A 72089-nucleotide genomic window follows, 5' to 3' on the forward strand; every position below is an offset into this window, starting at 1 on the left:
GTGGCCTACAAAATTATTGCTAAAGCAGTAGCCCTCAGACTAACCCCCCGACTAACCAAGATCATCTCTCCCCATCAACATGGGTTCATCAAAGGAAGGTCCATTTACGATAACATCTTGGCAGCAATGGTGGGCATTGAATACACAACTTTCACAAGCAAGAGTGCATTCTACCGCAGTTGGACCTTGATAAGGCTTATGACATAATAACATGGACATATATAGAAGCCGTCATGAAAGCTCTGGGCTTTGGGCCTCGCCTATGTCGTCTGGTACGTGTACTAGGGGCTAGAAGCTAGTCAGAGCTCCTATTTAACGATAGAATTGTAGGCTCTTTTGAGGTCAAAAGGTCTATTAAGCAAGGATGCCCTCTGGCCCCCTTGCTTTTTGCCATAGGATCACATCCTTTATCACGATGCTCGAAGCTAGTGCAGAACGAGGGGAGTTGCAAGGACTGGCTTTACCAGGAAATAGCCAACTACTAGAAAAACTATTTGCAGACGATTCTCTCCTCTTTTTGAAGGCGTGCCCCCAGGTCATTAGGAAAGCTCTGGAGATTGTACAAATATTCAGTAGCTTCGGGGTCCCAATGTAATATAGAGAAGTCAAGGCTAATGTCCCTGTCGAAAAATGACTCATTTGACCCTTCTAACTAGTCGGGGGAGATTGTTACAAAAGGGAATATCTTCATACATCTGGGAGTCCCCCTTGGGGGTGGACATAACTCACAAGCAAAGATTTGAGTGGGTGCTTGAGAAAATCAAAACAAAAATGAGTAGGTGGGAGTATGCTCTTCTCCCATTCCCAAGTCGGATAAAAGTGATTAATGCCTTTATGATCCCTTATATTGCCTTCACTAGCCCGCTTCTCAAGATGGCTAAGTGTCACTGGAAAGAGTTCTTAAAACCAGTAAAAAGGTTTTTGTGGAAAAACAACACGAAATCCTCCAGGCCATGGCAATGGGCCTATTGGGAATCAGTTGCTCGAACGGTGAATCAAGGAGGCCTCGGAGTTCTCAACCCTGTGGCCCATGCAGAAGCTTGCTGTGCCAAATAATTTGTTGTTTCCTTTGCTAAACAGGATCAAGATTGGGCTGTCATGATTAGAGATATGATAGAAGGAGCTAAACTTGGCTCGAAAAGTGGAAAGTAGAGAGGGTTAGAGGTTCATGACAAACTATTAGCCCCGACGTGGTCTACCCTAAGACTGGGGGCAGCTCAGGAGAATTGGTAAGAAAATGCAATAGAGCAGCAGGAGTCTTAAAGTGGGGGGAAGAAACCAGATACTTCAAGAACTCCATTCTACATTGGTCCCCCTGGCTCTCCAAAGTTGTAGATCCGTGTCACAAAATTCCTATTGGATAGAAACAGCTAGGAAGCTAAATAATAAGGGTCTGAATCGACTTGGGCACTTTTGGGACAATGACTGCAAGAGCTGGAAAACCATTTACCTTTTGGTTACCCAGTACCAACTTAATAGCTTAGAGGTCTTGCTTGTCAACAAAGTAATGAAAGAGCTTGACAATATAGTGATGTCAATCTGTGATTCGGAGTTTAACTGGAATGCCTGGAAATGGCCCAGAAGCAGCCTCCTATCGAAACCACATTCTAAAGGCATTTATCATACAATGATGCATAAGAAGAATTGGTCTAGCCCCCTTAACAAGATATGAAAAAAACAATGGCCGGAGGAAAGGTGGGAGCAAGTAATGGAGAACATATGGAAGCCAAAGGTTCCGCAACACATGAAGGTATTTTTATGGAAGGTAATTTGGGGGGGCTCTACTGACGAGGGTGAAGATTCAGGAGAGAGCGATTGTATCAGATCGATGCTTGGGGTGCAGGTTGGCTAGTGAAGATCTGGCCCACCTATCATGGAATGCCCAACTATCAAAGGCCTCGCAGGAAAAATATGCAAGTGGGTCCAAAGAACATGGAAAATTGGTTTTTTCAAGAATTATCTATTCCTTGGAGGTAAGAATTCAGGTAGTCCTGCCCTCCTCATTAGCACTCAAATCGTCAGGTACTTCTTCTTACATAATGTATGGCAGACAAGGAACCGCCGTGTGTTTAAAGGTTGTTATGAGGTGGCAAGGTTCGCAGAAATTATACACGAAAGCAAAGTTCTAATATGGACGCTCGGGTGCAAGCAAAACTCGAAGGATTGGTCTAGGACTACTGGTGCCTTGTTGTCAGCAGATGGAATGCCTAGGAAGGGGGAAAACCTTGGCCATTGGTAAATAGAAGATCTCAGAAGAGCATGATAATTGACCTTGTGTATCAAGGATAAGGGGGCGGTTCGTTAAGGGTGGCTGCCCATATAGCCGATGTAACTATGGTCCCTAGATGATGTCATGGCTCAACACGAGCATGGCAAGACCTTGTAATTTTTGGGATGATCAATATAATTCACTCATAATTGTGAGTTTTGCAATAAAAATAAAAATAAAAAATGAATGTGCAAATGAGTGGGTTCAATGCATACCCTTAAAAACAACAAGATGAAAGCTACATGTGTTATTGAGACATAGGTTGATACTACAAGTCGATAATTACCATTGCCTTTCCCTCAAGCTAACTTCTAGCACCGTTTTTCATTACATCCTTACAAATATCTATAAGAGAGTACAACTGGAAAATCTAGTAGTGTGTGTACCATACACTACACTAGCAACAAATCCGCACAATGTGAAAAATCTATTGATAGAAACTTACAAAGTTTTCAAATTAAGCCAATATACTAGATGCATAAGCCCTTAATCTTATGAACGCCCAGATAACCAAAAATTCAACAACATAATAATTTGTTAATGTTTGAGTTATTAGGTCTCCCCAATCTCGAAAAAATAAAAATTCTTTCTAAACATCTTAAGTGCGTAAGTGAAGGGTGAGTTTAGGCAATGAAAAGACACATGAAGATGGAAAGTCAAAAGACATACGAAGGTGAAAAGTCAAAAGACCTTTTGTGTTCATATAAAGAGGTGGACGACTTTCCATTGGTCCATTTGTGTTTTTCTTCTTCTTCATTTTCTCTTTAGTGTTTTCTTCTGTTTAAACTGCCATTGCTCTCTCTCTCTCTCTCTCTCTCTCTCTCTCTCTCTCTCACAATGGTGTATCCGTCCTTCTCACGTCCAATCGATATTGTTACAAATCGTCATTGCACCCATTGCTGCATGCTATAGACTAGCGCGTTGTTTTTGTTGTTTGAGTTATTCTTGTTTGTTGACAATGCAATATTTAAGTGCCTAACCAATTTGTAACATTTGAACCTTGCTCACCGGTTTCTATGTTGAGAAGTCTTTGGTGACTCTTGAGAAAATCAATAATTGAACAAACTTACGTTAATTTCTTCAAAGTATCCATTAGAACAATTAAGTTAACTAGATTAGGTTTTGAGACATTGTCTTGTCAATGCAACACTTCAAAGTCCTCAAAGAGGATCATGTTTAGAGATGTAGTTGCATGTTCCTTATGTTCTTTTTTCCATTAGATAGTGGATTTGCACACAAGAAGTATTGGGACATTCTAGGGTAAAGGCCCTGAGTTAAGTACAATAAAAACTACTCAATAGAAGGAAATGCAAGTTGTATCCACTCCATCTCCAATTGTAATTAATAAATTTTAATAAAATTGAAGTTAATGTTAATATCTACTCGGCGCAAAGTCAGTAAGGCAATCATAAACTATATTTAATTTGCTGCTTCTAGTTCTATAATCCATCCTGGTATTGAGACCTTTACCTTTAGTGCTAAAATGGCGATTTGCTCATGCCCAACCTTCCGATGTTGATAGTGTGAGTGTAAAGGAAAGGTAATCAACATTGATAATCCTTTTGGGTGGCTTTTTTTTGTTAATGCATCCCTAATAGGCTTGCGTAAAACAGCCACATAGACAATCTTTTTGATGCATTAGACTCGCTACTTGAGAAGAAAACAGTCACATTGCAACAAGGCTAACAAGTCACATCTAGTGAAAAGCCAAGAAATATGGAGACCCCCCCCCAACCCCCCCCCCCCCCCCCAAAAAAAAAGAAACTCGTAGTTCGACCCCAAAAAAAAAACAAAAGCGAGAAATGTTCCTTGCCAGGGAGACACTTACTATCATATGGCCAAACAATGGCATGTGACACATGGGGACATGTTGGGCTCCAAGCTATCACACCACCAATTGGTAGACACCGAGCAAGTTGTGCAATTGCACAATGCGTTTTCATCATTTGCCTACAATAATACATGTTTGTCCCATTGAACCCACAAGTTCACAATTCACCACAAGTTACAATAGCACACACTTTGGTTAAATATATCAAACAAAAATAGATTTTTTTTTAAATGCAATTCTTAGTACAATTGGTGCCAAAGCATAAGAACCTCGGCTGAGTGATATATTCTTTTCACTCGCAATTCTCGTATCAATATGCTGACCACCTTAAGACAAGCATTACTAACAATTGTCAAAAGGAAAACAACAGAAAATTTATGATGCCTGGAACATGGGAGCTTTTACCAAAGCTAAGACCTCCATTATTGTAAGAGCATTAAAAAGAACAAGTCATTGGGTGATAGCTAAGTTAGTCAGGTGCTTGAATGGTGTCCTCAAGTTTCAGTGTTCAAACATTACTAACTCTATCCCTATCCTTGTAAGCTTTGCGACATCGGTGTGAGTGTGTGTGTGTGTGTGTGTGTGTGTGTGTGTCTCCTCTCTAGCCTTTAAAAAAACGGCAAGAAAAACTGGGTGTTAAGCAATTAAATACTTGGATTTTCAAGTGTATTCACAATACATGTACCACATCATGTTCTCTTAAATTTCATTCAAGGCAATATGTTCCATGTGCACATTAAAAAGAATGAGGAACTGAGATTGGGTCCTTGTTCAATGACACACATAGGACCACCTCCTTGGGGTTGCCAATTGCTTCATTAGAGAGATGTTTTTGCTATGATAAAAATCATATTCAGCCTCCTTGTTGGCACGATTTGAAGACAGACGAACCCTAATGGAAAAGTCCTCAATTCAATTGAATATGGTAGGTCCTTTATCTTATTCAAACATTTGTCATTTCAGAGACGAGTTGTTCAAAAGAGGACAAGGGAACTCAGAGAGTGATGGTGTCACAGAAGTTCTCAAATGAGAAGCAAGCCTACCAAGGAGCTTGTGAATTGAATTGCACTCTGCAAAACTACACTCCTCCAATTTTGACAAAATAACATGCTACCAACATGCTTGCATCCACCGCCAACTCAATTTGAAGCCATTCCACTGCCGTATTGATCGAAAGCTACTTCATTACTTGATGGAAGTCTGCCTAAATTTAATGGTCATTATCTAGTCCAAGAAACAACAGCTTACAACCAACAGCTTAGAAACTTCTAGTAATCAAGAACCAACATATATTTTCTATGATAAATGAGACACAATGGCAACATTCTGTGAACAGAAACAGTCTCACACTCTTTGCTGACTACCTTGAACATACCAAGAACAAGGAATGTTCATGCTAGCTATTACCGACGCAAAAAGTTCCTTGCTGACAAGAGTGTAAGTACTGAGAAGAAGGAATGACCACGACTGCCTTGTTGCGATAGATCACAAGGCCTTGTTCTTTCTCACAACAAAATTAGGCTAGCTTCCAAGCCATCTTGAGACAATCAGTAGAGTCACAAGTTTAATACCAGCAAAAGCCCATTCTGCTTAGAAGCTGCCTGCACAGGCAAGTTTTTACGTTTTCTTTATTCGCAACTTTGGCTCTAGACAATTGTGGACCCTACGACACAATTCATCTTTTTTGGCACAACAAAAATTGATTGAAACCAAATTTAAGGTATGTGTATACAAAAAGCACCTATTCCTGAATGCCGATTTTTTTGGCTGTGGCACCTATGCCATTAGGGCTAAAGAAAAAGGGGGTGCCAATTGTATCATCTGCTGTTAGGCTTCTACAACTTCTGAAGATTGTTTGAGTTTTCTATGCCAGACCGGAGTAGTCTCAATCAGCTTGTGTGGAATCAACGGAGTCTTATTCTTGGCACGTTCTTTGAAGGTCATTGCCTTGTACCTTGCAATTTCCGCCTCTTGCTTCTCACTCAACTCTTTCACAACCACAGTGAGTCTACAGCTAGGATGATGCATTATCCCAGATCGACCCTTTGCATGGTATGATATTCGCTTCAAATATATACCTTTACCAACAAATGCTTCAGCTGCATTGAAAAAGGAGGGAGAGAACATTTATTGATAAGCCAAAGCTCTTGAATAAATCAGTGCTTCCAACTATCACAAGTGAAAACACTTTAAAATGACGCTCAGTCACAAACTTTTTGTAGAAGTTGTGTTAAGATTATGTTTTCCTGAGTAGTATATGAACCGACATCCAGCAAAATGCTGATTTCAACATCTCCATACACAAAAGTCATTTTGTAGAAAAATCTCCATGTCATATCATAAGCTTATTAGACCACAATGTGTCAAACATGCACCCTCTTCTTCCTTCAATGGTGCCAAATTGCTACAATTGTCCAATATATAGAATAATGTTCACAACATAAGATCAGTACGTACCAACGTATAGGCGATCACCATTCAGCCCATGATTATGTGTTGCGTTTGCACGAGCATTGAAAACAACCTGCAGCAGCACAACAATTGCATAGAAGAAGATGAGACAAAACCGGCATCAATCTCTAAAACAGACTACCTTAAATTTTAAGCAAAAGGACCTGAGGGCATCAAAACTACTGTCCATCATATAAAACAAAAAAATAGTAATGACCCAGAACATAAAGCACCCTTTTGATCATCTGCCTCTTAAATGTTTGCCCCATCGCACAATCTAGAATCAAAATAGCTTAGGTCTTACAAGTTACTAAAACCTATTACCTAACTCTCTCTACCCGTACTTTCTAACATTGACTGTATATACATTGTAACTCCATTGAAATAGGAATGGTTTGACTTTCAGCTTGCATATGGCCAAGAGCTCACTGAGCCACTCAATGATATCAATATCCCAATTCTGTAGGCAGCAAGAATCCCTTCTGTTTCATCTACCTCATATCACAATTCCCTACAAGAAAACAGGCTAAACACCCCCTCAATGGAAAGGTGCCTAGTTCAGTCCCTTCCTCAAAGCAAATAAGACAATAAAAAGAAAATGCATACTCTTTGTACTGTCTTTGCAGCCCTTTTTTGCAGCACTGAAAGCTGCAAGAGAGCATCTTCAACGCGCATGCCTCGAACCAAGGCTGCTACCAGATTGACCTTCTTTGGACTCTACAATTAAAACAATTTGTTCAGAAATAATCACCTTGTTTTACATTGCTATGGAAACCCCCCCCCCCCCCCAAAACAACTTTTATCTCTTGCCAACACAAAATTCAACATCAAAATCATGCAAAGAGTGCAGTATACTCAGAAAAGACACTAAGAGGGGTATCCACTGACCTCTTTAATCTTCTTTAGGACTGCTTGAACTGGCCTGTTTCTATCCACTTGACCTGGAGCCTGTTTACTTTGGTCCTTAGGAGTAGGCACCATGGTCAAAGGAGAAGGAACTGACTGCACTTTCTCTCCAGATGAGAATGGGCTATGTTTTGGACCTCTTAGAGTATAAATAAATCGAAACTGTAAAAAATAAGCTTAATTAACAGAGGCTTGTTTTACAGCTGCAATCACTTATCAAATCGACCTTGAATAAACAAACTACCACATTCTGCTGCCATGGTAGACCAAAGGGGCCACCTGCAACTGATTGATATCTTTGTAATCCTGAAACCAAACAAGAGATCAATGAGCAAATAAGAAGCTGCTAACTTGCTAGCACTCGTCACGTCTCCCCTACAATTGAAGACATTGGAATAATGAGATTTGACAACAGACAACAACTATCACCTCCCCCAAAAGAGTAAACAGCATTGATCTCTAGCAAATTGCGAAAAAACCATTCCTAAAAATTGCCTACTAGTATTCTACTCTCTCATTATACTATCACAGATGGTGAATGAGTTGAATAACTTGGCTAGGAAACAAAGCACTCAAACTGAGACAACAAAGCTTGTAGCATAAATTTAGCTACTGAAAGCAAACCGCTACTTCGTACTTGCTTTCAAGCTATGAAATGGAAGAAGACAAATCGATTGCCAACACTACATTGGCCCCAAAACACAGGTCCTCAAGAGTATTTCGTTCCCAATATCCCCATACAAAAATGCAAGCACCCAGAGTTACCAACGTTGTGCTATTTCAAATTAAGAATCCAACAGTCACAAGAGTGACCATCTCAAAGCCAATGCAATCACCTTCAACTGATGAAAATAATTTTTTCACAATCTGAAACAGTTAAAAATAGAACAAATGAAAAAACTGTAGTGAAAGCATGCACACAAACGTGCGCAAGAGAGAGAGAGAGAGAGAGAGAGAGAGAGAAATGTCTGCCTTCGGTTTCTGGGCGCATAGTCCTGGTCGTTCTTATTGTATACTTTTTTGGTGTATGAGGGGAGCGGCCGGGCGTGCCCTATCCGACTCCGAAACAAAACAAAAGAGAGAGAGAGAGATGTTACAAGTTTGTAACGTGGCATGCCCAGCTTAAGAGTTGGACAAGAGTTGGGAGTTTAAAAACGCTAACCCAGAAGATCTGAACCCTACTAGCTTGAAGAGCACCAACCGAGGTGCCTAAACCCTAAAAACTCAAAAGTATAAGGGCTACAGGGAATTTTCGCAAATTGCGCTGGCTGGCTGCCATGTGGCACTGTGTATGGATTTCCACAATTTGCGCTGGCAGATTTGGCTAAGTTGTGCCATGCTTTTTGGAGCGCAGATGCTTTTGGTTGGAAGTGCTTTTGGATGACTTTTGGGGCTGTGCTTTTGGCAACCCTTGTATTGTTTATAAGTGTCTTGAGGGTCAGTCTCTGGAGAGCATCTGGACGCAGAGTCTCAGAGAGAGCTGGACCCTCGGGGAGTTGTACCTTTGTGAAGCAATAATATAGAAATACTAGAAGGGGTGCCAGTCTTTGGGGCCACTGCATCTAAGGATGGAACTCCGCCGTTCCGTGTCGACTCTCCTCCTCTCTCTCTCTCTCTCTCTCTCTCTCTCTCTCTCTCTCTCTCTCTCTATTCAAATCCTCTTGGGATGGTTTCCTACGACGTTAAAATCCTCTTCTTCTTCTTCTTCTCTCCTCTCTCTTTCTCTCTCTCTCTCTCTCTTCAAATTTAGTTATATGCAGATTTTTTCCATGTGCTGCTATTGATTTCTCGCTTGGGAGTGTCCAAGCCTGTACCAGGCTATGATATCACTCGTGCTGCTGTATCTCAAGGAGAAAGCTGCCAAACTATCGCTGGAAAGGTCAACCTCTCAAAAGGGTAAGCATTACCTTGATGAGCAGGGCCTTGATAGGCGTCGATGTTGAGCTCAATGCAAAGGAAAACACATGTTTTGGGGTTCAATGGGAGAAGAATATTTGGTGGTCCCCCGTCTCTAGTATCTAGCACATGCTTGGCTGTCCTGAGAATATGGTATCATGTATTGTTACTGAAACTGACCTGTGGGGCGGTAGGCTTTGGCTTTCACCCAAAATTCTTTACTTTATTTTAGACACACACACACACACACACACACACACACACACACACACACACACACACAGAGAGAGAGAGAGAGAGAGTACTTTGCAAAGGGAACCTGCGATGGGAATTAACACTTAAGCACACACACAGCTCGGAAGCTAGAATGCTCCGAGCAGACGTCGACAACCTGTAGGCCCCAAAATTGGCACCCCTTACAATATTTCTTTATTCTTTAAGAGGGTATATTACAAAGTAGAGACCTGGGAATTCTTTACCTGTATCCAGCTAGATACCGCCTGTTTTGGCAAAATTTGGACAACATAACAACCCCAAAACTTGCCCGAAACCAATTCCCTTGTTGGAACTCACTTCCATTGGCATAAACCCTCTGATTCCTGCCCAAAAACGGTAAATTCAGCTCGCTGTATTTACTGGTTTTTGCCCCATTTTCAGCCCCGAACAGTCCCCGAACTGCCCTCTAGCAGTGGGGCACTATTCCCAAGGGTTCTGGCGTCCGTATGGCTGAAAAACAGTCAAAATACAGCGCATAATCAGCGCTGAAATCGCACCTGTACGATGAGGTTATCACCCTCACCGGGGCCTGCTTTTGGAGTAGCAGTTAGCTACTCCTGTTCCTGCTCAAAGAGGCTCTTGCCTCGGCACAAAAGCATGAAACCACACAGCTGTACATCAGTCAAATGAAGAGCCCTCTTGTGGGGCATCACATAACTGCAGGTAGGGGAGAGAGAGAGAGAGCAGTGTGTAGTGTGCAGGTCATCACTCCTAGCACCACACTAGACATAGAGTGAAAAGCATGCACTCCATAGCTCTTAACCTGTGACAAAAGTTGAAAATGGTGCCCCCTCTTGCTGAAAACAGCTTGCCCCAGCCTCCAGAAGTGGCAGATTCGCTCACAGAGTGACACCTCGCCCACTTTCCAAGTTTGGGCTTCCCCGCTACAAATATTTCAACCGGCGCGTCAGTTGACTTGGCAGCAGAGCAATAAAATGTCTCCTTGTCATTCCAGAGCTAATGACGCGAACACATTTTCAGGTCCAAAATAGCAGTTCCCTAATTTTTAGGAGATTTGGGCTCCCCCTGGTCTTGTAACCATCTATCCCCATTGGGATCGCATCCAAAAATGCAATGTGGCCCAACTGTCGGGTACTTTCCTTTGGTGACGCACCTTGGCTTTATGCCTTTATTGAGTTCAATTCCTAGTATCCACCAAAGTGCGACGAGGGGACCTATATGATCTTAAACTAAGCCTAGACATCCTCTTACTACACGAATCCCAGTGCCGACCAACTTCCTGTCTGCGGGTGAAACTACCGTTCACATTCGCCATATAATGTCCGACCATTTGCAACTTCAAAAAGAGGGTCTCAAAACTAAAACAAAAATCATTGGAAAGAAACCAACAACTAAGGTTAGCAATTGCCGAGTCCTCGTGACATAGTTAACAGTTGCCACGTCCTCGTGACATACCCCCCTCTTGAAATCGCAAACATCCTCGATTGCATATCATAAATACACGCCATTGATGATCTTGTGTTGTTAGCACTCTTTTATCATCGCATGTATCCGCAAGAAAGATCGTAACACATAGATACAAATGACTTAATGAGACCTTCATACTTTTGTCATTTCCATCTATTACACTGAATTCATATGTACATTTCATGTGCTAGCCCCATCATTACCCCTACTTTGCACACGTTGGGTTGGGGCATAAGTAGGTTGTAACCCAAAGGCTTCAAGGTAAAGCTGCAATACATTTGGTGACTCTGACAGTTCATGCTCTTCCATCCACTTAGCATCCATAGGCGGATAATTCTTGAACTTCACCAAGTAGCGTCTTGCAACCTGTCCTTTAACTTTTATGTCTTTATGTGCCAAAACTTGCTGAGGTGTCAGGATCTCATCAAGTTCCTCAACTTCTGGCTAATCCTCATCTGGCATATCTTCTGGCACATCACCCACGAAGGGTCTTAGAAGACTCACATGGAACACATTATGAATCTTCCATGCATCAGGCAATTTCAGCCTGTAAGACACATCGTTGATCTTGTCAAGCACTTGAAAAGGCCCATAGTAAAGCATGCTGAGCTTAGGAAACAACTGTTCCTTGATCTTCTTTAACCTTGCCTTTTCGAACCTTAACAAGAACCAATCACCCGGTGATAACAACAATTCACGACAGTGACGATCAGCAGTCTTTTTCTGCTTTGCCTGAGTCTTCTTTAAGGCAACTTTAATTTTCTTGTACATCTCATCCATGTTCTCAACATATCGATCTGCCTCAAAGATCTTATCCTTTGTATGCAAAATGGGAGGAACTTTTTTGCTGCCTTCAACAATCTCAAAAGGTGCTTTGCCAGTCGACAAATACACGGTATTATTGTATGCATACTCAAGCATAGGCTAATACTGTTCCCACTTGCCCTTATCATCTGACACATAGCATTTCAACTGATCTAAGACAGTAGAATTAGCCTCTTCTGACTGTCCATCAGTTTGTGGATGAGACAAAGACGAGAACTTGAGCGTAGTGCCCATGTTCTCAAACAATCCTCTCCAGAACAAACTTGTCAGTGAGGATCACGATCACTAACAATCGATTGTGACATACCATGGTACTTAAACACATTGTACATGAACAAGCGTGCCATCTAATCAAATTTTATCTTCTTCCTAATAGGAATAAAATGGGTCTGCTTGCTGAACCTGCAGATAATGGTCCATATACCATCATTCCCTGTTGGCGTTCTTGGAAGATCAAACATAAAGTCCATAGCAATGCTTTCCCATGGCTTATCCGGAATCAGTAATGGTTGTAGCAACCCTGGTGCCTTTTACTTGTTAAACTTGACCTTTTGGCAAATCAGGTATGCTCGCACAAAGGTATCCACATCTCTCTGCAAGGTATGCCAATAGAAGAATGTCTCTACCGCTTTAACTGTCGCATCAATACCACGATGCCCTGCATACGGTGGGACACGACTCTCTTCCATGACCTTATGTCGCAATGGCCTAGTGACACAAAGTCTGCCATGCATCATCTAAAACCATCTCTCAGGATGTAGTGCTCATGATGTTGCCCGTATTGCAATTGTTCAAAGATCCTTGCAAAATCTTCATCAGTAGCATACTGTTCCTTCATGGCATCTAGCTCATGACGATAAGCAATTGACACAGCTGAAATTTGTGGCTTCCTTGATAACGCATCAACCACAACATTCTTCTTGCCTTCCACATGCATAATCTGGAAGTAGAACATAGAAAGAATGTTTGCCCATCACATATGCTTTTCGGATAACTTTGACTGTGTCAAGAAGTATCGCAAGGTCCGATGGTCTATCTAGACAACAAAATCAGCACCTATAAGGTAGTGCTTCTAGCTCGAAAGCGCATGAATCAAGGCCAAGCGCTCTTTCTCATAGACTTGCAAAGTCCTCTCTGGCCCTTGCAAAATTCGGCTTTCGTAAGCTACTACCCGTCCATCTTGCATTAGCACTGCCCCGATGCTATTGCCACATGCGTCACACTGGACAACAAATGACTTCCTGAGATCTGGCAAAACAATTACTGGATCTGAAGTCAACTTTTCCTTTAAGAGACTAAAAGCTGAAATCTCTTTTTGGGCCCATCTCAAAGTGACCTCTTTCTTTTGCAAAGCGTGAAGAGGTGATGCTATCTCTGAAAAATTTATGATAAACCTTCTAGAGTAGGAACACAATCCCAAGAAGCTTCTGACATCGTGCACAATCTTCAAGTCTGGCCATGTCTTAATAGCTTCGACCTTTGCAAGATCCATTTTGACACCATCCTTTGAGACTGTGGCCAAGAAAGTGAATCTCTTCCAAGAAGAATTCACTTTTCTTAGGATTGACAAGTAGCATGTGACTGCGCAGCTCTTCGAACAAAATGGTCAAGTGACGCCTATGCTCCTCTTCATTCTTCAAATAGACTATCATGTCATCGAAGAATGTCCCAACAAACTCTTGACGCGAGTGGAAAATCCGGTCCATCATTCTGTTGAACGTGGCAAGAGCATTTGTTAGCCCAAACGGCATCACTAGAAACTGATAAAGACCAAATGTCCACATCCTCTAGCCTTATACGAATCTGATGGTACCCACTCTTAAGGTCTATCCTGCTGAAAATTGCAGCACCCTCTAAACGATCGAGAATATCATCAATCCTAGGAATAGGAAACCTATTCTTGATGGTATTCTTATTCAACGCACGGTAATCGATACACATGCGCCATGAGCCATCCTTTTTCTGCACTCGGAGCACTAGGGAGCAAAAGGGTGAAGAACTAGGCTAAATCAGCCCCTTCTCTAATAACTCCCTCAATCTGGCCCATAATCTCTTTCTGCTGCACTGCGCTAACCCTGTAGGGAGGTCTATTTGGTGGGCTACACTCTGGCACCAAATCTATCCGATGATCCTCAGGTCTCTGTGGCGACAATTGCGACGGTAATGAATCAGAAAAACAGTCACTAAACTCTTGCAAAAATGCTGACACAGATAAATTTGACTGACAATTATTTGAGACATCACGTGCAATAATCAAGTACACAGAAAGATGATTCTATATTAACAGAAGTGATAGCCGAAGTAGATACAATAGGGACAAACTCCCCTTTGAGCTTTACATCCAAAACATGAGTTTTGTCCCTATGCTGAAGGGCGATCGTCTTGCCGAAGGCATCTAGCACGCCATGTACTCTGAACATCCACGGAATTCCAAGTAGCGCATCCTACCCTTCCAATGGATGATATAAAATTCTTTTGTGTCTACATATGACTGGATATGCAGACGCAGGTTTCCAATAATGAGTAACACACTCTGAGTGGCCACTTCCCGTCTGCGAGTGAAACTACCGTTCACATTCGCCATACAATGTCCGACCATTTGCAACTTCAAAAAAAGGGTCTCAAAAATAAAACAAAAATCATTGGAAAGAAACCAACGACTAAGGTTAGAAATTGCCACGTCCTCGTGACAGTTACAAATGTGATGATTTGGCATTCTAGTTACAGAGGATCTGTTTCATGCGCCCTAAAGTGGCCAAAACGAAGGGGACCAGTTTGAATATGATGACATGGCACTTGTATGTACATCTCAGAATTCATGGCGAACAAATTTCAATTCCAACAATTTCAAAATCTTGGGGTTTCCGGGAATGAATTAGGTTTCTACATAAAATTTCACAATGTGACTTCCAGAGGATTGGCATGATCTCTTGGTTTGTGCACGTAGAATTTTAGAAAAGTTGCAGTTGGCAAAGACTCTTGGACGAGGTACACAATTTGGACACAATAAATCTATTGATGTGTGTAAACGGATTCAAGCAGATCAATACACAAAGGATGCAAGGTGCAGCGGAATGAATGTTGTTTTTCTCAAGATTAGTGATCTTTATTGCTCAAGGTTCCTTTTAGTTCTTAGGGAAGGAGAGAGCCTTCTGTCTTATGGAGAGTGCTATGATCACGAACAAAGTGAGTGGATATTGTGCGTACAAGTGAATGAGACGGAGAGAAGGAGAGAGAAGTACGACACCAGAGAGGTTGTAAAACCCTCCTCCGAAGGCCCCACTCTCGTCGGCGAGAGTGGTCTACTTTGATTGCACAAAGGTGTACAATGCGAATGCAATGGATTGATGCAACTTGGACTATGCCGATGACGACGACGGTGATGACGACGACGACTTGGTGGCTGAAATTTGTGGTCTTCTAACTGCTGATTTTCGGGACTGTTTTGGTGGCTGAAAATGACTCTTTTGGCTGCGTTTTTATGGCTGAAAATGGGGGAACATCTGCAACCATCTTGGGGGCTGATCTGCTTCTGTGTCTAAGGCGGAAACTGTGTGTATTTGCATCGGTTAGGGGCTGAAACCAAAAACGCTGACCTGCTGGATTTTCCCTTGCCAAAAACGCTGAGATCTGCAAGTTAGCTGGCGTTTTAGCAGGGAAATTGATGGCTGGTTATGTAACGTTTTTGCAAGCAAAAACACTGGCCTCTCTATTGCTAGCACGGGGAGGAATCTGCAATGCTGGGGGATCTAGGAGATGAAGGCGATATCTGCAAAGCTGAAACCGCCAATGGTGGGAACTGGCCCGGCGAGGATGGAATCCAAAAACGTTGGGGATGCTGGGGGGTACTGCTGAGAAGTTGCTTGTTGAGCGGGAAGCTCCTGCTGCCTCTTATGAAAGAAAGTGCTAACTTGGGTTTGCTTATATATTAACTTAGCAAAATTACCCTACCTACTTTTGTTGGAAAGTCACTTAAAAATAATAAGTGAAAATAACCAAAAATAGGAAAATAGGCTAAATGCACTCGGAAATTCCCCTGACTGAATCTGATGGATCCTGAAGGGAATACTGATGATCATGCTGTGTGCAACCAAAGGATATGCATCTATGCTAAGTGACTGACCATGCACGGTCTACGAATAGACTCACAAAAGTGCCAGATCACTGCTAATCTAGACTTGACTGGACTGACTAAAACCCTGATCATGTTGTAGCTTGTCCACGGACACATAGGGCTGGATGTGTCACGTGACATCCCCTCCTTTTCAAAGTGAGGTACTAGTACCGAACTGTATGGCGTCGAGGGAGATCGCCAATAGCATCCGGAATCCTGGAAGGGACTCTTCGCCGGCCCACTCTGATGTGTGGATCGCGCGGTACTTGAAAGCGACACAAAGTCTTCTGTGGCTCCTTCCTTGCTTCAACTTCATCTAGAGTCGTGCTTCCTTCTTCTTCAAGAATCTCCATGGCTGAAAATTCCTGAAACCATTTCCAACACAAAACCATGAACATACCTATTCTGTTAGGTGCAACGGAATGAATGTTGTTTTTTCTCAAGATTAGTGATCTTTACCGCTCAAGGTTCCTTTTTAGTTCTTTAGGGAAAGAGAGAGCTTTCCGTCTTGTAGAGTGTTGTGGTCACGAACAAAGTGAGTGGATTGTGCGTGCAAGTGAATGAGACTGAGAGAAGGAGAGAGAAGAGATACGACACCCGAGAGGTTGTAAAACCCTCCTCCGAAGGCCCCACTCTCGTCGGCGAGAGTGGTCTATTCTTTGATTGCACAAGGTGTACAATGCGTATGCAATGGACTATGCAACTTGGTCTATGCCGACGACGACGATGACGATGACGACGACAGTGACGACGACGACGGCTGAAATCTGAGATCTTCTAATCGCTGAATTTCGGGACTGTTTCGGTGGCTGAAAATGACTGTTTTGGCTGCGTTTTCTTGGCTGAAAAAAGAGGTTTCTTAGGGCTAAAAACTGATGGTCTTTACGGGCTGAATCTGCTACACTTTAGGTGAATAATGCCGGTCTTAATTTGCTGCTGAAATCCAAAAACGCCAGGGGCTGAAATTGGTCCTTCTGTCGCCGGGGTTCTGCAAATGCAAACACGCTAGGCTGATCTGCTGTGTCGTGATGACGCCGGGGCTGATCTGCTGTGCACAAATCGCCAAGGCTGATCTGATGCAAAAACGCTAGGGCTTCTGTGGAGAAAACGCCAGAGTGGTCGCAATGTTTGGTCTTGCTGAGAAGTTGCCTATTGAGCAAGGTGCTCCTGCTGCCTCTTCTGCCAGAAAGTGCTAACTTGGGTTTGCTTATATATTAACTTAGCAAAATTGCACTACCTACTTTTGTTGGAAAGTCACTTAAAAATAATAAGTGAAAATCCCAATAAATAGGAAAATAGGCTAAATGCATTGGAAAATTCCCCTAACTGATGCTAATGGATTCTGATGGGAATTCCGATGATCATGCTGTGTGCAACCGGAGGATATGCATCTAAGCTAAGTGACTGGGCATGCACGGTCTACGAATAGACTCACAAAAGTGCCAGATCACTGCTAATTTAGACTTGACTGAACTGAGTGAACCCTGCTGTGGTGTAGCTTGTCCACGGACACATAGGGTTGGGATGTGTCACGTGACATATTCCATGTAAAGTGAGTGGAAAAAATCTTGTCTTCGCTAAAGATTGTGTATGCAATGCAGATGAACATAAAGACGGAGTTACAACCCGTTCATAAAACACACGCAAACAATGAGATCGAATCTTTCTCTTATGATCTAGAGCAATCAACGTTGGCAATTCACAAGTGAAATGCCCATGCTTGGTGCTCAGACTTTCATGTGCTCGTTCTACGAATGTGTCATGCCAAGGAAGAGACATGGAATGTGACTTCCTTACATACTTTTCAGCTTTTCACGAAAAATCCGTATACATTCGTGCTCATCCATGATAGAAACGTGCTCAACATACAATATGTCATGCCTAGCAAAAGGGATCACATAACGATGCTGACTAAAATACAAGAAACGATCACGAATGAAACATTCGAACAATGCCTGCGTATCAATCATGCAAACACATAATACTTCTTGTGAGGGTTCTTTGGACCAAGGCTCGAGAGCCAAGATCGATCCTTCGTGATTGATCGAATCTGCAACGAGGTTAGCTTCGCTAGAAAAAGCATCCCCTAACACCTCATCCTTGTGAACAATCACATCTTCTTCATGCAAATCATCATACTGGTCTTTGTCATCCAAATCATCATGCAAATCATTATCCTTCAAATCATCATGCTTCTCATAATCGTGCAAATTCTGTGTGTCATACTGTGGAGACAAAGAGACTGAGAGAGTCTCCTGCTCCTGAATTCTTTCAATCTTGTCTTGCATATTAGCAATGAGAGATGGAGAATGAACAATGTCCACTCCATGAAAGACAGTAGGAGAATCACTTTTGGCATTGAGAGTTAAAGTGTTAGCCTCCCAATCAACGAGAGGGTTCAGTTCACGAAACCATTTCATGCCTAAAATCATATCACATGCTGAGAGAGGAGAAACGACAAATCTTCTAGTGAAGGCACTCTGTTGAATTGCAAACAACACATCAAGGCACTCCTCAGTGATGAGAGCGTCCATACCAGGACGAAAGCCAGAGACCTCGATAGGAGATCTCGGACTAACTTCGAGGCGGGCTCTCTCAACAAGAGAGGAACTGATCACATCATGCATACTACCTGGGTCAAACAATATGACAAAACGGTGCCCCGACGTACGACCATAACATTTAATGAGAGAATCATCAACGGGAGGGTCCTGAGAAACTTTGGGCACACCCGTGTTATCATTCATTGCATTGACAGATGTAGTGGGTGATGTGGGTTCTTTAGATTCATTCGATTCAAGCTTAGGACATGTTCGTTTTATGTGACCCTTAATGTGACAATGAAAACGACCTTCCTTAGAATAAGTGCTTTGTTCTTCCGACGTGATGTATCCTCCTACAATTCCTTGTGCTACCTTTTCATCTGGAGTAAGCTTAGGTTTAGCAGTTGCGTTAGCCTTACCCTTACATTCATTGGAAGAATTCTTTGATGAGAGACTGTTGGAAAATTGGTTAGAAGAGTTATCATTCTTACCGTTCTGAGGATTCTGAGAAGTCTGCGAGGTACTTGTGGAAGTCTTGTTCTCCTTAGGCTTTCCCTTGTGCTTCATCTCCTGTGCGAGAGCAATCGCTACCGCCTTGTTGAGATCGATTGGATCGAATACCTCGACATCGTACTTGATATACTCGTCCAATCCAAAGAGAAAAGCCTCTTTGCGCTCATTATCCGACATGCATATTTTGGGTACCTAGCTGCAAAACACGATTAGAAAAAGACATAACCGGCATACCATTTTGCTTGAGAGCTCGCCAATCGTCCTTCAATCATGCAAGGTACTGAGGTGGCATAAACCGCGCCTTGAGATTGTCTTGGGAATCAGCCCAACTAAAAGAGGGGCGTGAAATCGTCGGCTGCCTCTAGGTGCGCGGCTAGCTTTGCCTCTTGCCATGCGTGGTACCAATTGATGGCATCACCGGCAAGGTACATAGCTGCCGTCAAAAATTTGCTATTTCCTGTCTTTTTAGTTGTCACAAAATAGCATTAAATTGATGCAACCAAGAATGAATAACTGTAGCATCAATCTTACCGTCATACTTACTGAAAGTCAACTTTTCAGTAACTGGATGGTTGGAATCCGCATCGTGGCTTGCGTCACTTGCCGAACTTCCACGATCTTTGGGTGGTTCGGTCTTCGAGGCTAGGACTTGGGCAATAAATTCTTGATTGCGAAGCTCCCTTTGAGCTTCACGCTCGGCGTTCTTTTCTGCTTTTTGTTCATTTCGTTCATCGCGCTCGCGTTCGAGAGCAAGTCGATTTTCTTCTTGTTTTGCAGCAAGTCTTGCGTTTCTTTCATCGCGCTCACGTTCCTGAGCAAGTCGATTTTCTTCTTGTTTTGCGGCAAGTCTTGCGTTTCTTTCATCGCGCTCACGTTCCTAAGTAAGTCGATTTTCTTCTTGTTTTGCGGCAAGTCTTGCGTTTCTTTCATCGCGCTCACGTTCCTGAGCAAGGCGCTTTGCTTCTTGTCTATCCATCATGGCCATCATCTGCTTGACCATTGCCTCCATAGCACTTGTGGCTGGACAAGCCCTTCTTTCTTGGGATTCCTGTCACTCTTCAACAAAACACGATTAGAAATCGACACGCCCAAGCGAACTTGGGTTCGTGCGACCGCAACAAGCAAAAAAAATTCTTGTGGTTCTTCCCTTGAGTAGTACAGAACACTTCCCAAGCTTTGATACCAATGTAAGGTACAGTGGAATGAATGTTGTTTTTCTCAAGATTAGTGATCTTTATTGCTCAAGGTTCCTTTTAGTTCTTAGGGAAGGAGAGAGCCTTCCATCTTATGGAGAGTGCTATGATCACGAACAAAGTGAGTGGATATTGTGCGTGCAAGTGAATGAGACTGAGAGAAGGAGAGAGAAGAGATACGACACCCGAGAGGTTGTAAAACCCTCCTCCGAAGGCCCCACTCTCGTCGGCGAGAGTGGTCTACTTTGATTGCACAAAGGTGTACAATGCGAATGCAATGGACTGATGCAACTTGGACGATGCCGATGACGACGACGGTGATGACAACGACGACTTGGTGGCTGAAATCTGTGGTCTTCTAACTGCTGATTTTCGGGACTGTTTTGGTGGCTGAAAATGACTCTTTTCGCTGAGTTTTTATGGCTGAAAATGGGGGAACATCTGCAACCATCTTGGGGGCTGATCTGCTTCTGTGTCTAAGGCGGAAACTGTGTGTATCTGCGGCGGTTAGGGGCTAAACCAAAAACGCTGACCTGCTGGATTTTCCCTTGCCAAAAACACTGAGACCTGCAAGTTAGTTGGCGTTTTAGCAGGGAAATCGCTGGCTGGTTGTGTAGCGTTTTTGCAAAAATGCAAAAACGTTGGGCTCTCTATTGCTAGCACGGGGAGGAATCTCCAATGCTAGGGGATCTAGGAGATGAAGGCGATATCTGCAAAGCTGAAAACGCCAATGGTGGGAACTGGCCCGGCGAGGATGGAATCCAAAAACGCTGGGGGTGCTGTGGGGTACTGCTGAGAAGTTGCCTGTTGAGCGGGAAGCTCCTGCTGCCTCTTATGCTGAAAGTGCTAACTTGGGTTTGCTTATATATTAACTTAGCAAAATTTCCCTACCTACTTTTGTTGGAAAGTCACTTTAAAATAATAAGTGAAAATAACCAAAAATAGGAAAATAGGCTAAATGCACTGGAAAATGCCCCTGACTGAATCTGATGGATCCTGAAGGGAATACTGATGATCATGCTGTGTGCAACCGGAGGATATGCATCTATGCTAAGTGACTGGGCATGCACGGTCTACGAATAGACTCACAAAAGTGCCAGATCACTACTAATCTAGACTTGACTGGACTGACTAAACCCTGATCATGTTGTAGCTTGTCCACGGACACATAGGGCTGGATGTGTCACGTGACAAAGGATGTGGAGACTACTTTTGCTAAAGATTTACAAAAGTAGTCTCAAGCTCGACATTCGAAGGTAGTAGAGAAGCATCAATGCAACTTGTTGTTGAAGAAGAATGATTGGGTGTTGTCACAAACTGATGACATGGCAATCCCGGACATGTGCTTACGTGGACAACTGTATGGAATCCCGAGAAGCGAGCTGACATGCTGACGTGGCAGATCGTACGGATTTTCATAAAATGCGTTGACAATTGCTGGCATGGTAGCGTACGGATTTTCGCAATTTTTCGCTGACAGCTTTTGGGCCAGTAGCTTTTGAGTTTCAAGCTTTTCTGTGAGAGGCCACGAGCCTTTAAATTTGTAGCTTGAGGGCCTCTTGTACTCAGACTAGCTGACGAGCAGCTGAGCAGAGAGGACCCTTGAACTATGTAACTTTGCTTAAGCATTATATAAAAATAAATACCGAAAGGGGTCCCAGACTTTGGGGCCAATACCTCTGGGCACGGAACTACATTGGACGTGTCCACTCTATTTAATTGTGATAAAGTTTGTGAAGTGTTTTAAGTGATTCTCTCGTGTGTCGTGCCAGATTTCAAACTTGAGGTACCAAAGTTTGTTACAATGATATCAGAGCTTTAGGCGTGTGCTTTTCTAAAAACACACCGGTCCTACCAAGAAGAGACAGAGCAAGACGACGCTAAGGGATTTCACAAAAATGTTTATTGAAAAATCTTCGTGTCTTGACCGTGTGCTTTTCATCGCTCTCTGTTTACAGAGCATAAGCCATAAGGATTCAAGACGACTTGCAAGAGAAAAAGGAGTTTGTTTTTTTGACGCTTTTCTGTATTGTAGAGACCTTTAAATACCTCTTCGACGGTTGAGAATTTGGATGTGCGACAGAAGACAAAGTCGACCCTCTCGACAAGCTCTACGCATTGACGCAAACGGATTTTATATCCAACAAATTTGGAAAATTAGGGTTTTTTGCAGAAAAATTTCAGCATGTTTGGAATCAATGTTTTTTTTTTTAAGATCTTGTTATTTGTGTACAGATAACAGGTAAAAGGAGCGAGGAACTTGCATCTGTAAGCACTGGGAAGCATAGAGCTGGACATCCACTCTTTTGCAACGAGGTGAGCCATCTCCTTGAAATTTTGCCTATTTTGCAGGTGAAATCGAGGATGAGATAGTGAGGAATTTGCATACAAAAGCAATTGAAAGTAATGACAGCTCAAGAATGAACCCAATCACGATTCAAGATAAGAATCATGAATTGAAATTTGAATGAATGATGATGAATGATTCTGGTACATCAAGATTCCCATATGAATGAAATAACTCGAAACTATGGTGAGCGCATCAAGAGTTTCCGGAGGGATGAAATGACTGCACAAGAATCTAGGTGCATCAAGACTTTTGGACGGATGAGATGACTAGACTGAATGATTGAAACACCGTGTTCAATATGAACTAAGTGTGTGATTTGTGAACTGCATGTTCAATGAATGAAGAACTTTGAAACTAGAATGCCCAAAAAGGAATCTGATTTTTGTGTACTCACTCATGTGATTGTGTTTGAGTGCAAGTTTGAAAGACGAAAAGACTGCAGCATTTCTGTTTTGAGATTCTATGGACATTATCGCAATAAGAATTAGTTAATCTGACACCAGTGAGGTCTGGTGTGGATCTATGTGAGGATTAGTGGTGCTAATCCTATAATTAAGACTTAAAACTTCATACTTAAGATCAAATTGAGACTCAAGAGATTGAATGTGTGTTTGATTGATTGAATGAATGCTTGAAAACTGAGTACAATAGGCTCCTTATATAGGAAACGAAAAGACACGTCTCATGGTGAAGAGACGCGACTTTAGACATAAAGACACATCCTTTTGACGAAGAGCTGCAACCATTGGACGAAGAGTCGCAACCGTAGAGAAGGGGTGTGACCAGTCATCGAAGGAGTGTGGCTTTTGGCGAAGAGGCACGTCTTTTGGGTGAAGGGTCGTGACCATCCAAGCGTAGGGGTTCTCCTTGGCATGAAACTTTGCGTATCTACAACTAGAAGTAGATGTAATACTGCAACACAGTCACAATCGTGACATTCCCTCCCATTTAAAATAAAACCCGGAGTAGTTGAAGAAACTCGAGAGAAGGAATGTATTGTTGTGCTTCTGTATCCAAAGCTCTTTCTGTTAAGTCTCATGTCATGGCACTGTTATTGACCATAACTATTGTACCAAACTAGAAATTGATCATATCTGCAACTTGATAAGTGCCTTTGTCAAAGTCTTTTGTAACTTCGAGCTTTATCCAAGAAAAGATTAAATCTTTATCTGCTTCGAGTGAAACTATTGGTAAACTGACTTGAGTTTCTGTTGAGTGATGACCACTGGTTGGAAATCTGTAAGGTATTCCATTGGTTTGTCTGGAACAGTAAAATCCTCCTGAAGGGATGTCGTAGACTGAGACAGAGTAGTGTTTGGAGGTATCTCCATCTGTAAAGATTTATCAATGGAACAAGTTGTGTCCAAAGATTCAATTGCAGCGACTAAAGTCATGCTGCAAGAGTCTGCATCTGATTTATCCTTTGCACCGCTGAAGGCAAGGACTGGAGTCTTCAAGTTTGAAGGATTATCATTCACCATTGCATTGGGTATGTCTTCAGAGACAGACTTTATTCTGCAAGGGCGGTGACGAGGCGAATTTTTCTGCCTGGATCACGGCCAAAGAAGGGGTTTTGTGCTTGTTGGTTGTCACACAAGAACCGGAATCTTTTAAATCTTCAACTTCTCAGCGGGTATTAAGGCTTCCAATTGAGAAGGGGGAGGTCGAGGGAGCTGTTGCCTCTTAGACCTTTGAAGGATCCTCTTGCACAAGGAAAGGATCAATAAATCTTCAACTTTACCACCATCAGATAAGAAAGACTTAAATGTAGGGCATGGCTCACGAGGGGGAACTTGTCCAGTGTCGCGGCATTCAAGACCGAGTACTCAACTAGGGTCGGATATATGTGCCACTAAGTAAGCCCATCTTGATATCGCTGATGATCCTTTGGAAGCTTCATGTTGCTGCTTCAATTGCTGATGATTCCAATAAAAAGTTGGTTGCTTAGAACTGTAACATTTCCAAGAATATTCGTATTGAGACTTTTGTTGTTTGCACGAAGGTACTTTGTCTAGTTGTCTCTGAGAAACCATGCTTTGGGTGAGAAAATTTGAGTTCCGAAGGCTTTTGTTTGAGTGGTTCTTCCTGGTCAACCACTAAAGCGTCGGAAGAAGATGGCGGATAAGCAGCTTGTGTAGTCCGAGAAGCAGTTGAGTAACTCCGTGAAGAGATTTGCATCTGTATCTGATCCAAGCGAGTGTGAATCGAAGCGAGGCTTGTTGAAATTACTGCCATCTGCTTTTTGAAAACTGCTATCGGATCTTCAGGTAAAATATTGTCCTTGCCATCTTGTGATTCGGCCATGCCGACTGTTCAGCGAAAACTGATACTACTGGAGCGAAAACTGCGTCTGGAACGGGTTTGGAGTATCGGGAATGACAATTGTTTCGGGTGCAGGGAGAGGGCACGCCGGCAAGACTGCTTTGGGAATCTTGTCTATGTACGAGATGTACGGGAAAGCGGTCCACTGGTTTTCGTCGGCCATAGCAAGTGAATGCGGGAATGAAGGTGCACGCCAGAATTGCCGAAAGATGAAACTCTGGATTGTACGCATCGTTACTTGTTCTCTTGTTTTTGTTTTTTTTTGGTGCCCACTGAGGTTAATAAGTTGGGCAGCCAAACCAACTTGTAGGTTGGCCACTTTTAAAAAAATATCGCTGGCTGAGTTTAGGCAGCGCTGAAAATTGCCTTATGTAAGAATTGCCTCCAAAGGGTGCTGCGTAACATGGAAAGGCAGCCAGCGTTTCCAAAAGGGCACACGAGGTGACGATTCTGCAAGCAGGAGATGCCAGCGCGAAGGGGTGCTCACAGGCGAAGAGGCATGCCAGCGAAAAGTCACAAGGGGGGGCAGCCAGTGAAAGGCAAGGGAAGCCAGCGTGCAATTCAGCCCAGTAAATTATGCGCCAAGGGTGCGAGCACGAAGGGGTACGCCATCGGGAAGGGGCGCGAACACAAAGGTTCAATTCAGCCCTTCAGGTTGTGTGGGGAAGGGTGCCACGAAGGGGCACATCGCCTGGGAAAAAGGTGTGAGCAAGAGAGAGGTGGGTGGCCTTCTGCCGGGTCAGTGCCCTTACGCATGGAAGGGTGCACGAAGTTCTTCGGGTACAACGCGCACACACATCTTTGTTCTTTCTTTATTGATAGAATTGGATTGCACTGAAGTAAGGAAAATTCAAGTTACCTCATGCGCGCATATGTGTGAGTGTACCACCTTTCTTCTGCTCCATGCAACTCCGGGAAGGGGAGGAGAGGGTAGTGGCGAGCGTGAGAGGCTCACAACCTTTGGGTCCTGGGAAAAAATTTGCTTTGATACCACTGTGAGGATTAGTGGTGCTAATCCTATAATTAATATTAAAAACTTCATACTTAAGATCAAATTGAGACTCAAGAGACTGAATGTGTGTTTGATTGATTGAATGAATGCTTGAAAACTGAGTACAATAGGCTCCTTATATAGGAGACGAAGAGAGACAAATGAAAAGACACGTCTCATGGTGAAGAGACGCGACTTTAGACGTAAAGGCACATCCTTTCGGCGAAGAGTTGCAACCATTGGACGAAGAGTCGCAACCGTAGAGCGAAGGGGTGTGACCAATCGTCGAAGGACTGTGGCTTTGGCAAAGAGGCACGTCTTTTCGGGCGAAGGGTAAGGGTTCTTTGTGGCATGACACTTTGCGTATCTGCAACTAGGAGTAGATGTAATATTGCAACATAGTCACAATCATCTAGATGCGATTGCTAAACAAGTTGCCACGAATCATGGTCCTAGATTTGGATGGATTTTATGTGATGATTTGTGTCACAAACTGGTGATGTGACTGCCCAGTACACACACACATACACACCCGCCCTGCTGTAGATGCTGACGTGAAATCTGCAGCGTACATGCAACAAAGATGATGATAAATTTTGCGAAGGACCCGAAATTTGCAAAAATTTATGACCCAGACCTCCTTCAACGAGGTGCACTCACATTGGCGGCAAACCACAGAACCACCCCTCAAACCGGCACTCAAGAAACCTCCTACTCCAAGGATGTTTACAGAGCAAGAATTAGAAGAGGTCGTTGATGCACGGATTTCTCAGCTTTTTGACGTGCAGAACAAAGCTGAAAAGCACTACAAAAAGCAAAAGAAAGGAATTGACTTCTCGAGTTATTTGGGTCGTCAATCTGCTTTTGCCTTGGCAAGAAAGCAGAAAAAGCATGTCAGATTTGAAGGAGTATCCAGTTCTTCTTCTTCTTCTTCTGACAGATCTTCTAGCTCTTCTGACTCGAGCCAAGAAGATAGAAAAAGAAAAAGTGAAGCAAAAAGCAAAGCTTCGGAAAGGCAAGAAAAAGGCAAAGAAGTCTAAATCTCGCCCAGTTTCTGACAGTTCTACAGAGGACCTGTCTTCAAACAGTTTGGACTCCGATGATCACAGATTCTATGCAAAGAAGAAGAATTTCTATAAAGCCAACCAGTATGACTTTCTGGAAGATAAACGCAAGAAAATCGAAGAGTTTAAAGAAGGTGGACAGTTAATTAAATTTGACACGTTTTCTGGATTTTGAGATGCTTCTAAGGTTCTGGCCTTCATACAGCAGTTTGACATAGCTTTGTCTGGAGGACATTACTCATAGCACTCCTAGATTCAGAGCGCTACATCTTACTTCAAGGGAAATGCTCGAACTTGGTGGTCCATGCTTCTATTGAACAAGAAAGCACCAGCTAAATGGCTGAAATTTAAAAGGCTTTTTATTTCTTCTTGGTTGACTCGGGAGTACGAATGCAACATACGAACTGCTTGGAACCATCTTCGGATGACCAAGAAGGATACATTGGACGCATATTGCGAGAGATTCTGGAGCTCTTTTCTACCAGTCTCTTCTCTTCATTTAAGAAGATCTCGTTCAAAGAACAAATTGAGCGGTTTACCTTGGGACTTCCTACAGAGATCCGAGATCACTGCTTAGAGCAAAAGTCAGATTCCATTCAGGAACTCATGAGTCATGCGAAACAGGGTTTTGCCATTCATCCAGGCAGTTTGACCTACCCCACAGATGAAATCATGACGCAAAGGACCGAACAGACTTCGAACAATGAAAGTAGAAAGAAGAAGAGCAACCCAGAAAAGCAAGAAAAGGATACACGACCCAAGCTCACTCTTCGTGAGAGAGCTCTCTACATCAAAGAGGGGAAGTGCTTTGGAAGCGGGGAAACTGGGCACATCTCCGCGAAGTGCCCTAAAAAAGCACCGAAAGAACAAAACTAGCAGAGGCGGTTCTAGCGGCACCCGACATAGACGTAGCCATTACACCTGTCATTGGCAAACTTCGGTTGCATTGTCAGGGGTATTTGGGGCACGAGGACTTCTACATAATGCCCTTGGAAGGTTGTGATGTCCTCCTGGGAATTCCAGGGTACCATAAGAAGAAAGTTGTGGTCGACTATCGGGCGAGAAAAGTGACTTTGACTACAGAGAAGGGCCGAACTATTTTACTTGATGTGAAACTTAAGGGCGAGTCTGTCCCTAATGTATCGGCTTCGGCCGTTTCAAAATTAATGAAATCCAGTCTATTTGTTTACTCGATCTTTTTGAAAGAGTTGAATGATGAGAATAGGACAAATATGTCTGAACTTGATAAAGAACGCCAAGATTTTCTCCACACTCATGCCGATTGCTTTCTAGAGGGCCTGCCAGGCGAGTTACCACTCACTCGTCCTGAGGATCATACCATTGATCTGATACCTGGAAGCACACCACCGAACCGGCCACCTTATCGTGTGAGCCGAGCCCAGAACGAAGAAAATTATGAACCAAGTGAAAGACCTCTTTGAAAAGGGTCTTGTCCAGCCTAGTACTTCACCGTACTGCTCTCCAGTGTTGTTGGTTTTGAAGAAAGACGGATCTTGGAGAATGTGCATCAATTATAGAGCTCGACAAATCACCATCAAGAGTAGATTTCCGATTCCTAGGATCGATGATATTCTTGACCGACTACAAGGATCCTCGTGTTTTAGCACAATCGACTTGAAGAGCAGATATCCTCAGATCCGAATCGCGTCGGGAGATGTCTACAAGACAACTTTTTGGACTACTTTTGGGTTATTTGAGTTTTTGGTGATACCTTTTGGCCTAACCAATGCTCCTGCGACATTTAACCGGATGATGGACAAGATTTTTCGAGAGTACAGACTATTTGTTGGCACTTTCTTTGACGACATCATTGTTTTCTCCAAGGATGAACATAGAGAACATCTGCTACAAGTCTTTCAGACATTACGAGATCACAAGTTGGTGATTAATGCGAAGAAAAGTGAAATTTTCCTACCCGAGATACACTTTTTGGGACAAATAGTCTCAGCAACAGGAGTGCAGATGGACCCCGCCAAGATAGAGACTATCCGTGATTGGCCCGATTTGAAGAATGTCCATGAAGTTAGAAGCTTCTTGGGTTTGTGATCGTACTACAGTCGGTTCATTAGAAAGTTTGCAGAGGTTGCTTCCCCTATGCATATGTTGACGCAGAAAGGAGTCCCTTTCTCGTGGGGACCCATAGAGGTGACCGCCTTTCAGACATTGAAAGAGAAATTGACTACACGACCAGTTTTGACTTTGTCGGATTTGTAGAAGTTATTCGAAGTTTATTGTGATGCTTCCGGTCGTAGTCTGGGCGCGGTTCTTAATGCAAGGCCATGTCATTGCCTACGAAAGCCGATTGTTTTCAAGGCCAGAATTGACAGCACAGATTTATGAGAAAGAGCTTTTGGCAGTTATCCATGCTCTTACTCAGTGGCGACATTACCTACTCGGAGCGGATTTTACTGTCTTCACAGACCATCAGAGTTTACGCTACTTCTTGTCACAGAAGCAGCTATCGGAAAAGCAGATGCGGTGGGCAAACATCTTGTCACAATTTCACTTCCAGATTGTCCATGTGCAAGGACAGAAGAATTTGGTAGCAGATGCTTTGTCCCAAGAGCCGTTGGTTTTGGCTTTTTCCGCGATACATCATAGGAGCTTCGAGGATATGGTCGATCAGTATGCCACAGATACAAATTTTGCAGATATTTTCGCTCGGATACGGAATGGGGAGATAGTAGCCGAATATTCCATTCGGGATAGCTACTTGATGAGGAAAACCATGTTGTGCGTTACACAACCATTGAGGGAAAAGGTTATGACCGAATGCCATTGTGCACCTTTTACGGGTCACCGCTGCATTGCTACCACCTTGAAAGGTGTGGAGAGATACTTATTTTGGCCAAGACTCAAGAAGAACGTGGACAATTTTGTACGCAGTTGCTTGGTATGCCAGAAGGTCAAGTTTGACAGGCATAAAGCAGAAGGATTGTTACACCCTTTACCCATACCCACCCGTCCCTGGGAAAGTATTGCAATCGATTTTATTTTTGATCTCCCGAGAACACAAAGTGGTCACGATGGTCACTGGACTGGTATTGACAGATTTAGCAAGCAAGCTCATTTCATTCCAGTGAAGAAAACAGTCAAGCCGGATCACTTAGCGAGACTGTTTGTGGCCCAGATCTTCAGATTACATGGCATGCCCGAGACGATTGTCTTCGACAGAGACCCCAGATTCACGAGTTTGTTTTCGAAGGCTATTTGGGAGAACATTGGCACGCGGTTGCAGTTCTCATCATCGTTCCACCCATAGACTGACGGGCAATCTGAGATTGCTAATTCAGATTTATTGAACTCTTACATCTTGAATCAGACGACTCAATGGAAAAAGTATTTACCTTTGGTGGAATTTGCCTATAATAACACGATACACTCTTCGACGGGGAAGGCGCCATTTGAGATTATTGGGGTGCTACGAAGGTTCCACCCTTCCTAAGCACGAAAGATAAGATTTTTGAAGCCGATGAGTACACGCGTGACTTGGACACGGCTTTTGCCAAGGTTCGCGAGGCTTTGCAGAAATCTCAAGAAAGACAAAAAAAAGCAGTAGATCGCCATCGTTGTGATTTGAAATTGAAGAAGAACGATTGGGTGCTCTTACGTTTTGAGAACGCAAGCCTGAGAAAGAAAAAGGGAAAGGAGAGGTTTTTTCCAAAGCTTAGTATGCGATACTACAGACCTTTCCAAATCTCCGAAAAGATAAATGATGTCTCCTTTAGACTGAAGCTGCCCGACACTTGGAGAATTCACAATGCTTTTCAGTGAGTCTCTTGAAGCCCTTTAAAGGCGATGTGCCCAAAGATGGGGAGCCTCATGAGCAACCCGAAGTGGAAGAACATGAGGAGATCCTTGTTCCAGAACAGATATTGGCACCTAAAGACAGAAAGTTTACTGTAAAGTGATAAGGCGGTTCTTGGTTAAATTCAAGAACTAACCTGCATTGGATGCGAAGTGGATGGAGGAGGAGGACCTAGCAGATACTCCTCAGATTGTGAATCTTTACCTTGAAGCATTTGGATTAGCATAGTCTATTCTAAATGGAACCCCGAACTCAGCTTGGGCGGAATCTGGTGCAGCGGGTATGCACAAGAGGAGAGTCGCTCCGCTCCTTTGTCAATAGATTGCCTCGATTTTTGATATTAAAGTCACTGATGTATCTTTGAGATTCAGGGATACTATGGGTTGATAGTATTCTGTTGTATGACTTTATGAACTGGAATTCCCAATTATATGATACGAATTTGTTCTCCACTTGTTTAAGTGCAGGTATTGATAAACAAAATGACTGCAGCATTTTGGCCTGAACGATCTCGATAGACATGGTTACAATAGGGATTAGTCAATCGGGCATCTATGAGGTCCTGAGTGGATCTAGATGAGATTGCTAAATACGTTGCCAATAAATCATGGTCTGAAATCCGAATGAATTTTGAATGTGATTTGTCATGTGGTGCCCTCTGATGTCAAGTGATGTCCTGTGATGTCGTGTGATGTGACTGTCGATTGGTACATGTGCTAGATGTGTGTTCCTAGTGCGTCTGTACTAACAGTGAGTGTCTTCTAAGACAGTTTATGGCCTCTGTCTGTTTTGCAGGCGTCATCGAGGGCGATTACAATGCTTTCAAGAGGGGGGTATGTCACAAGCTGGTGACGTGGCTGCCCAGTACACACACACCCGCCCTGCTGAAAATGTTGACGTGGCAACTGCAGCATACGAACATTTCCGGAATTTGTGGCGCGATCTTCGGACTGATGATGTGGCAACAGCGTACGGAATTTTCTTACTATATTCTACACAAGGGCTGAAAATTTCCTACATTGGAGTTTTTTAGGAGTTGCTTTAATTCCCCAAAAGGACTTGTGAGAGGACTTTGCTTTATTTTTGAAAGCTTTTGGGACAACTTTTGGGGACTCTGCTTTTGGACGCAGAGTTAGAGAGTGCGACCCAAATCACTCCCTTGTACTTTGAGCACAGATTTTAATACAAAAAGAAATACAGAAAGGGGCGCCCGTCTCTGGGGCCAATACCTCTTGGCACGGAACTTCGCCGGGCAGGTGTCGAATCCAATTGTGAACTGTTTTGAAGTGAATTCCTATCGTGTCGCGGTAGATTCTTGACTTGGAGTGTCCAAGAATATTACAATTTGAATGTGATGTGAATATTCAGTGACTGTCAATCTGTCATCTTTGTGCAAGTGATGGACTTGTACCGTCTAGTGTGTCGGTACTTAGAGTCTATGTCTATTGAACTAGTTTGTGGCTTATGTCTGACTTTGCACACGTAATCGAGGGCGATTACAATTCTTTCAAGAGGGGGGGTACGTCACAAACTGATGACGTGGCAGTCCCGGACAGGTGCTGACGTGGACAGTTGTACGAAATCTCGAGAAACGCGTTGACGTGCTGATGTGGCAGACCGTACGGATTTCTCCGAAATGCGTTGACAAGTGTTGACGTGGTAGCGTATGATTTTCGCGTTTTTCGTTGGCAGCTTTTGGGCCAGTAGCTTTTGAATTTGAAGCTTTTCATGTACTGCTTTTGGGAGAGGCTATGGGCCTTTGAATTTGTAAATTTGTAACTTGAGGGCCTCCTGTACTCAGACTGGCTGACGAGCAATTGAGCAAAGAGGACCCTCGAACCCAAGCATTAATATTAAAATAACTACCGAAAGAGGCGCCAGACTTTGGGGCCAATACCTTTGGGCACAAAACTACGCCGGGCAGTGTCGACTCTATTTAACTGTGATAAAGTTTGTTAAGTGTTTTAAGTGATTCTTTCGTGTGTCGTGCACATTTCCGACTTGGGGTACCCAAGTCTGTTCAGGTGCTGCTCTGGTTTGAGAAAGCACGGACGAGAAAGGGTGAGGAGCGGCATTTCTCAAAGCTTAGCATGCGATACTAAGGACCCTTCCAGGTTTTGGAAAAGATCAACGATGTATAGTTTCACCTAAAATTGTGAGATATTTGGAAGATTCACGATGCGTTTCATGTGTGAAACTTAAGATCTTGTTACAACACATGCTTATTACTGCCAATTAACACTTTGCACATAGGATAAATACCAGTCTCCAGTTAGAGCTTGAGAGAGAGAGAGAGAGACATATATATGTAGAGATATAGCATGTTGTCTCGATCCCCACCTGAAAGGGATCTTTTTCCTTGTTAGGTCATGAAGTGGTCCTGCTACTTGAGCAAAGCCTCGGATAAACCTCCGATAGTAAGAACATAATCCCAGAAAACTTCGTACATCATGTACCGTAGTGGGAGTTGGCCAATCTTGCACGACTTGGATCTTTGCGTGATCCATTTTCACTTGGTTGTGTGAGACTATATGGCCGAGATAGTGTATCTCAGTGAGGAGGAAGTCACTCTTCTCTGCATTCACATGCAACTCATGCTTTCGCAATTCCTGAAACACTATATCCAAGTGCTTTCGATGTTCCTCCTCGGTCTTTGAAAAGACGAGTATGTCATCAAAGAACACTCCTGTGAAAGCTCTGTGTGGGCTGAAAATTCGATCCATCATTCGATTGAATGCGGCAGGAGCATTGGTCAAGCCAAACAGCATTACCAAAAATTCATAAAGTCCAAAAGTTGTGCGAAAGGCAGTCTTATGGACATCTTCACGAGCTATGCGTATCTGATGATACCCGCTTTTTAAGTCAATGCGACTAAAGATGCTTGCTCCCTGCAACTTATCGAGAATATCCTCAATCCGGGGTATCGGAAAGCGATTCTTGATAGTGATCTTGTTTAGAGATCGATAATCTATACACATTTGAAACGTGCCGTCTTTCTTCTGCACCAGTAAAACTCGAGAGCAATAAGGCGAAGTACTTGGTCGTACTAGACCTTTTTCCTGAAGCTCGTTGCCTTGCTTCAAAATTTCCCCTTGCCGAGCAAGACTAACCCGATAAGGGGGTAGGTTTGAGAGAGAGCTACTTGGTATGAGATCAATGCGATTATCTTCCGGACGTTCCGGAGGTAGCTTGTCTGGTAGAGTATCCGTGAAACAATCTTTATACTTTTCAAGAAATTGAAAACGTTTAATTTCCAAACTCGAGAGTGAACCCTCATTAGTTTTATCTCTTTCACGTGCGAAAATCAAGTAAGCAGAAACGCACTTCTTTATTTCCTTCTTAATGGAGATATGGCTTACAATAGGGAATAGCCAATCCCCTGCATCAGCAAAAATTTTAATGTTCTTGCCCTCATGCTCAAAAGCGAGGATCTTTTCTACATAATCTGGGACCGGTTGCATATGGTAATGCCATGGCATACCCAAGATGATATCACATCCCTCGATAGGTGCCATCAAAAAGCATTCGCGGTCCTTGTATTCACCAATCCGGAGATTGAGTTGTCCTTGCACGGGAGTTGCATTGGTGGTCAACCCCTCAAATGTCAATCCGGAAGTGACAGGAGTTCCAAGCTGAGCCGGTGTAAGGCCCAAGCGTTCTGCAGTTTCCAGTGAGATGAAGTTGTCAGTCGATCCAGGGTCGTAAAGGATCAACACCCGCTGGTTATTCACAGATCCCCAGCCTTTAAGGAGTTGGCGCTTCCCTTTCTCGGTTTTTGTATTCCCTTTCACATCGGTAATGGAATTCAAGCTCGGTGAAGCGGGTTCCTTCTTCAAAGATACTTGTTCTTGCCGTTGCTGCCGAACAGGGCAGTCTGGCTTCATATGTCCTTTTTCACCACAGTAGAAGCACCTTCTTTGTTCTTTGAAGGTTTGTACTTGGTTCGGCATGAGATACTTAAGCCGTTTTCTGGTACCCTCTAGCTTCTTAGGCTCATCCGGGTCCTTTGGGGAACGCTTTTTGCCTTGGTTGCCATGGTCATCATAGACCACTCTTTGCCTTGCACGGTATGTGCTATGTTCGATCCGTCTAGGGGTACCAGTGGAATGTAAATCCTCGGCAATGATTGCCGACTCCATCATCCGCTGAAGAGTGTCGTGTGGATACACCTTCATGCTCTTCCGAAGCGGTGGTTGAAGACCTACTTCAAACTTTCGCAGCTTTTCCTCGTCGGAAATCTTCATAAAAGGCATAACTTTTAGAATAACCGACCAAAACTTGTCAACATAAGTTGTGACTTTCTCTTATTCCTTCTGGGCGAGCCAGTCCCATTTCTTCCGAATGTCCTCGAAATCAGCTGAAAGAAATTGTTCATAGAATTCAGCTTTGAATTGAGCCTAGGTTCTGGCTTGAGTACCTTCCAAAATTTTGGCTAGCCACCAGTTGCTTGCAGTCTCCTTGAGATGCATCCCAACATGACACAACTTGGATTTTTCAGTGAAGTTTCCGTTGACAAAAGCAACTTCAAACTGCATGATGAAAGACAATGCCTTGGAGATATCTCTCCGTCCTATGTAGTTATCAAACTTCACATCCTTATCACCGGATTTGAAAATCCGCATCTTGCGGTGACGTTTGCGGTTATCCCTCTTGAACTGGGGCTTCTCTTTAGTAGTATGTAGGGAAGTAGTAGGAGTTTTCTTCTTGGGAGAAGATTTAGATACTGTATGAGAAGTAGATGTAGTAGTATAGTCAGGAGAGTATGATGGAGAAGAGATAGAGACATCCTTGCTTTCGTTAAGCAAAGAAAGTTCTTTTTCCTGGCCCTTGCTCTTGGAAGGCCGTTTGTCCTGATCCGGAGATCCCTTTTGCGTTTCGGCACCTCTTTCCGCACCATCCACCTGCGGGTTACTTCCATTAAGAGCATTTTCCCAACGCCCATCGGCATCCGTTCCTTGCAGCTTCTTGATTCCATCCAAAGCCTTTTGGACAACCGGCAACGAAATGAGTTGTTGCAATTCCGCGAGTTGGGCTCGCACTTGCTGAAGTTCGTCTTTAGCGGTCCTTCCGTGGCTTGTCACGGATCTTCCCGTTCCTTCCCGGAATCGTCCTTCTTTGCAGAGAGAGAGGAATCTGAGCTCTGACACCACTGGCACAAACGGGAGCGCACACGAATAGTCAACAAGACGAAAATAAATAATCTTTCAACTAAATAGAGTTGAGGGAGAAGTTCGACACAATATTTGGGACCAGAAGATGGGCTAGTCCCTCCCCCCCCCCCCCCCCCTAAAAGAGAATCCTTTATTAGGGAGAATCTTTTTACAAGCACAAGAACCAGAGAAAACCCCTCCGTTCTAATTCCCTGACTCGATGGTCGTTCCTTCCGGTAAGGGAAATCCGAGAGACGAGCTCTCAATCCTTTTTCCGTCTGTACTCGGAGTCGAAACTTTGCAGACAATTTCCGAATTCTGTTCCCGGAATTCCCAAGCGTAGGCCGAAGCCTTCCCGCTTCTCCTTCGCGATGAAGTACCTACAAACACTCACACAAACACGGGACAACAATTCGTATGGCGAATCCACACTAGATACCTGTCGCTCTTGCGTGGGAAAAGCGACTTCCGTACTTCGCAATCTCACGATCTCTGGCGACAGAGTCTTCTCTTGTTGGCGCTGGCAACAACTCCTCTGAGTAAGGGCATGTGGTGCTTTTATAGCTCCCTGGCCACAACAGGAATAGCTGAGCAGAAGCTGGCCACGTAGAAATTGCGGCCATTTTTTATTTTTTATTTTTTTTATTTTTTTGGTTCTACCCGAAATAGAGAGAGAGAATTCGTTGGCTGGTTTTGTTGCTTTATTTTCTAAGTGGCTACCCACTTATTAAGTGGGCAGTCGGCATCTTTTAAAATTGGTCTGAACCTGCCCAAAAACTCAATAAAACCTTATAAGTTAAAAACAATTCCTTTCACAGCACTTCCCAAGCGTCCCTAGATGCAACCACATGTACAAATGCAATGCAGACGTGGATTCCTCGCGGGAAAGCGTTTGCTCTTCTCGAAAAGCTCGTTAAAATATTCCGCTTTTTAAGAAAAGCTTCTCAAAACCCATCTTTATTCTTGTGCTTGCGTCTTTACACGTATTCCTCTTTCCAGTTCGGGTTTCCCTACCAGACCAACGAGATATTCCCTTTCCGATGCTCCCGTCACCCCATCACGTGACGCATCAGGAATATTCGTTTTCCGATCTCTCCTACCGAACTAACGGTAAAACCCCTTCGCGATGCTTAATGTCACCCATCATATGACGCATCAGAGTTTTCCGTTCCTGATGGCTTTTAATAATTCCAGTAGATCTATAGTTGCTAACCTTACGGTTCAAGTGCACATCTTTAAATATCCTAATTTCAATAAAAAGAAATTACTCGAGAAAATAGGAAAATAAGAAAATAGTCCATTTAGCAACACATCGTGCATTCTGCTTCATGCAATCACTTCGGTAACACCTCATCCAATGCCTTCCTTCCTCGTATAAGCTTGCATGAGAGAGAGAAGTACCATGTAGCGCTTATGGGAGACGGAAGTAATATGTAGAGCTTAATGAAAAGAGAAATAGCATGTAGAGGGCAATGGTGTAGAGGCTTCTTGGGGTGACATTGGGTTGAAAATTCAACAAGTGGAATGATGTTTAAGTGAAGGGAAAGGGTTGTATTTATAAGTGAAGTAGCCTTCTTTGAAATATAAGGCCTTCTTTGAAATCTAAGGCCTCCTTTGAAATTTAAGGCCAACTCCTCAAATCTTTTAGAATCTTCAAAATAGGTATTAAATGAAAGCTCTTTTTGAGTAGAATACATAATGCTCACGCATTTTCAAAACAGCACTCAATGCAAATCATCATGCATGTTTTATTGTGTGTGTGTGTGTGCGCGCGTCTTACGTAGATTCCATCTGTTCCATACACTTGTATCCATCTATATATCTCTTCCCAAAAAGGTAAGAGGATAAAGTCCTTTATGCTTTTCATACATGTCAATGGCCATTCATACTTGTCCACTTGGGGATAAGAGTATGTCTTAGCAATCATGGTTCTATAAACACAAGTACATGTCCAGTTATGTAATCTTTCAATTCGGAAAGACAACATATGTAATCTTTCATAAATTTCTTATGATTCTATACAAAAGCTAGTGACATACCTCCCCCCTAAATTTCAGTTGTCCTCAATTGAAAGGCTTCCAAATAGGGATTTATTACTTCTGGATAATCTTTCAAATCATTTGTATCCGTCCATTTTGCATTAAGGGCTAAATAATTTGTGACTTCACCAAAATTTCCTGATAATCTTGCCTTTGGGTGCTTTCTTTTCTTTGTGAAAGACAATTTGTTCTAGTTGCAGTAGTTCAATAGATTCTTCATGAAGTTCAGGTGGATATCCCATGGAGAGGATGATTCTTCTCCATGGTACGGTGTCAATAAACTCACATGAAAAGTGTTTTCGATTTTCCAATGAGGAGGCAATTCAAGTCGAACTGCTGAAAGGTCCATAATATCTATTTGAGAGCTTGATGAATCTACCCTTCTTCTTCTTTAGGCGTTTCTTCTCAAATTTGATAAGTATCCATTGTCCTTCTTTATAGTATGCTTCCCGTCTTCGTTTGTCGGCAGCTTTCTTTTGCTTAGCTTAAGACTTCATTGTAGATTGATGCACTTGAGTGAGCATCTAACTTGAGAGGAGAATCAATGGCCTCTCGCGATCTCGTGTGAATCTCATCCATCGGGTAAGCCTTCAGATGCTTCACATCTTTCGGGTTCTGAGAGTACTTCATTTATCTTTTCACACACGTGTCAACCTGCACTTGACGTTTGTACTCCTCTCTGTCAAACTCCCCCACCAGAAATTTGCCCGTAGCTGGCCTCCACCCTGTGGTTCTTTCATGGCTTAATGGCCCTTAAGACGGGGCGATGAAGACAGAAGCGCACCCCATGCGCGATGGACTAAGGGTTGGAGTGGCTAATGACGAAGATTCTTTGACAAACAAAATCTGTCACAAGACGGGCACCACGTGCCAATAGAAAAGAACAGACTGAACAAACTTTTAGCACTTCAATAACAACTAAGCTGAAAGAGAGAGACGACACGTGACACGCGACACGGAGGGGCGGAATTCCACCCCAGAGAGTATTGGCCCCAAACCTTGGCGCCCCTTTCGGTATTTCTTTATATTGCATCAACTCAGTACAAGCCGCTACTCCAGACTCTGCACCTTCTTCAGGAAACATGCAAGAGAATGATAAATGAGAGTCCCCCTCATTTATTACCATGCACTCCCCTTTGTGATGTCAGGGAAGTTTGTATATGTCACAGGGATGTCCTAACAAGGGCTGCCAACAAGGTAACCCCCTTCCTTCATGATCACATTGAGTTACTGGAATAAACAACTCTGGGCCGCATCTTGGGCCGTTTGACATTTTGACAAATGAGAAAGAGTTAGACAACTTACAAGGGCCTCAATAAGAGCTGAGAAACCATATGAAGCTGTCGACGGTCATGAAGCCTTGCCACATTGTCATTGAGTTAATGTGGTCCGATCCTGTAGGCTATTACAGTGCTTGTGGCATTTCAAATGATACGACACTCCAAAAATATGGCTCTCTCTCTCTCTCTCTCTCTCTCTCTCTCTCTCTGTGTGTGTGTGTGTGTGTGTGTGTGTGTGTGAGAGAGAGAGAGAGAGAGAGAGAGAGAGAGAGACGACCTACCAGTGAAAGTGGAAGTCGGAGAGCGGTCCAGCTGCTCGACCTTGCACCCAAAAACCTGGCTACGGCGCACGCAGAAAACACCTCTCCTCCTCGCCAAGGACTGCAGAAATGCAGCCATCTTTTAACCAGCAAACGTAATCGACCTCTGCCAAGAAGCCGCGTAACAGCAGACCATTTGGAGGAAATATTGTAAGACCACCATACAATGAAGGGGACTGCTGAGTACTTTTTATCTGGCCCTTTGGCAAAGGAAAATAGAACCAAAACTTTTTTGTTTGGCACTTGGCATGGCCTCGTCACTATAGGCATGGTAAAACATGGCTTCAAGAGAAGCTCCCTATCAACGCATCTTGTGCTTCTCTTTCGTAGGTGCTTCCCTTTGTAACAAAAGGGTTATAAGATGCTTTGATGTTGTATCTCCTCTCAAAAAAGTTGTGGTGATGTGGCTCTATTTCCATCTCAAAATAGGCAGGAACAAGTGCATACATTTATGTCAAAAGACTAACAACATCTTTACAATTGAAACCAAGAAAGTCTCCACTCTCAAAACATGAAAAACAAACGCACGTTCTCTAGATGTGCATAATTGAGAGAAGTCTGCAATCTGTCCAAAATCTCTCGAAATCTGTCAAATTTGAAAAAACTTTGTTTTGCAAAAATGTAGATTATATCAAAACATGTGTCCCTCATGGGAATCAAGTTGAAGTCTAATTTTCCCAAGGAGATAACTTTGTGAAGCACCAAAGCACAAGTGGGTCTCTTGGCTAGCTCATTCACGGTAATGTGTGAACATGACACTAGGTCATGGGCTCGACCTTAACTTTTGGGGAGGAAAGGTGGGCGGATGTGAGGACACCCTGAAATTGGTTTTTCAATCTCTGTCGCGTTTACAAGTAGCCAATCACACAAATAGCACTTTTTCTTAGACTTCGCTGACGTGGTCAACTACAATACATTAAAGATCCAAGTCCATTGGAGCCAAGTCCTCCGAGCTTGTCTTCATTTTTTATTCATACTAAGTGCTCTACTGCCTAAGAAACCTCCCAACAATGCTTTCAAGTGCTATTTCTCTATCAAGCAGCAATTCCCATGTGCAGCAACAACAGAGGTGCTCGAGCCAACTAAGAGGGATTTCCCATAAGTTGCAAATAGAGGCCCTATCCAAAGCATAAGGTGTGCTTCACACTCAAGAAAGTGCCATTGGCAACCAAGCTACAAAGGAGCAAGTCCCTTTCACCAAAAGGAAAATTACTTTCTCTTTAAATCTCTTCCACTTTACTTAAAGTTAAATATTTGCATCCATAGCACAACCCAATCAATTGTAACGTATTTCATCATATATAAGTATGACATTATAGTGTTGGTATTGTAAGGAGACTTACATTTCCTCGCAACACCACCAAGTGATAAAACCTATCCATTGGCACCATGGAGGACAAGAAAATTGAAACTTTCAAAGGGGGCAGATGGATTTGATACATGGAAAATGCATTTGAGGGGGCAGTTCATGAAAACGGGGGTTTATGTCCACTCTCAAACCACCTTCAGCATCTCTCCACTCACATGGATGACCTCACAAGATTCTTATATGTTGCATAGGATTGAGGGAAAGGCTTGATCACATCATGGCTTGGCACATAGACTAATGACATGGACGGGGGGGCTCACACATGAGGTACAACAAAGCTCACACCTGAAAATCCCCTTGGGAGTTTTGTTGCACAACATACGGTAGTAGCACTCGTACAAACCGTCTCCCCTCAAAACATACAAAGATAAAATACACAATTGCCTCCCTAGCACAATGGGTGTAGGTATCCAAAACCTCTCCTTAAACACATACAAGTAAGTGGAGGGACTCAATATCCTCCCATACACAAAGAGGGTGACACACAAATTGAGGCTACACATAGGGTTTATTTTTGTTGGTTGGTTGGAGAATTTTCTCCTCCACACAGTCTACAAGATATTGTAGAATGTTGTTGTCCTTGCCTTGTTGGTGTTGTTTGTTGTTTTGTTCTTTGCTTCCTTTATTTGTTAGTGACATTCTTGGCCTAACCATATGTGGTGTGTCACAGGTGACTAATGCCTGTGTAGATATGACATACATATCGACGGTGCACATGGTGTTCACCCATGAGGAAATTCTTATTGTCGTAACGACAACAGTGTCTAGTCCTCTTCAAATGGCCATAAGTGTAGAAGCATAAATGTAGACATACATATCGTGCACAAATTGGACATACATTACGTTGTGCCTTTTATGTGCGTAAATTGTGGTATGTCAGGTTTTATAGGGGATGCCAAGTAGATGCACAACCATAATGCACAAAATATTTGCTTGGTGGTGCCCAAATGATGCCTCACTAGGTTTGAGAAGCTTGATCTTAGGCTTGTTAAAGCTCAAAAATAATGCTTTGAGACTCTCGAAGACCATAGTTAGAATAAGCAAAAAATGACACCCTTGTAAAAAGATGGCATCGATCCTTGATGAGAGTGACTTGCTGCTGCCAACAAAGAAATGTGGCAAACAATGGAAATGGGCTCTTGCTTGATATGGCTTTGGGAATCTTGTGGAAGTAATTGCTTATGCAAGATAGCAATGAGAAAAATTGTGGGACGAAGCCCTTATAAAAAATGTAGCCTTGATGCTATGGGCCTTTAAATGTAGTGTAACAGAATTGGACTTGTAACATGGAAAGTAGCGGAATTAAAATAACTATAGTGATCATTTTTATAAGAATTCTTCAAGAGCATAAAGAGAAGACTTGATGATAAATAGCAACATATTCATTATACCTAATTAGCTTGGCATGAACAATACTTTTCAAGAGAGAGAATTAGAGAAGCTGATAACAATTGAGGACCGGATTTACTTGGAGCCGGTCCCCCCTCCAAAAGACTTTTGCATCAAAATTATGTCCTTAATCAACTTAGTGAAAGCATTAACTTGTCCCCGGCCTCAGTCCCAAGACCTCATACACCTTCAAAGGTGGAGAGAGCTAGCAGGGAATGAGGGTAGGGAAGAGGAAGAAGAAGTAATATACGAGAAAGAAGTACCTTCCTCACCATAAATTACTCTTGTAGCTTAGCTTAGCATAGTATTATAGATGGTAGAGAAGATGAGCATGCCATTGAAGCTTGGCTCTTGGTTGGATTTGCATTCCATAGCCAAGAGTTGTTGGTGTAGGCTCTCAGCTTCTCAAGCTTGGAGAAGGAGATGGAGTTCTTTGCTTCAAACCATCAAATTCATTTAAGCATGGCAATCTTTTATGTCTCTTGAGAGATTATGTTTGAATTGAACACTTCAAGCACCTCAGTCATTTAAGCATGACAAGCATCTCAAGTTTGAACAAGGTTCCCACAAACACCTTAAGCACCTGAGTCACGACAAGCACCTCAAGCTTGAGTAGGGTTCCCACCTCAAGGTCAGCCCTAGCTTGCTTAAGGCCCTAGATCTAAGGACTTTTAACACTAACCTTTGGAGGTTTTTAATGAAGCTAACCCTAAGGTCTTCTAAGCTCCAATATATGCACATGTCTATATTCTACCTCTTGTTCCCATTCATCTCCCCCATATTAAATGATCAATTCAATATGAGAAAGTCTTTTTGGAATAGGTAGATAGTAGATTTTATGACATTACCTCTCTCTTGAAACCATAGGCGTCCTCGACTATGAGGTAGAAGAAATAAAGTCTTAGTCATTAATCTACATTTACTAGCGGGTAGAGGATCCCTTTTTACCCTACGACATCATTCCAAAATGGATGACTAGTCCATTTGGTGCTTGGGAGACTTAGTTGCCAGAAGCATGTCTGCTCTTTAGTACATATCATACTCCCAAAGTAGATCGAGTGACAAATTCTACTTGGTGTTTGAGTGATGTTGTCATCACAAACATGATTCTAAGCATGCATACTATTTAAATTTGTGCACAAAAGAAGATTAGTTTTATAAGACAAAAACATTGTTCATTTAGAAAGCATTTACATTTGCTTACTCTAGTGTAGCATTGTAAGCATTGACAAGGTTCGTACTATCCTTAAGCTATGTTCCTTGCATCCATCTAGCATCTTCAAAAGGATAGTTTTTAAATTTAATAAGATACCGTCGGATAATCTTACCATATCTTAGTACCTTGTCTTTGTGTCGAAGAATCGATTCGGGCTGCGGCACCTCTTCTTGATCTCCGATCTCTTGTAGGTCCTCAATTATTGGTTCTTTGGTGACTTGCCTGTGTAAGGCTTGAGTAGGCTCACATGAAAAGAATTGTGAATGAGCCAATGGTTGGGAAACTTGAGTTGATAGGCCATCTCGTTGATTGGTTTTAAGATTTGGAAAGGACCATAGTATCTTTCTGCTAACTTAGCATAATACTTTTGGTGGCCCGTAGGATTTTTGCTCGTAGTTTGCCTCAATTGATCCTTGGGAAACTTCAGTAGGACCCAATCATTTTCCTTGAAGGCTAAGGCCCTTCTATACTTGTCAGCAGTAGCCTTTTGTCTTTGTTGAGAGATGGATATAGCCTCCTTAATCTTTTGAAAAGATTCCTGTAGGTCTCGGGTATACTCATCAGCTGCAAAGACCTTCCCATGTACCTTAAGTAGCAAGGGACTTTTAGGTCTTCCCTCAATGATTTCAAAAAGAGCCTTCCCTGTAGTGGTATGGACAGTGATATTGTACGCATACTCTATAAGAGGTAAGTACTTCTCCCATTGGGCACATTGATCTACTTCTGTAACATAAGTCTTGAGTAGATCGAGAATCATAAGGTTGGCTATTTCACTTTGGCCATCCATTTGTGGGTGATAGGCCGAAGAGAAATTTAGCCGTGTACTAAGATTCTCAAAGAGACCCTTCCAAAAATTACTGGTCATTCGAAGATCTCTATCCGACACTATTGATGTTGGCAAGCCATGGTGTTTAAAAATTTAGGATATGAAGAGGGTTGCCAATTGGTGTGCCTTGATAGTCTTTTTGACAGTATGAAATGTGCTTGTTTGCTAAACCTATCAACTATCGTCCATATTTCCATATTCCCATGGATAGACTTGGGCAATCCAAAGATAAAATCCATGGATATGCTCTCCCATGGTGAATTAGCAATTGGAAATGGTTGGAGTAATCCAAGTTGCTTCCCCCTATCATACTTGGTCTTTTGGCATACCACACATTTGGAAAGATACTCTTGTATGTCCACTTTCATGGTAGGCCAATAGAAATACGTCTCTACTCCCGATTGCCATGGAGAAGATAACCATCCTGCATTAGGAAATGGGAATTGGCAATGGCTGGAGTAATCCAGGTTGCTTCCCCCTATCATACTTGGTCTTTTGGCATACCACACATTTGGAAAGATACTCTTGTATGTCCACTTTCAAGGTAGGCCAATAGAAATACGTCTCTACTCCTTGAAGGGTAGGTTGAATCCCTCTATGCCCCGCATAGGGAGGAGCATGGCCTCATACTTTACTTTCTCGCAAAGAGAGTGAGTAACACATAGCTAATTTCCATGGAGAAGATAACCATCTTGCAAAGTGAATGGTTCTTCTTTCGTCCCTAAGGCAAGGGCTGAAATTACATCTTTTAAATTGGGGTTAGTAGCATACTCATCTATCATGGAAGATACATCATTGTGAGTTGCTACGGACACCGCATTGGCCCTTGGTCATCATGATAGTGCATCAGCTGCTTAATTGTGCTTGCCAACAACGTGAGCAATATGAAAATTGAATTGCAAAAGAAATAAAATTTACCCACCTCATTTGTTTGTCAGAGAGTTTGGTTTGCGTCATGAAGTACTTAAGACTTTGGTGATCCGTTCGTAGGATGAATGGAGTCTCCAAAAGGTAGTACTTCCATGTATCAAGGGCATGTAGGACATCTAGTAGCTCATTTTCTTAGATACCCAAGACACGCTCATCGAAATTGAGTCTTCGACTCTCATATGCTATGGCATGCCCTTCTTGAAGCAAGACTGCTCCAAGGCAATCTCCACAAGCATCACATTGGACCTTAAATGGTTTTGAGAGGTCCGGAAGTGTAAGCACAAGTTGAGAGGTAAGCTTTTCTTTAAGCTTATTAAAAGAATTTTGCTCCTTGGTAGACCATACGTACTTAACATTCTTCTTTGTGAAGTCATGTAATGGTCCCACTGTTTGGGAGAACTTAGCTATGAAGCGTCTATAGTATGCACACATATCAATAAAGCTTAGTAGCTCATGTACATTCCTTGGGTTAGGCCATATTTTTATTACCTCTAGCTTTGTTGGATCCTTAAAGATACCATCTTGAGAGATAATGTGACCTAAGTATTGAATCTCTTGACGGAAAAATTCACTTTTCTTTGGATTAATGAAAAGTTTATTCTCCCTCAGAGCTTGAAAAATTACATGGAGGTGTTGCTTATGCTCCTCAATGGATTTGGAGTAGATGATGATATCATCGAAGAACATTCCAATGAACATACGGTAGGGTCAAAAGATTTTATCCATGAGGCGGTTGAACGTGGCTGGAGCATTTTTCAAGCGAAAAGGCATGACAAGATATTCATAAGACCAAACGTTGTGCGAAACGTGATTTTTATGATATCTTCATTCACTATCCGTATTTGATGATAGCCACTTTTAAGATCAATCTGATTGAAGTAGGTCGAGTCTTGTAGCTTATCAAGCAAATCTTCTACCCGTGGTACAGGAAATCTGTTTTTGATAGTGATTCAGTTTAGTGCTCAATAGACCACACACATGCGGTATGTGCCACTAGAAGGACTGGTGAACAAAAGGGAGAGGAACTAGGCCTCACCATCCCTTTATCTACCATTTCATGCACTTGCCTCATAATCTCCTCTTGTTGAACTTGAGAAACTCTATAAGGAGGCTTATTAGGTGGTGAGCTCCCAGGTAAAAGCTCTATGTTATGGTTATCATCCCCTCGTTTTGGAGGTAGCTCTCTAGGGATGTCTTCGATAAAAACATATTGGAATCCATTTAAGAAATTAGACAACTCTATTTTCTCTTGAATCCTATCATCTTTACCTAAACATTAGGGTCATTAGTGGATTCTTTGACAAAATTCATGTATGCAGAAACCGAGCTTTTCATTGACTTATCAAAAGCAGGTTAATTTTCAGGTGGTATAATACAAGCAGACTTATTAGCATCTATATACATGCTCTTTTCCCTGTAGGTGAAGTAGGTTCTCCTTTCAGGGAACTTTATGTTGGCAACCATGCGGTTGAACCATGGTACCCCTAGGATAGCATCCTCATGTTGGAGAGAGGAGATCAAGAAATCTTCTTTGTAAACATAGCTTTGGACATGAAGCCTCAACTTCCTAATTAAGGGCGGGACAAAGGCTTGTTTTCCCTTGAAAGCCTTATCAACAGTGACTGTATCTCCCATCTCGAAAGCTTGTATGCCCAGCTTGGTGGCAAAATCCTTTGACATAAAGTTGTGAGTAGAGCCAGGCTCAAAGAGAATAAGGGCATCATGCTCCCTTGCCTTTCCCCAAGCATAGGAAAGGGATGAGCCTTTGCAATGAGTATCCTCTTTTTGAGCTTCAACCATGGAAGCTCTAGGAGTGTTTCAGGAGAGAGATTATTTTTACCTTTGTAAGCTCCTTTCTCCTTGGCCTTGTTGTTGTTGGTGTTGGTGTTGCCTTGGGAAGAGTTTGAGCATTGCTCTTCCCTTTAGCTTCATTTCAATCCTTGTTTTCCATGGGCTTGAAATTTCTTCTCGCCCATTGTTCGAAATTGATCCTTGAAGAAATCATAGTGTGGTGAATGACTTCGGTGATAGTGCTAGGCCGTTGTGAGTTGACATACTCGGCCATTTCTTCAGGTAATCCCGCACAAAATTGTTGCTTTTGTTCAGTGAAGTCTATCCTTGAAAGACTGTAGCTTTGAGATGTAAATCCCAAAATATTTGTGGATAGACTCGTTGAAGAGTAGCTTCAAACTTTTTCATTTGGTGAGCACTTTGTCCTTGGCATCGCTTGCAAGGAATTGCTTCATTATGGAAACTCGCTAAGTTTTCCATGTTCTTGGGGCTTCGCCGTTCCCACATAGACTAGCCCACCATTGACGGGCATATTTTTGGAAGTGCATAACTACATGGTGTAGCTTAGAGGACTCTGTGAAGCCCTCGACTATAAAGGACGCATCAAACTGTTGGATGAAGGCCAAAACTTTGTTTGTAGCACCAAAGGTGCCATCTTGGGTGAGAAAAGAGATGCTCTTTACTCCCTCCTTGAACTTCTTTAGCTTGTAAGACCTTTCCCAACCAGCATGGGACTTGCAATGTCCTCTCCTCGTATTATTTAGGAGAACAGCCGCTGCTTTCATCGGGAGAGGAGGAAGATGATGAAGATGGAGGTGATCCCTTTGTCGTCTTTTTCTTCCTTTGGTTTGTTTCCTATGCGGTGATCATTTCCTCTTAGGAGGAGTTGGTTATTGGTATTAGGGTTGCAGAGAAACGCACATAGCTTGGAGAAGATGAAGGAAGCTCAAGGCACACAATAGAGAGTGTGTTACTTAGTGTGCAATGGAAAGATAGATAGCCCTAGAGTGTTGGGCGTATATACAATGCTCGGGGGAAACCTCCTAAAGAGGGAAAAAATGCCCCGGCGGTCCTAGTGTGTTCACACACATCACTACCACATGTATATGGTAACAAAGCCCCCTTGGAGTGATGCGGTGAAGAAGAGTTGGCACATGAATAAAGGGAAGTGCCATGCCCTGAGGACATGAACAGTCCACAAAGGGGAGTAAGCCCAAAGCTTTGCGGAAAGCTTCAATCTTCTCACGAGACAATGCCTTTGTGAAAAGATCTGCAAGTGTAAGACAAGGGAAGCTAGAGCCTGAGAGTCCACCACCCAACCACCCATTATATAGCAAAGTCCTTGGCCCTTTGCCCTAGTTGGACTCCCCTTTCCACACTGCCTAGCCTGGTCCTGCCCTTGTCTAGTTCGGCCTTTCCGGTGTCCTACATTACTCCCCCCTTAAGGAGATTTTTCATCCTCGAAAACAAAAGTGGGAAACTCCTTCTTAAGGACACTAATGTTTTTCCAAGTGGCACCTTCTTCAGGTTGGTCTTTCCACTTGATTAAGGCTTGTTGACGTACGTGATGACGTGTACGCAACTCATGATAATCAAGAACACATTTAGGTTCATGCGGTAAGGTAGGAGGTTCAATGAAATCAACCAAAACCTATTGGTCAATGACATTGTCGTCCCCATGTAACTGCTTATGTAAACGGCTTACATGAAACACCGGATGAATGCGAGAATGTGAATGTAGTAATAATTTGTAGGCACGATCACCTACTCGCTTGAGTATTTTGAAGTGCCCACAATATCGGGGAGATAATTTAGGTGTCGGCCTAGTTTTCAGACTTTCTGAATGTTCTGGCACACGTAAAAATACTTCCTCCCCTTCTTCGAAGGTAACTTGTCGACGTTTCTCATCAGCATACTTCTTATATTGATCCTGTGCTTGCCGGACATTTTGATGAGCAAGTTTCAGCATATCCATGTGGTCTTGGAGAAAATCCTTAACCTGTTGGAGTTTTTTGGTTGCCAACCCCACCGTAACTGGTTGCCTAGGTTGAAACCCGTACATGAGCATGAAAGGACTAAAACCTGTTGTGACATGCTTAGCACTGTTGTAGGCAAACTCGAGGATAGGTAAGTATTCTTCCCAGTCTGACTCTTTTTTGTTGACGTATGCTCTTAACATATCCTCTAGCACCTGGTTAACCCGTTTCGCCTAACCATCCATTTCTGGATGATCAGCTGTAGTAAGGTTTAGTTGTGTATCCAATCGTTTAAATATAGCTCTCCAAAAGTGGCTGTTAAACTTGGGATCACGGTCACTAACAATGTTACTTGGCAAACCATACAATTTATATAGATTTTCCACAAATAACTTGGCTAGTTCTGGTGTCTTAACCGTTGATTTGGTCGGAATAAACTTACATAGTTTAATCAACCTATCTATGACCACCCATACTAAGTCATGACCTCGTAGAGTGGTTGGTAAACCTACAATAAAATCCATAGAGATGCTTTCCCACTTTCCATTGGGAATCTCCAAAGGATGTAAGAGTCCTCCTGCTTTCAGGTACTCTGCTTTGTTAACTTGACATTTTTGGCAATGGAAGACATAAGCTTGAACAAAGCCATGTATACCTGGCCAGTAAAATTGTTGTCGTACGAGAGCATAAGTTTTTCTAATCCTCGGGTGCCCTGGACTTGGACTATCATGACATTCATAAAGAATTTGGCGCCAAATGTCTGTGTCCGTTGGTACACAAACTCTCCCCTTATGGAGTAGGTACCCATTGGCGATGGTGAAATGCTTCCATCCCTGTAGTTCATCACTTGATAAAGGAGAACTAGGTGTGGAGGTTAATTGTACACTACTGTCATTAGAGTGAGAAGGATCCCTCTTTTGAACATGGCTCCACACTTTGGAATATGCTTCATCATGCTCATATTTGCCTTTGAGAGAATCTAAAAATTCACTACGAAGTTCCGTGAACAAGATTGAATTGATATCTGGCATTCGACTTAGAGCGTCCACCACGACATTGTACTGGCCTTTGCGATACCTTAGCTTTGGCGTCATATTCCTGAAGAATCTAGCCCACTTGGTTTTTCGACCCTTCAAATTCGTTTGTTGTGTAAACCATTTGATGCTTTCATGGTCAAACACAATCTCAAACTGAGCACCATACAAATAATGCCGCCATTTTTAAGGTATACACTATTGCATAGAGTTCGCGTTCGTAAGCAGAATAGTCTTGTTGAGTTGCATCAAGCTTCTTGCTTTCAAATACAATCGGCCGTCCATCTTGTAAACAAGACTGCTCCAATAGCACGGTCACTGGCATCCGTTTCCAAAATGAATGGTTTCAAAGGATCTACAATAGCCAGTATAGGAGTTGTAGCTAATGCATCCTTGAGCATATCAAAAATGTGTTGTTGAGCGGATCCCCACTGAAAAGCTTTACCTTTGCCTTTAGTTGATCCGTCATCATAGGAACAACAATTTGAGTATAGTTTTAACGAACCTTTGGTAAAAACCTGCAAATCCTAAAAATATCTGTAATTCTTCCAGATTTTTAGGAGGAGGCCATTTCCGAATGGTATCCACTTTGGATTGATCCATGTATAGCCCGTTAGCTGAAATAACATGCCCTAAATAATGAATTTCATTTTTTAGAGAATCACATTTAGATTCCTTGGCATATAATTTGTTTGTGCGTAACAACTCAAACACCTGCCTGAGATGTTGTAAGTGTTCTTCTTCAGAAGCACTATAGACTAGGATGTCATCGAGGAAAACAATGACAAATTGCACGAATATGGCTTCAAGACACTATCCATAAGTTTCATGAATGTTGCGGGCGCATTGGTTAACCTAAAGGGCATCACCAAGAACTCGTAGTGTCCAAACCGTGTTCGGAATGCAGTTTTGGGTATATCGGCAAGTCGAATACGAACTTGGTGATATCCTGACCGCAAGTCTATTTTCGTAAAAATGCGAGCATGAGTGAGCTTATCAAACAACTCATCTACTCTGGGCAATGGGTATTTGTTCTTAATGTAACCGCATTTAAGCCATGGTACTCTACGCACATGCACATACTGCCATCCTTTTTCTTCACTAAGAGGATAGGCGAAGCCCATGGTGAAGAACTGGGTTGTATAAACCCTCTGCTAAGGTAGTCAGCAAGCTGACGTTCCACCTTAGCAGCTTCTAAATAACTCATACAGTAAGGTGGTTTACTAACAGGTTTACAGCCTGCAACCGCGTCAATGCTATGTTGTCCTGATCGTGTCGGCGGTAATCCTGATGGAAAATCATTAGGAAATACATCTTGAAATTCCTTTAATAATTTTGTAATTGACAAGCAATGTTTGCTTGTTTAGAATTAGTAATTGGTGGAATAGAGGAGAGAGAAGCATGTGGCATTGAGGAATGTTCAACAGACTCAATGTTAGAAAGAAAATGAGATAGAGAGTAACACAAGAAAATCTGATCTATTTCATTATAAAAAACGAGCTGCATAAGCTCGGCGGTACAAATCAGTGGTGATGAAGGTATATCTTTTTCTCCTAACAACAACACATGTGCACCATGGGAGTCACATCAAGCTGTTGTGCTCATAGCTACGCTTCAATGATGGTCCTAGGCTATGCAACCACTCCTTACCAAGAACCACATCAGCCCTTTCCATGTTCATAACCTGCAAATTCAAACATGTGGAGTACCCTTGCACTTCCAATGGAACAACTCGGCATTGAGTATCCCATATTTCAGTATCATGTCCATTCATCATTGCTACCTTGTAGCGGTGGGTACTCGGAGTTTGAGGTAGTTTGAGTTTTTTCACCAATTCGTAATTGATGAAATTGTGAGTAGCACCGTCATCTACCAAGATGCGCACCTTGTGCCCTTGCAGATATCCGTGCATACGTACTAACTCATGTGGTCCAAAGGTTGGTTGCCACATGGAAGCTGTGAGACAGCATTCATGCACCACCTCAATGTGTGTTACTTCCACTGTAGAGAATCGTGAGGAAGACTCAAGAGGCAGCAGTTGCACCGTGTGCACTACTTTCTCCTTGCCCTGAGCAGCAGATTTCCCCTTGGGACAATCCTTTTTGCCATGACCGCTTCCTAAACATTGAAAACATATTTTTTCTTTCTTTGCTTTATCAAAGTCCTCAGGAGAGAGAGGACCCCTGGACCCCTTGGGTTTTTTAGATGCATCTGAATTGGCAACTAGGAATTTTCTTTTATTGTGTCCATACTGAGTGCATGTATTACCATGTGTATTAGCAGGCACGTGACTATTATGTGTTTTCTTCTCCCATCGGGATCATCATGAATATGTGCTTTCACTATGGATTCCTCAAGTGTTTTAGGGTCTTGGGTCTTAACATACTTCTTAAGCTTGAGTGTCAGACCTCGTATGAACCCCCGTACTTGTTGAAAGGTATCTAAGCCTTCCAACTTGAGGATAACGTCTCTATAGTGAGAGATATATTCAAGGAGTGATGGGTATTGGCGCATGGAACATGTGTCGTAAGCCATCCAATTCCGATCGGCCTCATTTGTAGGCAAAAATTCCTTGCTAAACATTGCTTCAAAAGTTGCCCAACTTTGTGGCATGATGTTCTTCTCCTTGAGAGACATCCACCATTTGTAGGCCTTGCCTTCCAGAGTTAAGCTCGTTTGCAAAGCTCTGACTGCATCCGGAGTATGCCGTAAGGCGTGAATTCCATCCCACTTACTGAGAAAGATATTCACTGCATCCTTATTGCGATCTCAGTCTTCTCCCTTAAAAATCGGTGGTTTGGTGTTTTTTTACAATTCATCCCCCTCTTTTGCAGTGAGAGTATGTAACGTATCAGCATTTGGGCCTTGCCCTAGATTAGACGTGCCTTGCCCTTGTGTAGCAATGTGCTCATGCATGTGCGTGTCAGGAGGACTCTTGGATTGTTGTTGCATTAATTGAATTACTAATGTGGATAGTTTAGTAACATTTTCATTTAAAGCTTTAAAATTTTCATCCATGACTGTCATGCGTATCTGAAGTCACAAAATTCTTGAATATCGAGCAATTCGTAAGTATCTTCACCTATCGTAGCGTCGCGGGTACTCTCCTTGAGAGGATCCGGCCCCGCGGGCCATCGTTGGTAGGATCAGGCGTACTTTTCTCAAAATCGAATGTCATATTGATATTCGAATCCATGGCGACACAGTGTAGTGGAAAGAATAGCAAGAAAAAAATACCTATAGATGTAGAATGCACCGCCAAGGCTAATTAAGATCAATTAGCCTTGCTAATTATGTCGATTGTCCAAATCGAAAATGATCCGAAATTTCAACTGTGCAGGTACTTGTCTTGAACACGTTGCAACCGAATCGAGTGTGAGGGGTATTGCTTTCGACCGCAATCAATTTGAGAACTACTGTCGCCAATGAATCCGCTTATGAGGCTTTTATCGGCGTGCTGAATTCTTGCAGCCAGCACACAAGAAATTCGTGAAAGCCGTGTGCTTTCCGGCCCCGTCTCGATTCCACTCGGATGCTCGAGTTTGTTGCTTACGGCGGGGTGTGTATCCCCTGGGTTTGTACTCCTTGCGGGGGTGTGTATCACCCCTAAGCCTTTAGTTTGAAGTCCTAAGGCCAAGGGCCTTAGACACTGTAGTGTGAAATTGAAGCTTCAAACGGCTATGGCCGTTTGAAGCAGGGGGGGGGGGTGTATCACCCCTAAGCCTTTAGTTTGAAGTCCTAAGGCCAAGGGCCTTAGACACTGTAGTGTGAAATTGAAGCTTCAAACGGCTATGGCCGTGAGCAGGTAGCGCGCAAGTGCTTGGAAGGCCGGGGGCGGACGATGCAATGCAAGAGGGGCTTCAGCCCTGTGTCGAGAAGCGACCAGCAGGCCCTTGCGCCTCTCATGAGCCCGCGACGCAGTTGGTTTGGTGCTCTTGCACCCGACGGCTCTCCTTGCCAAGCCCGCGTGCCCACGAGGCTTCTTCCTTGTCGACTTCCTTAGCAAGGGGTGATCCCCACAGTATTGGACCACCACATGCAAGGCTTCGTGTGGCTAGAAAGCACCACGCCTTCCCCTTTCCCAAAATAGGCACTTAGCTATGATACCAGTGTAAAAAAAGGGAAGCTAGAGCCTGAGAGTCCACCACCCAGCCACCCATTATATAACAAAGCCCCTGGCCCTTTGCCCTAGTCGGACTCCCCTTTCCACACCGCCTAGCCCGGCCCTGTCCTTGTCTAGTCCAGCCTTGTCGGAGACCTGACAGCAAGGTTGTCCTGTGTTGGCACATAAGCCAAGTTGGTCTCTCCTGCTGAGAGCCTCTCCTTGACATAGTGGTAATGCACCTCAATGTGCTTTGTGCGAGCATGAAAAACTGGGTTCCTCGCAACTGCCAATGTGCTCTGACTGTGAGTGTAGATAGTGTTGGCAGTGTCCTGTTCAACACCCAAATTAGCCATATGGCATCTGAGCCATACACACTCAACCGTAGCTGTGAATACTACCCTGTACTCACTCAACCGTAGCTGTGAATACTGTGAATAGGTTGCTTCTTGCTCAACCATGATATACATGAACTGCCAAGCATGAAACAAAAACCACTTGTGGATACTCCCGTGTCAAAACAACCAGCCCAATTTGAGTCCAAAAAAGCATGTAAGTCTGGCGGCAATGATCCCCCCTTGGGATAAAACAAGCCAAGATGTAAGGTGCCACTATGGTAGCGGAAAATCCTCTTGACAGCCTGCCAATTCTTAGACCCTGGGCTATGCATAAATCTGCTGACCTGTGAGACTGCAAATTGAATATCCGACCTCGTGTTGCATACATAAATGAGGCAGCCAACAATAGTTTGATAAAGAGTGACATCAACATGATCGCCAGCATCATGTAGACTCAACTTCAAACCTGGTTCCATGGGAGTGGCAATATAGGTTGGCAATCCTCAAGTCCAAAATTACATAGCAATGTCTCTATGTAACTTTTCTGACACAAGGCAATACCACCATCACACTGCTTAAACTGTATACCCAAGTAATGATGCAACAGCCCCAAATCTTTCATCTTGAAAGTAGCATTCAAATCAGCCTTAAATTTAGCATTATGTCTCTCATTTGGTCCAGTGATCAGCAAATCATCGACATACAGAACCACAATGAGAAGTACATCACCCTCACGCTTTACATACAATGTGCTTTCTGCTGGACTATTACGAAAGCCTTCGTTCCCTCTTGAGGGGGTAGGGTATATATATCAGAGTGAGTCTAGTATATATCATAAGACTGAGGACTGAGGCCTGGGCCTAGGCTTGGGCTTAGGCTTGGGGAAATGATCCCGATCAAAATTTTAGTGTAGCCCCCAGTCACTCACGCTTAAATATTTTCGGTTTTTTTTATAAATTTATTATTATTATTATTTTTTTATTTTTTTGGGCGAAATCCGCGCGCGGATTTGGTGACCCTTTCTTGGCCACACACTCTGACCTACCTAACCTCCCAGTCAACAACTCACAGACAGCTCACTACCTTATCTACTTACTAACTGTGCTGCTAACCACTAACTAATCTACTAACTAATCTGTTAACTGCTTGCTGATAGTGAGCTAACTGTCCACCTACTTCCTCTCTCACTACCTGCTGTGTAAACACTGTGTGCAGCCAAACCTTGACAGAAAACTGTGTGCAGAACTGTGTGCAAACTGAAATTGCTAACTGCCTTCCTGCTTATTCATTCACTGCAACCAAGCTAACGACTACTACTTGTGCAAACAGAAAACACAACATTATGCAGAAATCACAGAACTTGCAGACAACACAGAAATTAACAACATACAAAAAAACAACTCATTCCTCTTCCTCTTCCTCCTCTTTCCTACTACAAACAACTCATAGGAGAAGCATAAAGTGCCTCTTGGGCTTAGTGCAGGGCGATTCCCCGGCAGCGGCGCCAAAAATGTGCGCTCCTTGCCGCACTGTCGAGGCAAGGGACTTGCCGATACACCGTGTGCGAGCCACAAATGGCTCCAAGCACACAACAAGACTAATCTAGCAAGCTCAAAAGAGGGCAATGGTGTGTCACTCACCGCTCTATGCTCCTGCCGTGGAGGATTCCTCGCCGCGATGAAGAAGAAGCTGCAGTCGTGCCGCGCTCAACCGCTTCGCCGCCGTCGTGCCTTCGTAATGCTCGATCGCACACACACTCTCCCTCTCTCTCTCTCTCACACACACACACATACACACACACACGAAGAGGTGAAGAAGAAGAAGATGGAGATGGAGCAAGAGCACTTTTCTATTGCACAAATGAGAGAATGAGTGAATTTTAGGTTTAGTTGGCTTTTATATGAGCTCACCCCATTCACACTTGGGCGCCCATGCTTAGCCAATTAATCCCTTGAATGTCCCAGTTAGAGTGCGCCTCTCATCGGCGATCACTCTTACCCTTTTCCTATTGGTCCGACAAGCCCGGTACCTGACTCTACCAAATACATAATACACGTCCGTCGTAGGTGATGGGGTGTCTGTGAGTCGTGAGGGTTAACAGTACAGCACATACAAAAGTTTCCCAAGAAGGAGAGTGTTGTTGCGGCTAAGGAAGAAGAACAGGTTGAAGAAGATGGCATGCAAGATATATTGGACGCTCATAAAGAAGAAGAGCAGCTCCAGCTAGCCATGGATTGCACGAGAGATGCCTTGGATACAGGTTCTTTTGGCCAAGAATGCATTGAAGATGAGGTTGATTGGGGGTTTGATGACCCGGTGGGTTAGATGGATGAAGAGACACAGGTGCTTGCTGAGAAAGCTTTGACCAGAATGCAAGTGATACGAGGGTCTGTCCCTCTACAGTTGACGATTCCTTTCGGAGAGCAAAAGTCTGCTGCTATGGTGGTGCCGATAGAGGCAGGTATGGAAGTGAGTATGGAAGTGATGGTGGCCAGGGTGCCTATGCTGAAAGAGTTTCCTGCTAAGCGGAGTGATCCTCTTGAACGTGAAGGAAATTCCAAGGGTGTGGACTTGTTCAAGCTGTCAAAGGAAGTTTGCATATGGTGGTTGAAGGGGATGCTGATAAACGCAGCTGTGCAGTGGGCTGTCGAGCAGGTGCAGGATTTTCTTGAGGAGGATCTCACTTTATATGGTTGGGAGGGAGGGCATGCTATGTTCAATGTGAATGATGATGTGCACTTGGAGAGTGGCATTGGTGCTTTTGGTGGTGTTTTTTTGGAAGTGGACAGTGTGCCTATGGATGCTTGGAGCGATGGAAGCATGGCGAGAACAACTTATGTGGATTGTTGGCTAGATGCCTTGGAACGGCACTATGTGAGCCTGATGCAGATGGATGGACAGGATCAATGCCATGTGTTTGACCCAGGTGGTTAATGACAGGTAAAGAAGGGGGTTGGGCAACCCGTAGACGCAAATGTGGCGGGTGATAGATGCCAGGTTTTGTTCATATCTTAGGTGGTTTTGTGGTGTGCAGAGAGTTTGTTTTGGTGTGGCAGTTTTTTTAGTGCAATAAGCCTGTTTGTGGTTGAATATAAATGTTCAACAAGGGGGTGGGTAATGATGGTGCAGCTAAAGTTGGTCCGCGCTATAAAGTGTGCTATGTAGTGCAAAGGGTGCTAGAATGCGCATGGCAAAGGGCTAAAGCAGGTATGAAGGCCCTGGGAAAGAGAGTGGCAGCTGAAGTGTATGCTTAAAGTGTTTTTTTAGGCCAGGGGGCCTTCGAAGTGGGCTGATTGGGACTACAGGTCAAAGTGTTCGAGATGCGTGGAATGTGCCCCGAAGTGTGGTATTCGAGATGCTCTAGAAGCTCGTCCAGACGGCTTGTCAAACGGAGCCCCGTTGTGCAAGATATTGCGATTTAAAGCTCGAGTGTGTAGCAGATCCCCGACGGACAAGGTAGCTGGGGACAGGTGGCCCGAACTGATGTCAGTGCGTATATGTGTAAAGCTCGAGTTATGGAGCATGCATGTCTTCTCGGATTGCGAATCGGAGCTATGGATAGAAAGTTATGGCCGTTTGAAGATTTTTCGGGGGCCGGGTCTGAGCCCACCTGACTGCATTGGAGGATGTGTTGTCTGGCAGTTTTGCGGCCTCACCAAGATCCTGGAAAATTGCATGCAACGTGGGGGGTCAGTCGAAATTGGCGGATGGCCGATCGGAATCAGGGGCATCGAGGTGCGCCCACTTCAAGTGGACAGACAATCACGGCAAAAGAAGGGGGCAAGCTTGATTTTTTTCCAATTGGGCGACTTGCAATGGAAGGATGTGGAATGTTCGGAATACGAAAAAATTTCTCGAGAGGTGTGGCTTGGAGAGAAGGGGATTCAACAAACTTGTGCACATACGAGCATTGACGGTGTGGGGAAACCAGGCCTAAAACTCCCTTGGCTATAAGTTCAAAAAAGGAAAAAGAAGGTTGGCGTTGCTTTTGGGTTGAGTTTGCTCAAAAGCCAAAAAGGAAAAAACTCCCAAAAGAAAGCCTAAGTAGCGCGCATAAAAAGAAGGTTTTTCTTTGCTTTGAAAAGGGAGGAGAAAGAGAAAGGAAGTGGAGCCATTTTCGAAGAAGAAAGAGAGGAGTTTTTTTTTCGGCTGGAGTTTGGGGCTGGAAAAGAGAAAGGAAAAAGAAGAGGAGAAGAAGAAGAGAAGGGGTTTTCTTGTGCGTGCTCGACGATCGAAGCCGACACCCCATGATGAAGATCGTCCATGAAATGGCTCGAAAAGGCACGTGCTCTGGAGGAGAAGAAACCAGCGGGTTTTTGAAGAAGAGGAGTTTTTCTTTTGGTGCGCTCGTGCTCGGTGGTCAAGGATCGGATGCATGATTCCTGAAGCAACTCATAAGGGCGAGTGTTTTTAAAAGAGAAGAGGCCAGTGGAGGATGCCGAGAGAAGCAACTTCTGTCGAAGTGAAGCCAACAGTGGGTTTTATGTCGAGTTGTGTGCCGACGGGATCGAGCTCCGAGGGATGTGTATGCCCCTCACTACGGATTGCTGATGTGGCCTAGAGCAAACAGTGCGGATCTTGTACAGGGTGTTTTTCATTGAAGGAAAGCTGTCATTGCCATTTTTTGGCGTTGTCCCTCCCCCCTTCCCCCCTTTCTTCTTTGCTCGTCTCCAGGGTGTGTGGTGCCGGTGTGTGTGAGCGTGTGCGCCCCCCGGGCCCCTTGTGTGTGTGAGAGAGAAAGAGAGAGAGGTCTTGAACTGCGGAAGTGCTAAAAGCGGGCAAGATCGGTGTGGTAGCTATCTGAGGATTGTGCAGAGCGTGTGTGCGTTGGTCGAAGCGCATACGAGGCTTTCTAGTGTGAATCGTCTTTTTTGAAGGTGTTTTCGAGAGGACAGGGGTGCTGTGAATACCCTGAGCTATATAGGGGCAGTTGCGCGTGTGTCGGGTGTGTTCCCCATTCCCCCTCTCCAACGTCTGCCTAAAATATGACAGGTAAGGCCATACCATGCAGGCGCACTAGTGCGAGCAAACCCATCGTGATTGTGTACAACCCTAAAGAGGAGGGGTTATCATGCAAAGGATGAGTTACATGCCATGCCAAGCCACCAACATCATCAGAAAGGAAAGATTCAGTCGTGAATCCTCTTGAGTGAAAAGGGGGGAAGGGATCTATGGCTACAGATATTGAAAAACCCTCGCATCGGTTTATGCAAGGAGGAGCCAAAATGGGGAGGGGGTTAACCGTTTCTTTTCTAAGGGTTAAATCCTCAAGGGATTGCTCCCACTGAAATTAGCTTTTGGTGGTACTCATTCAACCATGCTAACCAAGATAGCATAGTAAGCCAGTAATAACAAGGAATCAAATCTCTTCAGTGATTTCATACTCACGGTGGACAACCTTATGCTAAGAGTAGGCTACTTGTAATCATGCAGCAATAGTGTCAAAGGCTTAGTCAATTGCCAGAAGTGTATGAATATGTATGTGTTGGGTAAAGTATTAGCTACATACTCAAATCTCAATTCAATGATTTCATACTCAAGGTGGACAACCTTATGCTAAGAGTAGGCTACTTGTAATCATGCAACAATAGTGTCAAAGGCTTAGTCAATTGCCATAAGTGTATGAATATGTGTATGTTGGGTAACGTATTAGCTACATACATAGTTTGGGTAGCAATGTCAATAGGTTGAGTGAGTGTAACTAGAAATAGCTATCATGGTTAGATGCTATGACCGTGTGTGTGTGTGTGTGTGTGTGTGTGTGTGTGTGTGTGTGTGAGAGAGAGAGAGAGAGAGAGAGAGAGAGAGAGAGAGAGATGTAGGAGCCCATTCCATTGTCCAAACTTAGGGGACACATTCTTCTCCATCCTCTCTCTCACCCCCCCATCAACAGCGATGGCACTTCCCTTTACATTAGGGCATTGTGGGGGCTAATGTATTGAGAGATATTTATCTGTAGGTTATTATAATGATGTAGTAATTGAAGCAAAAAAGTTAAAATGGGTCCTTTTCTTACAATGGTGAATATAAAACCTTAATTGGGGATGCAAGGATGCAAAGCATTAGATGCATTTGGGCTTCTTCTATGGCTAGCAATGTTGTTTTAGCTTCTAGGAGCCATTGTTGCCACGTACTTTAGCTTCACATATTTGGAGAAGTTGTAGATGTTTTACATCTATCCCAACGTGTGTGTGTATCTATTTTACTTTTAATAAATACACACCAAGGAACAAGATGTTCAAAAGACGACTGGCTAAAGATGTCTAGGCAAAGATTAGTACAGAAACAACTCAGTCTTTGATTCATAACTGTACAACATAATAAGAATGAAGTATCATTCCAAATGAGTTTATACAAAGGTATCCAAACTATCCCGGTTGAATCATCAAGTGTTTTCAAAGTCGGGCTGCAGCAAACTAAACCTTTTTAAGCCAAGATAGAATTCTTACCTGCATCCATATAGTCAAGACAACAGATATGTTAGACTTGGCTACACATGGCAGGCTTAAAAGAATCTATCAGTTGTTATCCATATCAAACTTAAAAATTATTAGACTAGCTACTGTGCTGCATATTAAAGTCTCAAGGATCTTTTAACATCATATCCATGCTAGAGTTACTCCATATGTTTTAACTTCTTTTTTATAATAACCATTTATTGTAAAAAATTGTCGACTAATCTCATTGTATGTACTTCTTTAGCTTAAAAAACTTGCATGCAATGCTAAATTATGTAACTTCATCTACAAATATGCTCCGAGGTCAAGCCCTTCAAAGCCAGAATCAACTAGGATTATCACTCGACCAAATTTTAGGCCAGATATCAAGAACCAGAAGTTACTGAGTCATCCAATAGTCTGCAACAGGTTATGCACATTCATCAATACTACACCATATTCTATAAAGAATTCCCTTTGAAATTAGTTGAACTATCAACCCAGAGAAGTACCAGCCAGAGCCAGAGCAAAAGCGAGCCAAAAAGCATGCCACCTCAAGACATTCCCAGAAATAGCCAATTTATGAGAGTAGAGTTTATTCCAAAAAAAATGATTAGTCATATTAAGAGATAAAGACCAGGATTCTAATACATTTGCAACAGGTATGCACACTCATCATCATTACACCAGATATCATAAAGGATCTTCTTTTGAGAAAAGCTGAACTATCAGCCCAGGGAAGTGATAGCCAGGGTTAGAGAAGTATTTAGCCAGGTGGTCACATGCCATAAGATAACCAAAAAAGTGTCGGGTTAAAAATATATAATTATTTATGGTGGATAGCTCCTCTTAGCCACTGTATATTGCATAGCAAAAGTTAGGAGTTATCATTATGGGAGGTGTATAGTAAAGCATAAGGTAAACCCCATAAGGAAACAACTCAAGTTTAAATTGAGCGCATATAGTTGGATGTCACAATTTTTAGCCAGGTATAGTGATTTAGAGCACAATCAGAACCCCTCCAGATGCTATCATAGTCAGATGATGTGACCAAGTGTGTGTGTGTGTGTGTGTGTGTGTGTGTGAGAGAGAGAGAGAGAGAGAGAGAGAGAGAGAACATAATTTTAAACAACATAGGAACAATCCAAAAAGGGACATTTGTGTGTGTGTGTGTGTGTGTGTGTGTGTGTGTGTGAGAGAGAGAGAGAGAGAGAGAGAGAGAGAGAGACATTGTTATCTTCCTAGAGTGATTCCAAGGACTACAATTTCATTCTCCGCACATGTGGTCACGTGAATACACACACACACCTACCTATATAAAACTTCGTGTGTGTGTGTGTGTGAGAGAGAGAGTGACACAGAGAGAGAGAGAGAGAGAGAGAGAGAGAGAGAGAGAGAGAGAGATCCAATAACCATGCTTTTCTTGGCCGCAGTAACGCACAAGTCACATACTAGCTAAAAGGGTATATGCGGCGCCTAAAAAGGCTTCATTCATGTGTCATAAAGAGATACATGTAGATATAATGAACTTTGCCCTTGAAGTTTCAAACTTTTTTGCCTGTCCAAAGACCAAAGGCTTTGGTATAAGGTACCCTTTTTGGCTAGTGAAACTAGGAATTCATTTTATCTTGATTAAAAATCATTTTCAGTTTTAAAAATAAGACAATGTATATAATTAATGATTAGAGCTTGTTATTGTGCTTTGAAATATGAATATTTATATCTCATATGTATAATCTATACTAGTCTATTATCTTGTCCCATCCCCCCCCCCCCCCCCCCCCCCCCCCCAACACACACACACACACACACACACACACACACACACATGCATGTGTGTGCAAAAAGAAAGAGAGAGAGAGAGAGAGAGAGAGAGAGAGAGAGAGAGAGATTTATCGTCCTTGAAGTTCACTTATGACCTATGGGACCAAAACATGCAAACAAGAAGAGTGATATCGTGTGCACCATGGGGAGAAAAAATGGTTGCTACATTGAAGCACCAACCCTAGGGTCACTAAAACTAGTAAGTTCCTAGTGATTGGATGAAGACACAATAAAGAATCAAAAGCTTGATGAATCCACTCTTTATGGAAAAGGAACGCCACATGTGGACGGACAGAAAACCTCATACTGACAACTCCTATGATTATTATTACCCCTCTTCTTATGCTTTTAACTTCAATTAAGCCTCTAATGCTTTTTGAATTTCGATAAGCATTTAGTGCTAATTAGGCTCCATTTTGCACTAGTTTTGTGTGTTTTTGCTAGACTTTATTGCATATCTGCCAATTGCTTCGAGTGTGTCCTAAAAAACTCTATAGGCCAATTTGGTGTAGGCTCAATCACTAATTTCGAATTCTTGATCCCCTTTTCTATCTTTAGAGGGGTGTGTGTGTGTGTGTGTGTGTGTAATCTTATGCCTTAGTGGTGGGAGACACCCCATAAAATATATGGAAAGTCCTTAATTTTGGTCAACCTCAATTTTTTCTCATGCTGCCTGTGAGTTTGTTGACGACGTGCCAACCCATTTCTTTCTATGCAACAACTTCTAGGTGTAGTAGCCCATGCAATGAATATATATTGCCATCGGCCCATGTAGTGTGCAATGTGGACACAATTGCCCACACCACTCAAGCACGACTTCGTCCTCTGCACTCTAATCACTTCCCTCGGGAGAGAGTCGGTTCCACCTAGAAGCGACAAACTACTGATTTACTTGGCTTTATGAAACCTCACATGTTTCTTGCTCATCCATGATCATTGTGCACCTACCAGTGGGCTTGCACTGTCAAAGCCAATTTGGCCCCAGTGGCCCACCATATCAGTGGATATCAATAGTTTTCCCTTATGTCGCTTAGTGTTGGCCTATATCCGCTTGCTTGATGCTGTCAATTTTCTTTTTGTCACATAAGTTCCCAAAGGTGAATTGGTTGATTTTTGTTCCACCAATGTATAAAAACTACCATGCCTATTGAATTTAAATGCCAATAACATCAAGGCTACATGTCATAAAATCTTATATCTACCTATTCCAAAAAGACTTTCTCATATTGAATTGATCATTTAATATGGGGGAGATGAATGGAAAGAAGAGGTAGAATATAGACATGTGCATATAATGGAGCTTAGAATACCTTAGGCTTAGCTTCATTAAAGACCTCCAAAGGGTAGTGTTAAAAGTCCTTAGATCTAAGACTAGGGCCTTAAGCAAGCTGGGGTTGACATTGAAGTGGGAACCCTACCCAAGCTTGAGGTGCTTGTCGTACTTGCTGATTAAGGTGCTTAAGGTGTTTGTGGGAACCTTGCCCAAGCTTGAGGTGCTTGTCATGATTAAATGACTATGGTGCTTGAAGTGTTCAATTCAAACATGATCTCTTAAGAAGCATAAAACCATGTAAACTCCGTCCTTGGGCAATTACCTTTACTTCGTGACTTTCATTGATGATTACTCTAGGCATGCATGGGTATTTCCGCTTAAAGCGAAGTCTGAAGTTTTTATGTGCTTCAAACAATTTTTGGCTATGGCTGAAAATGTCTTGAAATGTACTATGTGCACCCTCCGTTCCGATCGAGGGGGGGAGTATATGTCTCATGAATTCAGTGCATTTATGGCTAGTCGTGGGATAAAACACCAATGTACATTATACACCTCAGCAAAATGGTGTTGCTGAGAAGAAAAACAGGTCACTTATGGAAATGGCACGATGTATGGTCAAAAGTCAAGCTTTGCCACATTCTTTTTGGCTTGAGGCCATCATGTGTGCCACTTATGTACTGAACAGGTGTCCTACGAAAGCTTTGCAGTCTATTACTCCATATGAAGCATGCCATGATAGAAAGCCTTCTATTGAGCATATGCGTGTTTTTGGCTGTTTGGCATATGCTTTGGTGCCACAAACACAGCGCAGAAAATTGGATGATAAGGCTGTCAAATGTTTTTTTTTTGTTATAGTGCTGAAAGCAAAGGTTACAAGTTGTATCATCTGCAAACAAAATGTATTCTGGTTTCACGGGATGTAGTGTCTGTGGAAGATTCTGTTCAGCCCTTGTTGTCATGTACTAGAGACAGTAATGTAAGCTCACATGACATTTATGACACTTTGTTGCCTCTTTTCAGTGGTGAAAATACGAGTGTAAGTTCCAATGAGGCAAATGTACAACCTATGGGGGTTTCTGAAAATGTTACAGATCAGCCTATTACTGATGCAGATGTACATGATGTACTTGATGAGGAAAGGGCTGAAAATGAGCAGGCTAGAGGTATGCCAAAATGGCTGGTGCACACTTTGCGTGACAGTAAATTGAATGCACCTTTGTCTAGTCGTACTCGTTCAGGCTCTCGCCATGCATCTTATGTATCAGATTGTTATGCTTTGGCTGTGTCTAGCTTACATGATGTTGAGGAGCCTCTGTCTTTTGATGAAGCACAGAATTCACAAAATTGGATGGCTGCCATGCAATCAAAATATGATGCACTTATAGAAAATGACACATGGACTTTATGTGATTTGCCTTCTGGCAAAAAGGCCATTGGTATGAAGTGGGTTTACAAGTTGAAACGCAAGCCGGATGGTGAGATCGATCGCCATAAAGCTTGACTTGTTGTAAAGGGTTATGCACAGCAAAAAGGCATAGATTATGAAGAGACTTTTTCTCCCACTTGTCGTATGACTACTGTGCATTTTCTATGTGCATTGGCAGCTCATTTTGTTTGGGATGTACATCAATCAGACATTGTTACTGCTTTCTTGAATGGTGATATATTTGAGGAAGTTTATGTAACGCAGCCTCGCGGTTTTTTCATAAAAGGACGAGGACAAAGTGTGCAGATGTAAGAAGGCTTTGTATGGGTTGAATCAATCTCCTCATGCTTGGTATGAGAAAGCTGACACTCATTTGGTCCTCCACTCTCCTCCCTTCTCTTCCCACTTGCACCCTTAGACTTTCTAATTCGGGCCTAGTTCCCTACTAGAAATTGACGGTTTTAGGGATTCCGAGGGCATAAAGTGACCAAACGGAGGGCTGTAAAGCACGGCACGTCCCTCTGACTGAGACGCTCATTTTGAGCTATCATACGTTCTATTCTATAGCTGGGTCAGAAAAAAAGGACCAAAAAATCAAAAAATAAGAAAAGACTTGGGTTGCAAAACACCCAAAATTACTAGGTGAGCAGCCTTCACGGGCCCTCACTAACATTTCTAGGGTATCCAAGTCATATGAACCTACGCTCTGGACGAGTGTTAGAGCATGAGCATATTGGTAGTGCCTCCATTTACACGGGCACCCATTATTCCTCCACCCTAGGTTCTGGACCTTCGGCCGGGACTCAAGGTAGCGCGACCCAAGATCCTCATATCGCGTCTAGTGATTCTTCCTCTGACTACAAAGTCATGGAGGGGTATCTTACACCAAACCCTGATAGTTCAAGTCAAGACATGCATGCCATGGGCCCACGGCCCGGGTCCAGCGTGTTTAGCCGCTTAAAAGAGACCCTTAGTAGAGCTACTCGCTCCGAACATGCGGTTAATGAAATAAATGAAGGGAGTGGGGAAGTAAATTCGTCATTCATGCCTAAAATGGACCCTATGCTTCTTGAGAGTGTGCATGTGAATGTTCCATCCACTGCACCTCCGGATCCTTTAAGACTATCTCCCTCTGAGGTTTTACTACCCGATGGTAGGAGTCTTGTCGAAGTGCAAGAGATCGAACGCTATATGCAAGCAACAAGGGAGAGGGAAATTGAGAACCCACGAGGGCTAGAACAAAGTCGAGCCCTGAAAGCAAAGGCTCCTATGACAACAATCATGCCAGCCGAGCAACCGAGTGCTCCCAAGGTAGCAGTCACGGAGGGGCAAGCTATGGGGAGCAATAATGCTTCCACTTCAAGGGAAACCTCCAGCACGCCAGGCCTAGATGGGATATTCCTAAACGAAAATTGGGAGTATGACCTACAAGCAGAAGCTTTAACTGATCGGTACACAGGACACACCTATCATGTGGGTTGGTTAGATGTTCTACAATCCACATCGAGTGCTACTAGCATAGATGAGCAACAACAGAAAGTCTGTGATGTCCTCCATAGGATTGTCGAGTTAGAAAGACAGAACACAGGGATCAACATGCCTTCAACAGGCCTAATGAGATTCTTGGATACGGGAAAGGCCAACCAACCAACCCTGTCACAAATGGAGACTCCCTTAGTGAGCCCCATTGATCCTCCATATGTTGTTTCGCCAGGAGCCTCAATACAATCTGAGCCCACAAGTGGGAGCTTTACCTTCCCAGATCTAGCTCATCTTTCTCTTAATGAAACTACAGCTACCATGCATATCCCAATGGTGAGCATGACAAGAAGTACACCATGGAGTTCATTTGTTAACACTGCGCCGATGCCTAGTAGCACAGTGCCCCCAACTATACCTACATGTATGTATCAATCATGTGCACCTGTCGTACCTCAGCCTCATGTAGCTCCTACACCTCCGATTATTCCAAGAGCTTACAATCCACAATGGAATTATCCAAGCTCTTATACAAGTGGATCCATGCCATTTAATAATAACATGCCATATCAGGCACCCCCTATGCCTAGGGCCACGCCTGTAAACTTTGGACCGCCGTCTGGTACACCACCCTACGAAATTTGGGACCCAAGAGCCGCGCGTATGCCAAGGCCAAGGCCAACTCCCATCTCACATGTGGTTCCAGGAGCACATACACCCATTATACCTGCTCAAATAGGAGATTTGGCAGCATTTGCTCAAACTATCGGTCGCTCTATTGCGGAAAACATGCGTAGTGCACCTGATAGAGAGCCTAGGAGCAAGGCGGTTCAAGTAGCTAAGCTCACATAGAAATTCAATGGAGACGGAGATGCTAGAAAGCATATGGAAGTCTTTGAACATGTGTGCGATTCCTTGGAAGAGCACAATGAGCTACATAAGTGTAAGGCTTTGAGTTTGACCCTAAGCGGAAAGGCTGGAGATTGGTATAGAACCTTAAGAGTAGAAGAAAAAACGATCTACTCTACTCTTAGGAGACTGTTCTTAAAAGAATACATACGAGAGGGAGTACTTTGGGGTGTAGCCTCTCAGCTCCAGAAATCCCAATGAGAAGAAGGTGAATCCGTGAGAGACTTCATTAGTCGCCTAAAGAATTTGAACTCTCGATGCAATCCAAATGAGCGATTCAACAAAAACCAATTGCTCGATAGATTCATTAGGGGACTACGACATGAAAGTATCTATAATGGCCTAGTCATTAGAGGTATCACTACTTGGGAAGCAGTCACCATGAATGCAATCCAATTGGAGGATAATTTAATGATTGCAGGAGAAAGAGTGTCTGCCGAGCCGAAGTCTAGTAGCTCGCAAGCATCAGGGCATGAGCCAATGAAGATAAAGCCAATCGTGAAAGAGCAAACGATATCTTAGATGACTTTGACAGATCTCACAAAGGCCATCCAAGAAATCCTTAGGGGTAATCGTGCTCCACAAAACACTCATATGTATCCAAGAAGGGAGCAACAATGGTGCTCAATTTGCTTGGGCCCACATACTACGAGTGAATGCCCTACTTTCAGAGTAAAGTTTAACGGGACTTGTAAGGCGTGTGGTAGGTATGGCCATCAAGCGAAGGATTGCCTAATGCTTAAACGCATCATGGAAAATAGACCGCCTATAGCTTGGGCAGACTCACCTCGAGTTCCTGCATTGATGCCTACCCCACCCATGGAGCAACAATTGCCATTACAGCACATGGTCCCTAGAACCCAAAATGTGGTCCAAACCACACTGTTGCCACCTCCAATGCTAGGACCGCAACCCCCTCATCCAAGAGTTACACCTATGAACCAAATAGGTTGTGAGTCATCTAGTACTTATGTAGATTGCGAAGAGGACATAGACTCTAGTATCACCTATGGAGTCGACATGCTTGAGGAGTGTCCCATGTACTATATGGAAGACCATTGGGGACAAATCAAACCGGTATATCAAGCTACTACGCTAGCAGCAAGAGGCCAAAACATTAATAGTTTTACCAAGAGACCACCTCTTCAGTGCTACGAATGTGGTGGACCACATCGAGTAGCTGAGTGCCCCATTAGAATGCAAAAGAATTCCGCACTAATGCAAACAAGTCAAGGGAGTGCATTGGCAATGCCAATATCACTTGTAATCGTTGTGGCATAGATCATTTGATCGCACAGTGTCCTAACAATCCAAACGCACCGAAAATCACACCATTGAACATAATAGAGATTGTTGATGGGACACCACCAACTATAAACATAGCACCAGTGAATGCACTCACACGTTCGATGCTCCAAAAGCAAAATTACATCCTCGAAGAGAGAGATGCTGCATCCATTGGCCGAGCGAGAAAGAAGAAAACACGAAGAAAGAAATCCCTTAATGCTTCTAGCTCAAAACCTAGTTCAAAGACTAACATAGGGACAGGAGAGGATCCCGTGTATATGAATGACCCTGAGGATGACTCAGATTCGATAGAGACCACGGAGACCAAAACTGTTACTACAAAGGAAAAAGCCAGTGAGGAGGATCACGAGAGGGAATTACGATGAACACCAAAAGAGTATTCAAAGTTAAACTACCTAGTTGCGAACCCCCAAGATAAGCCACGAGAGACGAAAAATGAGGATTGCAAGAGGAAGATTGGAACCTATCCAAACCCAACAGTGGAAATTGAACGAGTCCAACAACTGAGGGGTTTGGTGGAAGAAACTCAACGAGCATTAGAACCTGAACCCAAACATATCCAGATGTCGGACACAGTGTTTCCCACACAAGTTCAACCTCACAAGAACTACAGGCCGTTAGCTGTACCCAATATCATTCGGGAAGAGAGTGAGGGTAGGACATCTGAAAGTGGACACACACCTTTCCTACTAGAGAGAATGTTTGGTGAGGGAATGCCCGATCCCCTTGAGGAAGTGGAGATTCCATCTTCACCATTCTCTTGTCAGGGTCCTACGTCCCACAAGATGCCATTAAATGTTGCCAAATTGATGGATTTCATGTCTTCAGAAGTTAGAACCACCATCATGTCCAAACTATATAAAGACCCCGAGCTAGTCTCAGCTCTTCGAGCCTTCCTCAATGGAGAGTTACAGGCCGGATTACCACACTTTGCACATATGAACAAACCTGACTCGATAATGAATGATGAGGAACATTTAGCACCACCATCTGACCTAGCGGGACATGAATCTGTAATTGAAGTACCCGTTAACAAGTTGGGGCAATACTTTGAAGGTGATGAATCTAATGCTACTCTGCCAATCACTACTAAAGGATTAACTGTAAAGGGAGTCCTTGACGGTGGTGCGGGAGTCAGCATGGTGACAAAGAGTTGTTGGGAGTCTATGGGGCGACCTCACCTTGAAGCCACAAGCGTAGTGGTAAAAATGGCTAATGGATCTATTGTTATGCCTATTGGAATGCTAAAGGATCTCAGAATCAAGGTCTTGGGACACAAGGTAAGGCAGACTTTCATTGTTATGGATTTTTCCAAGCATCCTATGTCATTTGAGATGATCTTAGGGCGTCCATTCATGAGGGAAGCAAAAATGGTGCATGACTGGTCCAAAAACCACGTCTACTTACAGTTCCAAGACTCTGTCATTCGAGTTGATCTTTTAAGTGGTCGAACGCATCCTCTAGGAAATAAATTCATCATTGATAATCGATCAGACACAACAATTCACTTAGCTCCATTACAGTATTGTTACACGTGTAACGAAGACACGGATATTGGGGAGAACTCTCCTTATATGGATATCCTACCCGGAATGACTGAGTCAGACAATGTCGATTGGGTACACCGAGCGGCAACTATAGATACATGGGGAGCTAGAGGAACAACCTGGGTAACACCAGATGGGGAGGAGATACCACACATTGCACCAGTAAACATGTTAGGTGTAGCGCATGTAACATCCGATGATAAGAAAGAGGCACTCCTACCTGAGAGTGAAACCGATGATTCCTCAAAGGCTTCAGGCCAATACACATCAGAAACGGAATCTCAGGGAGAAATGGATTCAGAGCCTGAGGAAACATCGAGTGAGCCAAGTATAGAAACTGAACACTCAAGGTCTAGTACGACCATCTATGGTAATTTATATGAGAGTGAAGAAGATACAAGCGAAGACCTATCAAGCGAGTCGAGTTCAAACATTTACCAAAATCAAAACCTTAACAAGAAACAAAGGTCATATAAGAGACGACGATATCGAGCAAATGTGAGAGCTAGGATAAACAAGGAAAGATCTACTGCAGAATGGCTTAGCTATCTAGGGGCATGTGATGCTCATCGAAAGCTAGTAGACAATTGGGGTGAACATCTCCAGAGTGTCATGTGGTGCAGCCCACGACCCATTGACCTTGCTCAATTGGAGGTTACAGAGCCAAAATTGAGTCGAACTATAAGAAGACGTCAAAACCGAGAGTTAGCACAACAACAAAAGGAGGCAGAACTAAAAGAAAGGTCTCCGTCAGGATAAGAGCCTGCTGACTTACATACGGCTCCTGAACATTTTAAATCTTATACCACGGGGGAGCGAAAGGTTGTGTATGCCAAGGCCCAACGAATACCAACCAATGAAAGCAGTGGAGTCTATGATGGTCCAGCGATAGTTAAAGAGATAGAATTAGCAGAACCAGGTGAGGAGTCTAAACCAGTCTTTATTGCTCAAGACCTTACCGAAACTGAAGAGGTTGTACTTAAGGAGCTCCTCAAGGAATACAAGGATATCTTTGCTTGGACATATCATGACATGAAGGGCGTTCCACCTTCTATGGTGCAACATACAATTCCCATGATCAACACTGCTAAACCCGTCCAGCAATGACCCTATCCAATGAATCCTAAGTACGCCAAAATTGTACAAGAGGAGATTGAAAAACTTATCCAATGTGGATTCATATACCCTATTGAGCACTCAGAATGGGTTTCTCCAATAGTCATTGTGCCAAAAAAGAATGGGAAACTAAGAGTGTACGTGGACCTCAAGAAAGTTAATGCAGCCACTAGGAGAGATCATTATCCCTTGCCATATTCAGAACATGT

The 72089-nt window shown here is 43.2% G+C and overlaps 1 protein-coding gene across 1 annotated transcript; it reads right to left on the minus strand.

Moving 5' to 3' along the window:
- Nucleotides 1–5799: 5799 nt before the first annotated feature.
- LOC147437952 (uncharacterized) lies at nt 5800–39875 on the minus strand. The gene is made up of 7 exons (XM_086487346.1): nt 39756–39875; nt 39552–39651; nt 7702–7763; nt 7440–7619; nt 7158–7268; nt 6558–6624; nt 5800–6199 (listed from the first exon to the last, which is right to left on the minus strand). The coding sequence occupies exons 1-7, from the start codon at nt 39858–39860 to the stop codon at nt 5928–5930; spliced, it is 897 nt and encodes a 298-aa protein (XP_086343472.1). The 5' UTR covers nt 39861–39875; the 3' UTR covers nt 5800–5927.
- Between the last annotated feature and the right edge of the window lie 32214 nt (nt 39876–72089).

Source organism: Adiantum capillus-veneris, chromosome 17, assembly GCF_014529385.1.
Source record: "Adiantum capillus-veneris isolate H3 chromosome 17, ASM1452938v2, whole genome shotgun sequence".
Taxonomy (NCBI): domain Eukaryota; kingdom Viridiplantae; phylum Streptophyta; class Polypodiopsida; order Polypodiales; family Pteridaceae; genus Adiantum; species Adiantum capillus-veneris.

Bases quoted from the DNA above. Each gene is read 5' to 3' on its own strand.
- LOC147437952 (XM_086487346.1), bottom strand. From the start codon at position 39,860: ATGCCTATAGTGACGAGGCCATGCCAAGTGCCAAACAAAAAAGTTTTG. The intron at 39,652-39,755 runs GTATGGTGGTCT...GCATTTCTGCAG, and splicing joins ACTCAGCAGTCCCCTTCATT to TCCTTGGCGAGGAGGAGAGG. The intron at 7,269-7,439 runs GTCAGTGGATAC...TTTTAATTGTAG, and splicing joins TCCTAAAGAAGATTAAAGAG to AGTCCAAAGAAGGTCAATCT.